The sequence below is a fragment of the Anastrepha ludens genome, chromosome 4 (genome assembly GCF_028408465.1).
Source record: "Anastrepha ludens isolate Willacy chromosome 4, idAnaLude1.1, whole genome shotgun sequence".
NCBI lineage: Eukaryota > Metazoa > Arthropoda > Insecta > Diptera > Tephritidae > Anastrepha > Anastrepha ludens.
The window spans coordinates 64,907,170-64,978,571 of NC_071500.1; the positions used below are offsets into that span (position 1 = coordinate 64,907,170).

Sequence of the window (71,402 nt, forward strand, 5' to 3'; positions counted from 1 at the left end):
AATTTTTGCGTCGAGCTGTCCCCGTTAATGAAACCTGGATTCATCAATACACATTACACAAAATCGATTTCTCTCGGTGAATCTGCTCCAATGAAGGCGAAGGCAGTCCCTTTGGCCGGAAAGGTCATGGTGACGATTTTTTGGGATGCGAATGGCGTCATCCTCATGGATTTTTTAGAAAAGGAAAGAACGATCGATACAGTCACAGCGACAATACTACAGTGAGTTATAGGACCGATTTCACACAAAATTGAAGGAGATACGGCCGCATTTGACGAAAAAGAAGGTGATAACGCACCAGCAAATTAATCCGGAGTTGCCACTAAACTGCATGAATTGCTTTATGAATTGCTGCCGCACCCCTAGTATTCACCCAATCTGGCTCCCTGAGACGTTCCCTAACATGAAGAAATGGCTCGTGGGGTAAAAATTTAGTTCAAACGTGGAAGCCAGAGGCATATTTTGGAGAATTCGACAGATCCTATTCTTTGGAGGGGTTAAAAAATTGGCCGGAGCGTTGAGAGAAGTGTATGTTTTGAAAAGGGGACTATGTTGAAAAATAAAACAAAATGGTGTTTTCATTTCTAACACGAATACTTATTGAGTCCCCCTTGTATATACTTATATATACCTATAATTGGCGCTTACACCCTGTTTGGGGGAGCTCATGCTGCTATTTGTGGGGTGCGTCTTAATGTTTTTGTACAAATGGAGGGACCTACAATTTCAAGCAGACTCCGAACGGCAGATATTTTTTTATGAGAAACTTTTTCATGGCAGAAATACGCTCGCGGTTTTGCCATTGCCTACCGATAGGCGACCGGTACTAAAAAAACAATATTTCATCATTTTGGTTTTTCATGCACGGAGATTCGAACCTATGCACTTCCGTATGGTAGTCACTTACCAACTCTTTCAGCTACGCCAGCGATAATTAAATACTTAATAGCCTTAATTATATCAGCGGAAGTAAGACTTGAGTATCCAAAATGAAAAGCTTTGGGTTGATTATATAAAAGAGTAATGGTTATTGACTTCATCCATTGAGTAAGTAATAAGATAAGTAAGAGTCACAATCACTAAATTGTTGGCAAACAGGGATATTGATGCATTCGGTCGGGAGGAAAGAAGAGGGAGGGCATCGCGACGAACTGTAGAGGCGAACAACGATTTTAGCCTACTTTACTTGTTTAGAGTAAATTTATTTAATTTTTTTTTACTTTTTTAACGCATCACTATTTCGTAAGGATTTTTTATATTTATAAGTGCAATTTGTTACATTAAAATCATAAAATAATTTTGTTTTAATATATACATTGAAATGTTGATTTATTTATGTAATTCTCGCTATTTCATAACGCTTTAACATATTTTCGAAGAGAGACACAATTTATGCACCGCCTTTCATTACATAAAAATCATCGCACAGTGTTTATTTTTGTAGCTATTTTTGAAGTTTTTACAACCCTCTCCGATTCAAATTACATTTACATGGTCGCAAAATTTTTGTGAAGAAGACAGCTGCGGTACGACATCTCTCTGTCTTTGCAAGGACTTTTCAGGCTCGTAGTTGGCCCAAGACTTGTTTTTTAAATTTTTGATTTAAACTTTCCTGTTTATTTTGTAAGATGTACCAACATTTTGAATATTTTTTAACAATTGATACCTCGTTAAAAAAGAGTTTTTTAGACTGGTAATTATATTATTAGTAATTTTCATAAATAGCAAACAGGCATCCTCAGAAACAATTATCCCATTTTGTAGATGTATTACAACTAATTGAGAATGTTCTTCTGTTAGTATTGGGCTCGTATGTAATGTATTAATTACGTAAATAAGAATATAAAGTGTAATTCAGAATATGTAATCGAACTATTGCTTGCATAAATAGCAGAAATTATATTAACAGCTGCTTTAGAATTAAATATTCTGAGGCTTCTGCAACTTTGAACTTCATTAAAAAACAGCGAATAAAAATGTGTACCAAATTACAAGTAGACACAAGCAATAGGCAGGCACGCACCACTCAGCTACTGTTTCGAATGGAATAGTGAAGCACTATAGTCTGCGACAAAAGCTCAACAAGCATTGTACGAATACAAGCGAAAACAAAATGTTGGATACCTTGGGATACATCTACGACTTTCTTACAAGTCCAAGCACCCTTAGAGAAGGTAAGAAATGCAGTTGCACATTTTATTTATACTTTCGAAATATTGAGATTGTATGAATACAAGAACATTTTTTTCAATTCATCACAAAGGCTATGATTATCTACCTTTCCATGGGGCACTTTTGCCATTTCTACTACTCGAAATTGCGTACGTGACTTTTGTCTTCAGAATAGGGCCATGGTTTATGAAGAATCGGGAGCCCTATAAGTTAACGGCAGTGCTTTGGTATTACAATGTAATACAGATTCTTTTCAACTCATTCATGGCGACTTTGGTAAGACTTCATTGATTGCAACATAAAACTAAAATACATCGAGTACGAAAATTTGATATTGAAATTTGCCACTCAAACACAATTTTAATTTGATCATTTAAGGCTGTGTATTTGTTCCTCTATAAAAAAGTCGTACCCATTGGTTGTATGACTGTGCTGCCTTGGGATCATCCGCTCAAGTCGTTGGAGGTGTTAGCCGGATATTCTTACGTATTCAATAAGTTTCTCGACCTTTTCGACACAATAATCTTTGTACTACGTAAAAGCTACAAACAAGTGACTTTCCTTCATGTTTACCATCACATAATGATGACCAGCATTTCGATAATTTATGCAAAAAATATTGGCTCAGGTGGGCATGCCGCCATCACTGGTACCATGAATGCCATAGTGCATATAATAATGTATGGATATTACTTTGTGAGTGCCACAAGACCGCATATGAAAAACTCACTATGGTGGAAGAAGTACATTACACAAATACAAATTATACAATTCGTTTTGGCCTTAATACATAATCTGTGGCCGCTGATAATCGATACCGATTGTAGTGTTCCGAAAATCTTTTGTGTATTCTCGGTGATACAAGCCATAATGATGATCTACCTATTTGGTAGTTTTTACAAGAAGAGTTATTTGGACCAAAGTGGAAAATCGAAAGGGGCAAATAAAAGTAGTGACAAAGGCTTATAAAGTGATTTCAAACGTAATAGCTCATACGCGCTAGTTGCAATTCTCTAATATTGTTGTATGTATATGTACGATAAGTTCTCAAATGGTGTTCGAAAAAATATACACTATACACAGGAAAATAAATAAATAACCAAGGAACTGGTTCAAAATTATTATTTTTTTTTTCATATATGCACTTTACCTTAGCATCTTAGCAGCTGACAGTACTAAGTATAACATACACTGAGTGAAACAACTATAGCGCCAGGACTTATCGACAAGTTTTGACAATTTATTTGTTTCTTAATTAATTTTAGTATTATTTTTTAAAAATACATTGTGCATGCCTTTATAAAAACCATACAAGCCAAGTTTAGACTTTGTACAACTTATAAAAAAGTTCAGCAAATTTTCATTACAATTTCACACATTTTAGCAGAATTTTTAGAAAAATTTCGTGTATGCAGTTTTATATCCCATTGTTTTTAGCATAAAAAATTACTATTTTGAAGTTACTCAAAAATTGCGTTGATTTGTAACAATGTTTTTTTTTTTTTTTTGCTTTTTTCAACGCTGACACGTTGCAACACAACAATCATTTTTTGCGCTACTTAAAACTTGTCGTCCGCAAGCCAAGCCATTTTAAGAGACTCCGGCCACTCCTATTGGGGAATACTGAAGAATTATTTTATACCAACACTGAGAAAGCATCCTTTTGTATACACACAGGGTTCCACATATGCAGATGGTGCCACGCCACACTCGGCCAGGGTGACTATGGCGATGCTGCGTAATATCGTCCCTAATAAACTGTCCCGCCTGATCTTACCCCTATAGACTTTTTTCTGTATGGTACCTTAGAAGTAAATGCTATGAAATAAGCTGAGCGACCATCTCTGTACTAAAAGAAAAGATCGCCAGGTTAATGACATCCCGATATCACTTCTCCAGCGAGTGGCATGGCGTACAGAACCAAAATTCCAGGAATTTTTTAATCTTTGCACATTAGCCATTGCGAATATCGCAGGCACTGAAACAATCAGCTGTATGAGCTTTACGACGACATTACATAGCGCAACGAATAAAGATCCAGCGACTTCATTGACTGGGTCATGTCGTCCGAATAGATACAACGCTCCGACTCTAAGAGTATTTGATACGGTACTAACTGGTAGCAGAGGAAGAGGAAGATCTCCTCTGCGTTGGAAAGATCAGGCGGAGAAGAACTTGGCTTCACTTGCTGTGTCCAACTGGCGCCGGTTAGCACGAGATAGAAACGATTAGAGCTTTGTTAAATTCGACCAAAATCGCGCAAGCGGTTATCGCGCCAATTAAGAAGAAGAAGAATTATTTTTTAATTTAGCCTTTAATTTCGAATTCTTCCACCGAACACCCTGTATATCAGTAAAACATAGGTTCTAGTTTAAAAATTCACTACGAAATCTAAAACTTATAATTTAAAGTTTTTGTAAAGGTTTCATAAGCTGATATCTCAGGTTGCGTAAAAAGAAAACAATTTATTTTTTAGAAAACTTAAAAGCACTGAAGTTTAGTAAAAACTATGCAAAACTAAATATGTATTTTTATTCCTTTAATAAACAGTAGAGTTCGTCGCCTTTCAGCAAAGTTAAAAAAGTCAACTTCCATAAACCCGTTTTTTTGAAATAATTTGTTTGCCGCTTGCACCCAAAAGCAATTTTCCTTTGAAAATCCTATATTCCGTGCCAACAAAAATTAATTAAAGTGTGAAATTCAAAATAGTCATAAGGAATACTGATATTCAAATATTTTTTAATGCAAACTATTATTTTAAAAAAAATTTGAATGTAAACATGCAATTACTTCAGGGTTCAAGATATTTATGATAGAGGATGGATGTATGCGGTAATTCTAGATGTTGCATTCAACCTTTGAGATGTTAACGTTAGTCTAAAGATGTTAACAAAATTAAAGAAGCAGAAAGAATTCCTTATCGAGCAATTTAAAGAAGAGTTTGATATGTATGGTTTTGGTGCGATACAAAAGATAGTTCAATATTAATAGTTCAATGCAAAAAAGTGCATGTAGCGTAGTACACATAACAGAAGTGAAACTTTCAAGGCAGACAAAGAAAGATGAGACCCGAGAGAGAATGAGAGAGAGAGAGAGAAAGAATATATATCTAAATAAATTCACAACATTTGCAGAGGATACAAATAGAGAAAATTTACAAAAAACAGAGAAGGGTCGACCGGTGTAGGTAAACGTCGAACACAAACCATGACAAACGCGCACTACTCCGAGCGTTTATCACCCGCACAAACGCAGCGATTCCAGGACCGGAGCAACGGCACAAATTACCTCTGGGCAATACCAATAAATCCGACGCCGGAATGGATAGCACTTTATAGTACGCACAAGCACTAGCCAGGAAACGGAAATAAGCGCCAAAAAGTAGGCACCAAAAAAAACGCCAAAAAATTGGGACCAAAAAACGCCCCAAACAGTAGGCACCAAGGAAATATAACGCCGAAAAGTAGGCACCAAAAATATAATTCCTACAGGTTTGCACCAACAAACAAGCGCCAAAAAGTAGGCAGTGTTATTTCTCACTAGAAATTAGCAACCACAAGGAAAAACTCAGGAAAAATAGCCTAAAATTTATCTAAGATAAGTTATAGCTCTCTCTCTCCTTTTCCTCTATGTTATATCTTTTTTCTCTCTCGCGGAATGAAAATGCCCAAAACGTTGCATGGCCTTGAAATTTTACTCTCCATTCTCGCTCGTCCATCGACGCCTAAGAAGTTTCACTTCAATAAAAATAAGTACAGAAAATCCTCTTTTGAAAATCAATTTTGAAAATCAAAATTCTTTTTCGATGATGTACATATGTACATATGTATTGAATTGAAATATTTTTTCTGAATTTATTTATAGATTTTTTCTATTTGCCAATCGGCAAGTTATGGTTTGCCTAGTTTCAATAGTTCAAAGAAATTCCTATTAAAATAAAATTTTGTTTAGTTAATTTCTCAAAATAAGTTTTAGAAGCATATTCTAAAAATATGCCAAGAGTTCGCTTATGGCATACCAAAAAAATATCGCATATTTTATTTAATATTATTATGGGTCCCAGGACACAAGAGTATAACGGGGAACGAAGTATCGCATGCATTGGCTAGAGGGGCTGCGGCCTCGCTATTAATAGGACCCGAGCCTTTCCTTGCTATGGCACAACACAGCATGTAAGAGAAGCTTAAAAGTGAGTGAGTAAGGCTAATAGACGTGAGTTGGCAACAAACTATGAGGCTACGGCAGGCAAAGGAAGTTCAAGCACACGGGAATTCTCACAGGTCACTGCAAATTGCGTAGTCATTTGCACAGACTTGGGATATGTTCCACTAACAATCCGGCCAATCCCCGGAGACTCCAGCATACTTCCTTCTTTAATGTATTCCAAGCCTTTAGCATAATTTTGGATAGCATAAGTTTTGAATGTACATATATGCAAATGGCACTATAGTAATGGCTAGAAATAGTCACGCTTCCACTGATTCTAATCAACTTCAGCACAACCTTGGCAGCCTTAGCCCATGGCTGAACAAATTCGGAAGCAGTTTGGAAGAAAACGCGTTCCTTTTATTGGCTACTTGATCAAAAATCAGAGCTTTCGCTGGACAATAAACTGGTTATATATAAGACAATTTTATATGCAATGTGGAGTGCAAATCTGGAGTTCAGCTTCAAAATCAAATCTTGACATCATACAGAGATTCCAGTCAAAACTGTTGCGCATGTGTGCCAATATATTGTAATTCATTGCGATCTTGGAGTGCTATCAGTAGATACATTAAGAAATTGGCAGTATCAGCATAATATATAAAACACCGCGTTGCTAACCATCCAAATCTTCGGGCATCAAACCTATCACACCAAACCAACAACACAGACTTGAAACTTTTATGCCTACTGATCTACCACAAAGATTTAATATGTAGACTCTAAGTAATGAACTCTTTGAAAGGAGTTCTTGCACATGTCATCTTTTAAAAAAATGTAATTAAAATTAAATGAAGAACGTATTGGCTTCACTTGATGTGTCCAAATTGTACCGGTTAGTACGCCAAAAAAACGGCTGGTGCGCTTTGTTAAAATCGCTTAAGCGGTTATCGCACCATTCAAGAGGATAAAAATCATAAGAAATTTTTTGTTTCATTGCGTTAAAATTCCTCAAAATGCACCTCCTTACCTTCTAAATCCACTCTCATATGTAAAAAATCTTTATAAAAAAAAAGTGTCTCTGTTATTTCTTTTATTGGAAACGTGGTGGCTATTCAGAAGTCAGATTCGATTTAGTACATTAAAAACCTTTGGAAAAATGTGATAAATTCTTGACTCTAAAAGTCAAAGTTAAAACGCCACAGTCATTGGCAATCAGGAGACTTTTGAAAAAAATTCGGAAATCATTCCGGCATCAAACTAATTTAAATTGTACTGCTACAACAACTTCCTATATATACCAATCTATATATATACATAGTATGTATATTATATATACGTATATACAGAGAGAGCTATTAATAAAAATGTGTTAGCTCATTGACGTCCAATCACAAAATGGGACGGCTTGAATTCAATTTTATTTCCAATTTTTTATCTTTCTACGTTTGTTCTGAGTACGAATAAGAAAGTAAAATATCAAGTACGAAAATCGCGCATAGTTGCATTTAATCTAACATTAAATTTAAGAGTGAGTGGTGTTGCCACATACGTATGTATGCAAAGGGTTTTCCAATAACAGGTGTTATTTTGAATAGCCCACTATTTCGGTATGTCACTTTTTGAAATTGAAAAATGTCGGAACTTGGGCTCAGAAAATCCAAAATTTATTGTTGAAAAGCCTCTCTATCCTCAACGTGTGACTGTTTGGTGCGGTTTATGGTCCAGCGGAGTCATTGGACCTTACTTTTTCGAAAATTAAACTGAAGCAACACTTACGGTGAATGGATTGCGCTATCGAGAGATGATTAACGATTTTTATGGCCGGAATTGGATGGTATTGATATGGACAACCTTTATTTTCAACAAGACGGTACTACGTGCCACACAAGCAACGAAACCATTGATCTTTTACGGGAATAACACCTCTTATTGGAAAACCCTTTAAATACAATTTGCGCTTACAGGATGTTATTCGGTGTTTGGCCGAGATCCTACTCCCATTTGTGGTGTGCATCTTGATGTTGTTATTGATAACACCATCTTTTTAATGAGTTAGTGCGAAGCTTGAAGGCTTGGTGACATTCAGTTCAGCGGAAGCGAAGTTATTGCGTCTAAAGTATGTTTGTGTCATAGGTACAAAAATGTGTCATAACAAAGAGCTGATATCAACTTTTGTTTTGAAATCGGTAAAACGTTTACTAAAACATTTGAATTGATGAACAAAGTTTATGGCGATGGTAGTCTATATCGTGCCAGAGTTCATGAGTGGCTTACACGTTTCAGAGATGGTTGTGAGGGCATAAGTGACAATGAGCGTACGGGCCGCCCAAAATCAGTAATCACCGAAAACTCCATCGAAATTATTCGTAAATTTATCAAAAATTAACCGAAATATTCGTTGAAATTCATGGAATCGGAGTTGAGTATATCCGAAACATCAATTTATCGCATTTTACATTTCACGCTTCATTCCGCACAAGCTAACTAAAGACCTAAAATTTCTCAGAATTCAATATTCGAAAGACCTCATTAAAGAGGCGAGAAAAGACGAGAACTTCCTTTGTGACATTGTAACTGGTGATGAAACTTGGGGTTTCCAATATAAACCGTAAGCGTGAAAGTGCCGAATAAAGGCCCCAGACAAGACACCATCAAAAAAATCGCGTTTGAATAAGTCAAAAATCAAGTCAATGCTATTTTTGTACGATTCCAAGGGCATTGTCTACAAGGAGCTCGTGCCAACGGGCCAAACCGTCAATGCAATCTTGGCGTTTTGAAGCGTTTATTGCATCGCATTCGTCAAATTGATTTTTCGACTAGAAAACGCATTTTAATCATCACTCGCCGTATTCGTTGGATATGGATCACTGTGACTACTTCATATTCGGAAAATTAGATTTGATGCTGAAAAGAAAACGTTTTACGTCCAAATGTCTTGTACGGACATCCTGAAGGACATTCCGGTCAATGACCTGAAACGCTATTTCGAAAAGCGTGTATCGAAGCCAGGGTGGACTATTTTGAGTAAATAAACTCGAAGCTCCTGTCGTTTATATTTTATCTCAGTCTTGTTTATTTTGGACTTCATCTTTATGATAATAATCGTTCAAAAGTGAATAATTTCCAACCGCTACTTTTCTTTTATGTCAGATTTGACATTATCCAAGTTTATACAAGTAGACATATCGCAAAATTCGTGAATTTTTTAGTAGAAATAATCGTGCGAATGAATCGACGATTCAAAGGTTAGTGAAAAAATTTTAAGAAACTGGTTCTGTCAAGGATAGAAAAACGATAAGCAGACCAAAAACTGAGCGCTCTGTTGAGAGCATTGCTGCTGCAGCGCAAAGTATTGCTGAGCAACCTTCTCAACAATTAGGCACTCATGAATCCACTGTTTGGCGGATTTTACCTGTCGATGGTGGACACTTAAATGATGTAATTTTTCACACATATGTAATTGGTAAGAGCCGTATTTTGAATAAAAATAGTGAAACTTGAAAGAAACTAAATTTGTACATATTGTATTCTAAAACAACTTCCACGCGCGTCTCTTGAGCGACCCTTTATATTACAAGATATATGCATATATGTATGTACTCGGAGCTTATAGCTTAGCCCGATGGCGGCGTTAATCGGAATTACCAGTGCAGTTAATTCTGATTAAAATTGTAGTGTGAAAGACGGTATTGCGCGGTTTAGTGAACAACTGATTAAAAACTAATCATTTATTTAACCCATTTTCGGCAGCTGGTCGATTTTTCGACCACCAACTTCGGACTCCAATATCTCAGAAACTAAATGTAAATTTATTGATTAGTTTTCACAAGTTTTAAATTTGGAATTTAGTTAATTTCCAGAGCATAACTTTTTAAGAAAAAAAGGTTCAGGGAAAAATTTTGTAAAAGAATGAAATTATCACTATTTTTACATGTTTTTTGTGCAGATGAAAAAATAATGAAAAACAGAAAAACAAATAATTGTTACTAATTTATTGTGAAGAGAAAGATGAAATTAAGAGAATCAAAAAAGTAACATATCGATATTGCAATAATTCTTACTGTTTCATGGACGTAAACTTTAGTAGTCAAGAAATCGACCGCTGCACAGTGCGGCCGATTCCCGAAAAGCTGGCCAAAACTCAAAAAATTAAGTAATTGATTCAAAATTTCTTACTCGGGGGTTGTCGGGGTCGCTGATTACGAATTTGATCTTAAAATTTTGAAAATCCACCCTCTTCCACCCCTATTGGCCACCCCCTCACGTGAAATAGCGTATATTCAAGAACATAATCAAGATGCATGTAAATTTATATGTTTTCGGGGTCACTGATTACGAATTTGATCTTAAAATTTTTAAAATCCACCCCCTTCCACCCCTATTGGCAACCCACTCACGTGAAATAGCGTATATTCAAGAACATAATCACGATGCATGTAAATTTATATGTTTTCGGGGTCGCTGATTAGCAAGTGGTAGCAGCTGAATCTTGTTTTATTCAGTAACCATTACTTTTTTGAGTAACCTTTAATAGGTTTCAAAGCAGCATATGACGGCGTTGTATTACTATACAGTTTGGAAACTCAAATTTTATAAAAAAAATTGCAAAAAATGTATCTACGTATTGCTGCAGCTAAAAATTTTGTGTCGAGGTATTGATATGTACTAAAGATTTCTCGTATTTTACTAACCTTCCGAAGATGATTCCATTTGGTTTTGTTCAATTTACTCCATTACAAAATTTTTCAAATGTGTACAACTTTCACTATTCATCGACAGTAATACGATGCTCAAACGAAGGCCACGCTGCGACTGAAAATACAGAGGACAGTTAGGGTACAGGACGTTGCTATGAACGGTTTTCACTACTCAAGGCATTACTGTAGCCAACCCAGAGACAAAAAAACTCTATCTAGAAATTTTTTTTTTCGACTTTTGGCCAGCTTTTTGGGAATCGGCCGCACTGTGCGCTGGCCAGGAGCTGTCATGTAGGATAGAACAAAATCTAGCAATATTTTTTTCTTATTGAAAGACATGGAAGTGATTGTCTTTGTGGTACAGGAAAGGTACTACCCCTGCAGGGAAAATCACTACTAGTGAACCAAAATTCTAGTTCAGCACTAGTGCCTTACTTCCAAAATCGAACCTGTCCTATATTGGATGGTACGGGACTATTAGAAAATTCCTACAAATCGAACTAGTTCTCATTCGTCTAATATCGAACTAGGGCGGAACTATCCTAAAAGGGATGCAGCGGTGGAATGTTGGCATTCCGCTAAGATTTTTAGATCTAGAGTTTTTCGCTTGAGTAAATCGGATTTTGTCCGTGCCATATGGCGAAAACCCAGAGATTTTCAATACACAAGGACCTTTTTGTATACGTATATATAATTGCATTATTTTGTAGGCTCAAAATCCCCCTATGATCTCTTTACATTGTTTTTTGATAATAATATTATCACAAATATTACCACTTTCACAAATGAATATGCAAACCAACACAATGCTCCAATTAACATCACGCCAATCGAAATACGTAGGTTTATTGGAATGTTGTACCTATCGGGGTACCATACTTTGCCACACATTGACCACTACTGGTCTGTTCGACCGGACATAGGAGTTCCAATTGTGAAGCAGGCTATGAGTCGTATTTGGTTTAAAAAAATTAAGCAGTTTTTCTATCTCACTGACAACACGAATTTAAACGCAGCAGACCGTTTTGCGAAGGTTCGTCCTATTACTGACGCTCTCAACAAAAAGTTTATGCAGTTTGGAGTCTTTAGCCATAATCTCTCTATAGACGAACAGATGATTCCATACTTTGGATGCCACTCCTGCAAAATGTTTATCAAGGGAAAGCCAATCCGGTTTGGGTTTAAAACATGGTGCTTGTGCTCTGAAAGTGGGTACTTATTTTCTAGTTCATTGTACGGGGGAGCAGCAACCCCTCACGACAAAACTATTGGTCTAGGCGCACAAACAGTCTGAGTGCCACATCATTTTCTTTGATATTTTTTTTTCTCTTCATACCATCTAATGTGCCTTCTGAACGAACGTCGATTTTTTGCAACTGGTACTATACGCGAAAATAGAATGGGCGATTCTCCTTTGAGAAATTTAAAAAAAGAAATACGCGGAACATTTGACCAACTATTTCAAGAAATATTTACTGTTCGGTGAAATGATAATGCTGTAGTCAATGTTATAACTAATAACTCCACAGTCAATCCAATTATTAGCACTAAAAGATATTGTCGGAAGAAAAAAACAAACTATCACTATCCCGCAGCCAAAAGTTATTCAAGAGTATAATGGGTGGTGTGGATCTCCATGATAATGCGGTGGCAAATTATAGAATATGTATGAGAGGAAAAAAATGGTGGCGGCCAATATGGACAAATGCTCTTGGTAACGCAATGGTCAATGCATGGAAACTTCGTTGCATGATGGCAAAAATTGAAAATATAAAACCACTGTCACAAATTGCTTTTCGTTCCAAAGTCACAACAGAATTATTGAATTACGACAAGGACGAGGACGAGTATGAAAACGAACATGGAGATGAAGGCCCATCGAACCTTCTTCGGATCAATGAAAGGGTACACACCGTCATGAGAAGCATTGAAAACAAATTTTGGCGGTATAATTTTGCAAGAAACATACTATTTTTACTTGCAAAAAATGCAATATTCCTGACTTTTCTATCAATAAAACAACAAAAAAATGTTTGTATTTGAAATAAAATGAAATAAATTGACTTCGTGTGTTAAATTTTTTTCATAAATGTTGTATTTTTTTTTTTAATATTGTATATTTGACGGTTTTTGGCCAGCGGTCGATTTTTCGACCAGTCCATATCTAAAACACCGATGGTCAGAATTTTTTTTTTTTTTAATTTTTCTTGATTATGGTTTTATAAGCACTGACTAAAAAGGAAATGGAAATATTATGTCAAATTCTTGTAGCGGCCGAAGATGGGTTAAAAAAATCTTAAATGAAAATATCAAAACAATTAATGTAAGTAATTTTGAACGTTTTACTGCAAACTAGCATTGCATCCAGTCTCGTTCTTTAAAAGTTTCATTATTTTTAATTCACAATGGATACAGGGTGGGCCAAATAAGACCTACTAATGTTAAGCACAAATAACTTTTTTATTTTTTGACATTTTTTTCCCTCTTTTTGTAGGTTATAATTGAATTGTTGGAAATTTATTATGGAACCCTACAGTACAACACAACGCGTTAAAATTATCGAGTTTTTCTATTCTTTTCAACGATCAATTGTTTTAACGCAGCGTAAATATCAGTATATGTCAGATGAAGCGCATTTTTATTTAAATGGTTATGTCAACAAACAAAACTGTAGATTGTGGGGCTCTGAAAATCTAAGGACAACACACCAACCACTAGAGTTATCGGTCCATATTTCTTCGAAAATGAGGATGAAACGCCGGAATCGATTTCAGGAGCTTCTTACAGAACATTGATTGAAAATTTTTTGGGGTCAATGGCGGAGCAGTATCCTAATTTGTGATTTGAACAAGATGGAGCAACTGCGCATACTGTTAGTCAAACTATGGACCTTCTGCGTAATAGTAGTAGGTCTTATTTGGCCCACCCTGTATTAACTCTCGGCAATGTTGCCATCGAAAATTCCCCTAATCTGCTTGAATTATGAGAATTAAGTCTAGTTGTCAATCCGCATTAGCTGCACTTAATTCCTTCCTTATATTCAATTATGCAAATTTGTAAGCACTTTTACCTCTTGTAAGTGTGCATGTAATTAGATAAGTAGACATGTATGTATGTATGTAGTTATTTCATTACTGGTAGTGGATATGTTTGTATATGGTTATATACAACTCGCATTCCTGTGAAGTGTCCAACTCTGGCCTAGATGGTATAAAAAGTCGTAGCCCAGGCACAGGATTCACTTTTTCTTTAAAATTTAAGGTATCAAACCTAACGAATATCGATCTTAACCATCTTGTTCAAAAGTAATTTTGCATACATATGTATGTCTATGTATTTATAATCAAGTAAAGGGTAACCAGATTGGAGGTACTTTTTCCAATAGGGCTTTCTTGACAGATCACGCGTGACTACTGTCCCACAGAATACATAGTTTAATTTAGTATTCATTGGCATTTAATCCTGGAAAGGCTTCCGTCTTAACAACACTTAAAAATCGTACAACTGTATTATGAAAATCGACGATCTGTGAAAAGTGTTCACCGCGCCTCAGGCCAACTTATGGTGTTCAGCGATGATGCCCATTTTTGGCTTAATGGCTACGTTAATAAGCGAAATTGCCGTATTTGGACTGAAGAGCAACCCGAACATAAATTGAAAACCCCATTAAAAACAACCTGTGGGGACCGCCTATTGGCTGGAGGAGGTTAATGTTTCTTCCAAGACAAAGCTGGCGCCAATGTAATAGTGAATGGCGAACGCTATTGCGCCATGATAAACGACTTTTTTATGCCGCAAATTGAAGCCCATGATCTTCACAGCATTTGGTTCCAATAAAACTGCGCTACTTGCCATTCAGCCCGTAAAGCAATGGATTTACTGCATCGTCGCTTCAGTGAGCAATTTATCTATCATCTTCAGTTGATTCGCCTTCGAGATCCACAGCTTTGGACTTTTATTTGTGGGGATATGTAAATTCTAAATGCTTTGCGGATAAATTCGCTTCGATTGAGGCACTGAAAGCCAACATTTCTGAAGTTATTCACGGGATACCGACCGAAGTCGACTCGCTGGAGGATGGCCTAAAAACGGCGCAGTTGCGGACAACATTTGAAAGGAATTATCTTTAAAAAATAAATGTCATGGACTAAAATAATGAAGATTGCGCAATGAACTTTTAATTTTCTGTATTTTATGTCAATTTAAAATCACATACCTTTAAATTGATCACCATTTACAATAATTTTTTTCTTTATGCCGCTCACTATTATCAATCGCTTATTAATATCAAAGTATGTATATGCATACATATGGAAATATGTCTATTTATGTCCAAACCTACATTATGTGACTACATCAAGCAATTGCAACTTGCAAATGCTTTAAGCCCTTTACCTACTTATTATGTACATATGTATGTACGCATACATACGCTTGGTGGTCGGCCAAGCTGACCCCAAAATGGAACAAATGGACATTTATGCACATTTTTCCACATTAATAGCCAGTTTACTTTTTTTTCTTTCTAATGCGACTCTTAAGAAAATGTGTATGCTATATGTGTATCAATGCATTTATTCAGGAAAATTTCCGTAACCACAGAAATGTGAGACAACCGTTTTTTATACTCGTAATAAATAGATATTGTATGTTAACATTTTCATACTGCTGCTTTCAATTACCTACAATGAATACATTAGCGCATTTCGCGGCTAATAATGGATCTTAAATACTTCAACTAGCTTATACAAGGGGACGCAAAATGAATCACCCTGTCGGAAGATTTATAATTTTTGCAAATAGCGCCATACGTCAATCATATTTGCCATTCCTCATAATCAGGCACTCACCGTGGCAGTATTTTTGTCCGGTTAAGATAAGAAATGGTAAATTTATTTAATATGTTCTACAAATTTATGAAAATTACACAAGGATTTAAATTACCAGGTTTGGTCATCAGCTATGGGGTATAACAAAATTGTAAGTGTATCCTTGGGTGGGGATTCGTCAGGCAAATTCGACCCGCTTATTTCGCATGTATTCACACACTCATCTAATCGGTCGCTGTTCAGACGACAACGTAGTAATATGAGTGGGATTGTGTTGATTTTTTTCGTGTATCACCAACAAAATCTCAGCTCTTCCATAAGCAAACCGTTGTCATGGGCCCGCTTACGTCAGCCGGTTGACGAACTGATCTTGGACACGCCTTCTAATTTTTCGCCATGAATATTATAAATGCAATCGCACATATTATTATTAAATTATACATATTTGTAGATAAATTGCTTCGTACAAACAACTTGGATTGATTGCCTAAAAAGTGATTATTTTAATTTTAAATATTCATTTTCAAAATGGTCCCCGGTATTTTTGATATATTGAAAAGCTTGGTTTCAAAATCGCGTCAATTTTGAACGCCTCAACTTTGATGGTATGAGCTAACTTATTTCTTCATTCGATTCTTCTTCTGCATCACTTATCTATAGTTTGTCCATAATATCGCTTTGAATGTCTATATTCTTGTATTCTATGCAGAAATTTTGATCAATTTGGAGAAAGCCTTGGAAATAATTTGCCAAATTGAATTATGAAATTTAGCATAGATTGGCGGTGGAATGTCCTCTTCAAGATAAAAATCTTACCAAATTCCGAATATTCTGCTTTCCGGTAACTGTTTTGGATTATTGTTGTTTCTATTTTAACCCACTAAAACGTTGAAATGCACAGTTTCAAGTACATTAATAGATTTTGAAAGTGTCTTCAAAGTAAGCCAAACAAAATTTTAAAACATTTTGGATAACGAAGCGTCTCATTAACTAATATATTTTTCCCCTGAATACAACGGTGGTTAGTCAACCATTAACTAAGATATAATACAAAATTTTAGAACGCAGTTAATGAGATGCACCATTTTCCAAAAACAAGAGAAATTTTAGTTTCTGGGCTAATTTTCTATTTCAAATCATTTTCATATAATTTTTTATTTCATTTATTGCCCAAAATCATTTTAATTTAATTTTTTATGATATGGCGATTGAACATCACTTACTTTCTTTTTAATATTTCAATTTATTCAAAAATTAAGCAACATATTGTGATACAAATTATATTTTAGAACTTACTAGTACTTTTATTATTGGTAGTTTTACAGGGTGACCAGATAAAAGCGTTAGGAACGATAGGAAAGATAAAAACGATAGGAAAAGAAATTTAAATAAAATTCATGCTGAGGCTAAGCTTTATTTTCAAGTTATAATCATGTATTTATATATGGATTAGCACATCATTCAATTAGCTGGCTCGGCTTTGCTGGCAGTGTTTCAAACTTATTGATGACTTGGAAACATACGTGTAGCGGATTTTATTCGGGAGGTGTCAAGTCACACGGTGGCCATCATCAGTTGTCGAATTTTCCCTTCACAACTCCGAGCGTTGGGGCTCCTCTATGCCAAGTAGTGCAAATTATGTGGATATGGTATGATAAAATGGATAAGATAAAATGCGTTGGAATATAATTAACTCGATGATCGTATTTATAGTCCAATTTGTTTCTAATTCAAAGTTCATGTTTAATAGTTATATGACAAAAAAAACTACACACAAAACAACAATTACTTCGCTAAGTGGCGCTGAAATCGGGATACCTTATAATCAGAGCGTACCGGGAATGCTTAAATAAAACTAAAAGTAGTTAAATTTCAGGCAAATTTATTTTATCTCCTTCAAAATATGACCCGTCTGAAGCAACGCACATGTGCCAACGTGTAACCCAGTCCTCCATGCACCTCTGGTAGGCCGTCGAAAGAATGGCCTTCAGCTCCTTCGTCGCATTCTCTTTGATCTCCTCTATCGACTGAAATATCCTTCCACGAAGTAGTAACTTCAACTTGAGAAACAGAAAAAGTCGGACGGGGCCATATCAGGTGAATACTTTTCTCGCACGATTGTATTTACTTGATGTGTGGTCAAATAATCCAGCACAATTTGGGCTCGGTGCGTTGACGCGTTACCATCATGCAAAATCCGAGAATTTTTTGCCCCTTTTCCGGCCGTTAGCGACGTACAGCATCTTTCAAACGCTTCAAAACGGATAAATAATTTTCTTTATTTACTGTCTTGTCCGATGTAAGGTACTCATGGTGCACTACGTCTTGGAAATCGAAGAAAACAGTCAACATCACTTTCCCGGTACTTTTTGACAATTTTTAGCCTTAATATAGTGAGGGAGAGCGTATTTAAGAAGTGTAATGTCACAGGGGCGGGAGAAGGGGTAGCAGATCTTTATATCTAAAGAAACTCAAATACCCATGGTGTAAAGAATTTTAGAAAATTTTTGTAAAAACAAGCTACGAGTTGAAGTCAAATTATAGATTTTTTTTATTTTTGTAATTTTTTTTTTGTCTTTTTTGTTTACCTTATTATAATTTTTTTCTTAGAGGACTTTATACAAAAGGCACATCAGAAGTACTTCGATTTTTAGAATAAGCGCTGCCGCAAGTGAACTATTACTTAATGGCTGAATGGGTTGAAGAAGATAAAATAACTAAGCCATGTCTCTCCGTCCGTCCGTGGGTCCGTGCGCACGATAACTCGAGCAAAAATAAATATATCTCATTGAAGTTAGGTACGCATATTACTCTTTGTCCGATTTTGGATAGTATTAAAAATAAGAAAAATCAATCAATAACCACGCCCCTTCCTTTATAACGTTAATTTTCAAAAAGGATGAACCAAGAAACACCAGACGATAAAAGAAAAATTTTAGAAAATGGGCTGTGCCACGCCTATTCTTTGAGTAAATTTTATTAAAATGTGGTCAAGACGAATTTAATACTTCCTTATTCATTTGATCTATTCTTGACTGTGTGTATTTTTATACACTTGTTTAGGTGTTAATTGTTAAAATTAGAAATTGAATTGTTAGAGCTTATTTTGCTGAATAAGTGAAATTGAATTTAATTTCACATAACATGAATGAAAACAAAAAAAAAAAAAAAACATGATTTACATTATTTTATAATTTGTTCAACGCCTACTCGTATATGTGCATAATGTACGAGTACAATGCATATTTATAGCGTCTAAAGCTATTAACATTTTTATGGACTTAATGAAATATTGTGCATCAAAGTTTTATAAATTACACATTCCGAACCACTAATTGATCGGTTTAAATATAAGAGCATTTCTTTCCACAGTAATTAGTTGAATGAGACGAATTTACGCGCCTTTTACACTCTTATCGGGAGAACTACTTACTTTGTGTCTATCTGCGGACCTTTTCACCCTGCACATTTTGGTGTAACGCTTGCAAGCTACTCCGCGGTTCTTTCGGCCCCCCTAAGAAGAAGCAAGACTGAAGTATAGCTCACAAAAATCAAGCGGGTGTGTCCATCGTTTAAAGACCTCTATTATGACTTCTTGGAGAGTGGACCTCCGGTCCAAAAGCCTCCGCTGAAGAGTTTTTGGATAGCACCGCCAAACCACAGCCCAGGTGAGAATACTCTGTCACTTCTTACGAGCCTGTGGAGTAATCTTACGCTCTTGTGGTGCTTGCAGTCAGTTGTTCAGCAAATAGGCAAGCTACTGAGGGGACTTTGATCTTGCAGGTATCACTTTTCTGCTGCGCCTGGGTGTCCTAACCTTTTCCCTTTAGCAGGAAGAAGTTCCTCGGACTTGGAGCTCTCAGTGGTATGTGGCCCCTGCCAACCTCGCAACGGCGAACATGATCTGGATGTGCAACGCAACGTAGATTAATTCCCCCCGAGGTTATCCTCGCTCGACAAGAAAACTAACATACTTAATGCCACTGGAAAGGACTCAGCGACTCGCTGCTCTATGTATAGCAGGAGCGATGCAAACCACTCCAACGGCGGCGCTGAAAATAATACTCAACATGCCACCTATTGACCTCATGACAGAAAAACTGTCAGCGAAATCCGCGGGGACGTTAGTGGCTGCTGGAGTATTCCCTGTAGAACCTTCGAAGAGTCAAGCAGCAATAAAAGCAATAAGCTCATATTGTATTAAGTCCAAACGTTTTCAACGGAGCAGGGAGGCCATAGAAAGGCTAGCCGTAAGCAGTAGGCTGCATATCTATTGTGTACCTGGTCACAAAGGCATTATGAGTAACGAAAGAGTAGATGAGATAGCAAAAAGAGCTGTTAGACTGCCATTTGAACAAGAGAACGACATACTACATAAACCGCTAAATACAATATACAACGAAATGGGCGACAACATGAAAAAGTGAGTGGAAGCTAGGTGGACTAATCTGATCACATGCAAAACAGCAAAAGTTACGACAAAAAACCGACTCAATTCGTACTTACGCTCTGGCGAAAAGACTGCAGAACTATCATAGGTATGCTGACAGGTCATAATCTATTGGCTGCGCATGCGTAAAAGATAGTAATTGCTAAAACGGGCAAATGCAGGAAATGCAGAGAGAATGTTGAGGAAACTTTAGAACACCTTCAGTGCGTTTGTCCGGCGTTATTAAAAACGCATTTCAAATGTCTGGGAGCCCCATTGTTTGAGGATCTGGAGGATGTCTCAAAAGCGGATCTCCAAGCTCTGCTTAGATTCGCCAAAAGCGTTGACATTCTACATGATGTCTACTTTCAGTATTTATAGAAGTCGGTCTCCATCTCATATCGCTAGGGACCAAAAGGTGTATGCGTGGCTTAATGTCAACCAGGCTAACCTAACCTAACCTATTCTCGCTCTTCTTCATAAGATGCTGCAGGAGTGATTACTAGTCTATTTAGGGCCCATGGAAGGCTAATCATCATCCTTTGTTGTTGTTGCTATGTTTTTGTTTTATTTATTATTGTATTCATCTTTTTCAGGTGAATAAGCCTCCTGACAGCAAAACGTCAAATGGGTACAGGGAAGGTTGATAATCTGGATTAGGAGGGAGCAGGTCTTGGTACCAGACATCGGTATGTGCAGTATCGCCCCATGACCCGCACTTCCATTCACAACCAAAAAGATTAATATTTCCCCCTTAAAAAAATATATATGTATTGTACATGTAACGGCCTAATAGCCTTTGTATCAGATAAAACTTACTGCTTTTTCGTACTCAAAATCTTGACGGTCAGTTAGACCAGAAGTAAACTGTTGACTAACGCCTATGAAATGCCGAGAAAGATAGCAAAGTAAAGACTTGTTGCGACGTCTCCTGAAATTTCGACATTTTTTTAGCTTTTGCCACAGAAAAACAACTTCGATTATTTACTGATCTGCCATTCCCCTACACTACCCTGGCCTAGCCTGAGCACCTAGTCCGCTTGATATAAGCTGAGTAAACTTTCTGGTCCACATGTCATTGTTTGTTAGCTTTCACCAAGTCAACCATTCGTTTTATAAACATTATGATTACTGTTAAAATTAGAGCTTCCTGATAAAACGAAAGCTTCAGTGCAGTTAACAGCCATTTATTTAATCAACATTTTAGTGCGCAGAGGATCAGCAACTTGAAATTTGTATAAGCCGATTGAAAATTTGTAGGTTAGCTCTATCAAGGGAGTCGATCCGCTTGCTCAAATTATTATATATTATTTTTGCGTTATAATAAATAAATAAGATTTTTTTCATCAAGAATGTATTAATTGATTTCGACAAATTTTCGTATGGCGGATTTGAATATGGTCTCACACACTTATACTAAATGTTTTTTTTTTTTTAATGTATGTATAGCTATTAATGTTAGCGGCTGTCGTAGCCGAATGAGTTGGTGCATGACTACCATTCGAAGAACTTAGGTTCGAAACACCAAAAAAGCTCGTCATAAAAAAAGCAACAAGCAGCCAAAATCGGTATCTCTCACAACACACACTGTCATAGTTAGACTATAAACAAGCAGAGCAAAATGAAACGATTTTCTATTGCCTGCCTTATGGAAGGAGAGAATGTCAACCATTGCTCGAGAATATCGAACAACTGCCAGTCTGTTAGGCATCAACAACCTAATAAGGTTCTTAACCAACCACGGTTAGACACCAATAGCAGTTAATGCACGTGATTCAAGCTCTTCGCCCAAAACATAAGTAAACCGAAGCAAAACACGATTAGGCGGCATTCCAGCAAAGCAAGGCTCTGCAATTACTTTCGCCGCATACATATTTGAAAACACTGGAATGAGCGGTCCGAAGAAGGTGGTAGCAACATTTTTCTGAGACAGAGGAAGTGTGAGTTACGCGCTCTAATTACGAGCATCAATTACAGGGCTCAATCAATTGGGACGATATATAGCCACCGTATGCATCATCGACGATCCTCAATACACATCCTGTTTGAAATGTGAAGATAGATCAGAGCATTTTTTTTGCCACTGTCCGAATTTTTCCAGACTTGGATAGTACATTGTTGTATCAGATGTATTGATAATGGACGAGCTGCATTCTCTATCCTTCGACAAATGGCAAAGATGCTTCAAATCATCTGGGAACTTTGCTGAGGAGTAATGAATCTCCACTCCATCTGTCCTTCCTTGTCCTTTAAATCCCATCGCTACGCCTTAAAGGCAGTGGACAATATTGCTTAAATGCTTGGGGGCGCTTTTGCGCCACACCATACAGAAGGATTTGGCTGGTCACGGCTTGCTTTCTATCGGAAAAATTTAAAACTGGTCCTCTTCATAGATCATATCAACCAAGCTCGTTTTCGAGGAAATCCAAAATTGCCTCAAAGATGGAAAAAAGTGGTAGGAAGCGATTGGCATTCATATGAGAAAATGGATTCTTCTTCTTCTTGATTGGCGGGATATCCGTTTAAGCGATTTTGGCCGATTTTAACAAAGCGTGCCAGTCGTTTCTTTCGCGTGATATTGAGCGCTAATTGAAAACACTAAATGAAGCCAAGTCTTTCTCCACCTAATCTTTCCAACGCAGAAAAGGTCTTCTTCTTCCTCTAGTACCGCATCGAATACTTTCAGAGATGGAGCGTTTCTTGCGTTAGTTACTCAAAGGAAGGTTATAAATTATGCCCCTAACAAAAAGTAAGGTTTTTTCGGAGTTCTGTCCACTATTGCGACGCGTGGATTATCGAGAACTAGAATTGGCGCGTACACCCTTTTTGAGTGTTTGACCAAGCTCCTCCTCCTATTTGTAGTGTTCGTCTTTGATGTTGTTCCACAAATGAAGGGACCTACAGTTTCAAACCGACTCCGAACGGCAAATATTTTTTTTATGAGGAGCTTTTTCATAGCAGAAATAAACTCGGAGGCTTGCCATTGCCTGCCGAGGGGCGACCGCTATTAGAAACAACTTTTTCTTAGTTTTGGTGTTTCACCGAGATTCGAACCAACGTTCTCTCTATGATTTCTGAACGGTAGTCACGCCCCAATCCATTCATCTACGGCGGCCGACTAACGTATACTCCGTCGAAATTAGAGCTCCGAATACAATAAACTCATCCTAGGGCATCGTTGGGTAAAACTAACTAGCTGCGAAGAGAAAGCAATGATAAAGAGCTCATTGTGTTCGTAGTTCTCAGAAGAGGTGGAGAACTATCGATAGTGTGCGCCATCGATATTCGACGATAGTTAATTTTGAACAATCGATAGTGCCATCGATAGTGTCGATAGCGCCATCGATAGTATAGCCCGACAAACAAATTTTGTTTAAATGAATACAAGAAAATTATAGTTTATTTTAACCAAAAGTTACGGTTCAAAAATAAAAGAATGTTAACATTTTTTTCTTTGAGTCGGGTTCGCCTCTCTGAAATAATTTGGCCCGCGGGAATGCAAAGCTATTTGCAAAACAGCCTTTCAATAGAGGGAAATTCAGTTTGATTCAACTGGAAAAAAAGTAATATATTTAATTATATAGAACTTATAATTCGTTTTTTAGGCATACCTTCATCCATAACAGAGGGTCCATATCTTGAGCGGCAATTGCCCTCTCCAGGTATTGCCTTTTAGTCAGGATTGCATCCACTCGTGAGTTTCCAACTTTGTTCATCGATCGCTCACCCAAAAAATCAAACAAAGAGTCCTGGGAACTTGTATCCGGTGCGACGGGCAGATTAATTAGGGACTCTTTGACGGGGTATTTTGCTAGTTCATTTTCAAAAACTGTTGCTGCTAGTTCAGCGTGTGAGCTGTGTTGAAATCCATTTTTTTTAAAGCGTGGATCCAATAGCGTAGCCATCATGCAGAATGTCCTTTGCTCATATATGGAAAGGCGTTTCTTTATTGCCTCCATTAATATTTTTGTTATAGTTTTTCCTTGCAAAGTTTGTAGCAGAGGTGAAACACTATCGATTTTGCGGAAAGGTCCATATGCCATGGGTATAATTAGCGATATGGTTACATATTTTCCACCAGAAATTTTCTCACTTGCTTGCTGAAAGAAAGCCAATACCTTTTCAATATCTTTTAGCGCAAGTATTTCCTCAGCAGTAAATGGCTGCGGTGCATTTGTCGTTGATAATAAGACTTTGGCAATGGCATCGTTCGTTTCTAAAATACGCTCAATCATGAAATAGAAACTATTCCATCTAGTGGGTGTTTCTTGCAACAAAGTATACACCGAGACTTCTTGAGCTAATTTAAATTTTTCATTCGCTATAGTGCTTTTTTTAAAGAATCGAACAATTGATTTACACTTAGTAAATAAATCTTGAAGTACTACGTCATCAACTTTTAAAGCATCTTGCACCACCAGATTAATAGTGTGCGCAAAGCATGGCAAATTTCTAATTTGTAATACATATTTCACATGCTTTAAGCATGGAGCTGGCATTATCTGTTACAATGCATACCGTTTTATTGAGGATGTTCCAATCAATAAATATTTCTCGCAATGTATCTGCAATGTTTTGCGAACAGTGATTAGTTGTGCTTAACAGTTTTTTCGTAGCCAATGATGCTGTTTTTAATTCGTGATTATAAACAAAATGACCCGTCACAGTCAAAAAACTAGCATTGGCACTGAATGTCCACAAGTCACATGTAATAGCTATATCCGAAACATTTTGAAGTATTACTGATAACTTGGCAGAGGTTTCCTTGAAATAATTTAGCATAAGCACATCTCGTAAGTGTGTCTTGCTCGGTAGTTTGTATCTACACCCAGAAAAATAACATTGGTTAAATGTAACAGTTTCCGTGGTTAATTTTACTACCATGTAAATTGTTGTTGCAAAAATTCTCAGCTAACTGCAAACGTTGGTCAAATTAACAATTTTTTTTCGGTTAGTGCGCGCTCTGTATAATTTGTTGCTGTAATTTTAACAATTTTAGCTTGTTATATTAACTGTTTGAAAAAGTTAAAATTTTCCTTACATTTTGTTGTTGTTTCCTTACCAACAAATATGGTAGAATTAACCAATTCAAAAATTGTTACTTTCTTCACTTACTATTTGTTCAGTAAAATTAACCTACGTAAATCGTATTTTTTTTCTAATGTTATTTTGTTAGTGTGATTTAACTGATCTTATTTGGTTAATTTTACAATAAAATTGTACATTTGAAAAAAAACTAAATCAACCATAAACCTTGGTTAATTATACCAGTACCAATCAGTTAAAATATTTCTCCCTGAAAATGCCTTTTAACAATTTCAATAGGTTATTTTGGCAGTGGCAAATTGTGCCACTACTATTCCTTGTGTTAAAGTAACCATTGATACAGCAGTTAAAAAATAAACGATTGCAATAATAGAAGCGGACCATGTTGTTGCTGTTGTTATTGTTTGTAACATTCAATGATGACAAGGTTTGTCTTTTATTTAAAGCGATATTTTGATATTTTTATTTGGATATTGTCTACATAGGCAATTTATTTTAATTTAATTGGATCGCGGCCTTCAGGAAGATTGTATGACAAATATTATAATACTGCAAAACGTTTAAAGAGAACGGGTGAATTTGTTTATGAAAAAAGCAATATAGGTGGTGAGTCCCCAAAAGCTGATATTTCAAACTACTATTTTACTAGGAGATTTCGAAGTAGGCTTTGTTTGCATCAAGCACAAAATTGAAAGTTTTTCTGACCATTTCCAGTCATATTTGGTTTCACTGAAAGAAAGTAGTTTTACAATTCTACACCCGTCCGAATTTTACAAGTTACCTTTACATATAAATCGCTCTCCAAATGAAAATTTATATATAAGACCGAAATTCTATTAATACAGTGTACATATACAATATATTTTCTAGTAAAAACACATGTTTAGGCTAAGAAAAATAAACTAAATTAGAGTCATAGGGGTTTTAAAAACATTCGATCCTCCAAATTGAAGTCATTTTTTAAAAGATGTTTTGTGCAAAGCGAATAATGCAAACGCCATATAAATTTTGTAAAGACTGTTATAGATAATTAAAAATATGGTTTAAAAGCTTTTACTATGCTACATATTGTTTTTACAAATTAAGTATGTTTAGTTTTCCTGAAAACAAGATTTAATGTACTTTTTTTATATAAAGGTATCTGAGAGAGATTACTGAATAATTATAATTTAGTTATAAAACTGAAAACTTGTGATTAAAACTACATTAAAAAAGCTCGAAGAGATTTGTAAAAGGTTCTGATTTAACCTTTTTTTTAATTGTACGTACACTTATATATTTATGTTTAAAACGTTATCTTAAAGACTGTTAGGGATAACTTAAAAAAAATCTCCAACATTGTTACTTTTGTGAATTATTTTTATTACAATCCATTTAAAAAAAACAAAATAAATTTTCCTGAATAAAATACAAATACTGTTTTTATCTTTACAACGTTGATGTTTAAATCAAAACGATATAGAGAGAAATGTAACTATAAAGATTCTAATTGTATAATAACTATTGTACAAAAATTTTATTGTATCTAAAATTGTGGTAATACTAAACAATTAATATTGTTATCACACAATTTATATTGTAGGATTACAGTATAAATAGTACTTTGACAATTTTAATTGTTTATGTACCACAACTTCAGTAACAATACAATTTTTATAGTAATGTAACAGTAAAAATAGTTAATTCTACAATTTTTGTGGTTATATTACAATTTTTGCATTAGTTTTTACCAACTTTTGTGGTTAGGTGGGCATTACTATTAATATAAGTTAATTTTACCAATTTTTATAGGTTGGAGCCATACGAACCTACTTTTGTGGTTAAGTGAACCAATTTCCCATTGTTAAATTTCAACCATTTTTTTTGGTAAAATTAACAATTTTTAACCACAACTTCAGTAAGGGTTGCTAACTATTTTCTATTGGTTGGTTTCACCCATATTTATAGGTTGGAGCCGTTTTAACATAGTTTTTCGGTTAGTTTTACCAATAAAATTTTTTGAGTGTAGGATCCAATACCTGAGTGTATTGTACAAACCCTTCATTTTCTACAATATTGTAGGGCTGCACATCTTTGACAACCATCTAGTTAAGGCTTTGTCAATGTCCGTCTTTCGCTTAGAATTCGAATCGTACAAGACGGCTCTTTTGAAGTAGGACTCTACAGAGTTCATACTCGATCTGCAACTGCTGCTTGTAGACGCAGTGTCGTTCCTTTCAGCACCTACAGCTCGTGTGCTAGAGTCTGGTTTTTTAATTTCCAAGCCAGAATGAAACCTTTTCAAGTGGTCGTGCAGGTTTGACGTATTGCCGCTTGTCTTGTATTCTTTGCCGCAGTCAAGACATTTTGCGAATTTTTTGTCGTCGGACCTCTTGAAATACTTCCAGACATAGGACATTTTACTGTTTTTTATAATACTCTGTCTATCTGGTTCAGAGTCAGTGCTATTGCACTCGCAGTCCTGCTTGTCGATAGTTGAGGGGGACACTCGACGTTTACCTTAAATTCCACACATTGTCGATCAAAATACTTATGTATAATATATTATATTTTTATATATATATATATTTTTTTTGGCGATGTGAGACGCCTGCTATCGATGGCACCATCGATAGTGGATGGCCCACTATCGCAAGTGTCTGCTGCTATCGATTGTGGCTCGATAGCGCCCAACCATCGATAGTGTCGATAGTGCCATCGATAGTTTTCCACCTCTAGTTCTCAGTTCCCTGCAGGGTATACTTATAAGTAGATCGGAAGTGTATATAAAGTGAGCCTACACTATAAAGAAACAAAAAGAAATAGACATATGTAGCTATGTAAGAATTCAAATGACAATACGACATTTTCGTATAAGGACAAGCTTAAGAAATATGCAGTTGACGCATGGAAATACATATATTTGATAAACATGATATGCTAATTCAACCCATTTCCATGTTTACGTGCTTATTTCTATTTCGATCTAAAACAAGTTAGAGTAATGTGTTCAGGTTTTTATTGTGAACTATCGCTCGTACAACAAAGTCGTTTTTATCGAAGTACTACTATAAAAATCATGGTTGACATCATAAGGAATATCTATGACTTTTTAACAAGTCCTGCTAAAACATATGAGGGTAATAACACTTTATAAATACATATCTACATACTATTGTATTACATATAATTTCTTATAGGATACAAATATTTGCCATTCCATGGAGCATTATGGCCGATGATAGCTATCAATGTTTCATTTGCACTTTTCGCCTTTCGGATAGGACCATGGCTTATGCGAACTCGTAAGCCATTCAATTTAAAGCGCGTGATTATGATTTACAATATTTTTCAAATAATTTTCAACGCAGCAATGGTCTTTATGGTAACAACGAAGTTTGCTACAGTCCAAATAACTTATTAATTTAATTATTTAAAAAAATTAATTACATGTACATAGAGCAGTTATTTAATCACCTGGTACTTGGAGCTACCAAAGGGACTTGGCTGCATAGAGCAAATTAGCTATGATCATCCGGTGAAAAGCTTCGAAATATTTTGTGGATTTCTGTATCTCAGCAACAAGGTTCTTGACTACCTGGAAACGATATTTTTCGTATTACGCAAGAGTTACAAACAAATTTCGATTCTACATGTCTATCATCACATTATGATGACCTCTTGCATAGTCCTACATATCCGGCAGCAAGGTTCAGGCGGTCATTGGGTAACAATTGCTCTACTGAACACCTTGGTTCACACAGTAATGTATGTTTATTATTTATTGAGTTCCATTAATCCAAATATGAAGAAGTCATTGTGGTGGAAAAAGTATATCACACAAATGCAGCTAATACAATTCATTCTTGTTTTTTTCCATCAATTGTGGCCATTGTTGTTTGTGCCTGATTGTAAATTTCCGAGAATTTGGCTTTATATTGCTGTGTTACAAGCCATAACTATGATTTTTATGTTTAGTAATTTCTATATTAAGACTTACTTGAGAAAACCAAAAGCCGAAAAAGTCGCAGAGAAAAAATTATAATCCATGCGTGAAAAATGTAATTCAAAATCAATATTAGATTTAGAGTTTTCCTTTGCTTAGGAAACTATATTTTCGCACATAATAAAACTCAATTTATGAAAATTTTTATTAAAAAATCAGTTTAAAGTATATGAATTCAAGCGACTGGTTGCTACATTGGATCGAATCGAATAATATAAGAGGCGTATTTGTGAAACTTTCAGATTGATTTCTCAACGAAAAAAGCAAATATAATATGATATTTTCGAACATACAGTCGTCTAATAGAAACGTGTCCTGCAAAACTCAAACTTAGAGTTCCGTTTTAAAACAAAAGCAAATGCTTCTAAAAAGGCGTACGCTTTTCGCAATACGCGTTGTGCAATTTATTAGTTTTGTGAGAAATTCAGAAGGCGTACTTTGTTGTTACAAAATGAGTTCCGCGTTCCGTATCTGCAAAATTGGTGTAATGTATCCACAGACACGATTCAAGGACGTTTAGCTGCAGAAGACCTCAAATTTCGGAGCACATTAAAAACCGCTACCGTCATTGTCACTCGTTTAAAATAGACTTGCATGGGTTCAGGCAAATTCAGAACGGAATTGGGTAAAGGTAATATTCACGCATAAATCTCCCTTTCGAGCGAATATTTGCATATATCGGTTCTAGTGTACTGCTGATAAACAACAAGAATACGAATTTCTCCGAAAAAGATTCGGCCGCATTTTTGTGTTTACCGCCAATTCCAATGCAGTTTTGATAAATAAAATTTACCGAAAATCATTATTACCGTCCGCCGCGAAGATGTTTGGAAGAACTAATCAACCTTAGATTTTACAAAAAGACTAGCAACAAAACCGAAGGTGTGAAACCTATTGAAAATGTTGGGGCCATAGTTAAATAAAAACTAAAAAGAAAAGAAATATGGACGGTGAAACAATTATCAAGGCAAGGTGCAGAAATTAACCCAAAGTATGTCTTTAAGAAGTGAAGGAATATATTTTATTGAATACATATATTGCATATAATAAATATTATATGCTCATATAATACAATTTGTTAGAATCTAATTCTAAGCTATGACACTCACTCTTCAATTGGGCAGACTGTGCATACGAAGCAACGGAATTGCGGTGATCAGGGCTTCAAGCAAAACAAGGAATGATTAAAACGTGTGCCACTTAAGTTTCTAACAAACAAAATTCTAAAATTAAAGAAGTTAGAGATCTCGCTATGTTTTTTGATTTTAAGTTTACTTTTGCCGCGCAAATCAGCGGCACAGTCGACTGTCCTAGGATTCATTGCAGAATTTTTTGTAACGTATCTGCAAGATTTTGAGGTGTTCACTTTAGCAAAGCGTTTTATAACTGAAATGCTTCAATAAAACGGACGCAGTTTTCGACTTAACAAGTCCTCAAAGCTTTGGTTCTTGATCTCCCATTCACAAAAAAATGGTCTCTGTTTGTTTATTCATTTATTTATTTGTCTTTGAATGGATACAGTCTTACAGACTATGTTAAGCTAATGAACAATAGTTTAGTAGTTACTAAGAAAAAAACGATTTACCTTTAAGATGGTTGACTAAGATGTCATACGGCCATGTAAAATCAGCACCAGAAGAATTGAAAAACATATATAAATCTGCACATGCCCTAGGAATCGGAGCATTCACCCCGTAGTTGGTTCTCGAGAAGCCAATTTTAAAGGTTTCGTACTGTCGGAGCGTCATATTGGGAATATTAAATTGAGTTTTACTTAAAAGGGAAGGACAATCAATAGATCCAGAAATAATACGAATAATAAATGAGCACGATAGAATAGATCGTCTGCTATCAATAGGTTTTAAGTCAATCAATAAACATCGACAACGGTACGATGGTACAGGTTCAGAAAAGTTTAAGTTGTATTAAACTAAAAATAATAAATTAAAAATAATAAAAAAATTAAAATAAAAATAAAAATACCCACACACACTTATGCGCAAATGCATAATAATTTTGTTCACTTAATTATTCTATGTATGTATATTGAGTAATATATCATAGTAAGATAGAGTCACAATCTCGAAGTACCCTCAATTGTAATAGCAAAGTCTTCACGATTGTTATTAATTGCAAATGGAGAACAGGTGAAATGAAATTTTCGCGGACATATAACAATTCAGTACATATTTTCTTGTATGTATCTTGTAGATACTAATTATACAGACCAATCATCATCAGTACTTTCGAGTTGTTTTCTTCATTTGTGGGTCTGACTTTTAACCAACCAAATTGCTTTGATTTTCAAGATGCCAGCATTGATAACAAACTTCTCTGGTCAATGATGTTTGTGCTTATATTTTTGTTTGCGTTGTGGCGAGTTAAGCAAGGGAACACTCACCCCACTTTCATTCAAATAATATTTTCTCCTATGTGCAGCGCCAGCTGCGACGATTTCAAAAGAGGACTGGACCAACAGATTCACTCCAAATTGGAAGGTCAATTAAGACCAAATTATTGCAATAAGAACTGCTATTGACATAGCTGCCTAAGAGCTAGTGAACAAAGGATGATATAAAAGTTTCCGACTTTGCTTGCGCAGCGGCAAACTAACTTAAGAGAAAGATATATTTTTATTTGTATTTTCTATGTACGAGTATTCTTTGATTTTGGTATCATTTTTTACATACAAAACTACTACTTATGCTACCTTGACATTATTCTTTCACAAGCTGTATACCAAAGTTCAAAGCTAGGGAGACAGCCGATTTCAAAGAACGCATGCACGGTAAAGCCAATAATACTCAACGTCGAAACTTGTATTTATTACATATGTACATATACCCAAGGAATACCCAGGAGGCAAAATTCAACATTTTCGTCTCCTGCTCTTCTTGGCTTTTCGTCGAGGTTAAAAAATTGCCGAAGCAGCACAGGACACCTAGGCGAGTCTACAGCAAGCGGAAGGCCTTCTGAATTCGATGAAGAACGTCTCAAATCCCTTTGGAAGCAGAACGGACGCCAACCAGTCGTAAATTGGTGGAAAAAATGCGATAACAAAACGATTTTCAATCAACTTCATTCAATGAGATTTACCTCACGCCACTTTCAGGATTTTCTTTAGCTAAATTTTTAATTAAACTACATTTAAAATGTAATAATGAGTACGTAAAATTATAATTATTAAGTCGATAGTAAAGAGGTATACAATTTTGATATATGTATATTAATTGTAAACTATAAAGGATTTAGATGTGGTTTCTATAGAGCATTAACATTTGTATGTATTCTTGGTAAGTTCTAGAATATTTATATTGTCGTCGGTGTGTAGGTGGGTCTTCTTTTCCGCATAAGTTTCGTAGATATATCGAAAGTTGTATTTCCTCCGTTTTTCTTTTAAACAACTAGTTCGGTTTCTTGGTAAAACCTCTCGCTATGTTCATATGATACGGCGCTGAGATTAACACGAAAGAATGACGAAAGCCAGGGTGTGAATGCACAAACTACACTTTGATGCTCAAATGAAGTAAAGAGATGGTCAGTATATTCCTTGTATTCTTGACCTTGCTGTTCCCTAAGAAACGCATTTTTTTTTCAATTCGCTTAGCATATCGTAAAAAGTATCTTTAAAAAGTCAAATGCTCAAGGCGAAACATACTGCTGTTGAAGCACTTTTCACATTATGAACAATTGTTATATAGTATATGTACTTATACTTGTACATTAAAATATTTTTTTTTTAATTTTAATTAGGTTTCTTACTGACAGAGAGTGCTACGCGGAATCACTCGTTTCGTAAAAAACACATATATGTATGTATGAGTTCATATCCCTGCATACATATGTACCTGTATGTGTATGTTTATATTTATTGCGTGTATTAATGCAGAGAACCGCCGACGTGGAAAACTAAATTTAGCATTCAATCTCATTTAAACAAAAAAACAACAAAACAATGTAAAGAAATAGATTTCTATAAGAAATGGTCAAAACAATAGATTGAAAATTGAAAATCGAAAATCGAAAATATAAGTGCTAAAATTTTATGACTTTGCTGAAAATGCAAAACCACGGTTCGCACATAAACAACACACACCCAAATGCTATCGACGTCAGACAATCGCGAAAAATTATTTTAATAGCGTTAATGACGTCAGTCAAAAATTTTTTCTCAATGAAAATGCAAACAAAATTGAGGTGAGCACGCAATCAATAAATATAATCACAGACTATAAGAACATAGATGATAACGTCATCGATGCTGCGCAACAACTTGCACCTACGTGTACTACCTATGTAAATATAAATATGTACATACATACATACATACATATATGCATGCAGATATTCAGATGTATGCGTGTATAAATAATTCAGCATACGCGTTCCTTTCCATAACCATCTCAGCCCTTTCTTCATGCAGCTGCTACGAATATAAGAAATGAACTCTGATCTTACGGGGAATCCTGTATATGCGCATTATTTTGAATTAATTTAGAGCATCACCCACGCTTTCGCAAAATTCAAAGCACCTGCATACACGTGCTTATACATACATTAGAATTGTTTAAAATTAGTGCCAGAGGTGAAAATAATACCAAAGAACAAGCAAGGAAGTGTTAAATTCGGTGCGAACCGAACCTTATATACGCGCGCAAAATTTCATTTGGGCTGACTGTTACTTTTTGGAATCAAACAAATTTTTTTATTTAGTAGGCGAAGTAGTAGTAAAATGCTACTTATTTGATATATTATATTTACAATAAATTACAAAGAAGGTATTCAAAAAACGCATTTCATGCTTTTATAAATAAATATAAGAAAGAGTAACGTGCAACTTTCACATGTATGGATAGTAAATAAAAAATGTTCAGCTCAATACATTGAGTAACAAAAAATTCATAAATTACTAGCTATCTCTATTAAAACAGCTACTAAAAATTAGCACAGCGCTAAATAATTACTTCCCCTTAATACCTTAATGACTTTATATACATATGTGTATGTGCCAAGTGTGATTAAACTCATGTTCTTATACGCTGGGCAGATGCAAATAATACCATATAGCAAGTGGGCTGAAAAGTTCCGGACCTACCACATAGTTAGTATCATTGCACTAGTGCTAGTTTATTGCATTCACCTCTTCTTCAGTTAGTACTGACCTTAGAAAGGCATCTGTTAACATTTCATGATATTCTATTCATTAACAATTCAAGACATGTATGATGTAAATTAGAGTGACACAAGGTGGCAAGAAAAATTTCTAAATCATTGCATTTGAGCATATAAAGGGTGGTCAATTTAGAAGTATCGGATTTTAAATTGAAATAAAACAAAGAAATTTCAAATGAATTGGGAAATCTTTATTATTTTTCTGTAGAACCATTCGTGCGGTAATCCCTTTCAAATGTTGGCCGCAACTGCGCCGTAATTCGGCCATACGTAAACACCAATTTTGAATGGCTCGCTGGAGGACTTCGGTCAGTATCTCGTGAATAACTTTAGTAATGTTGCCTTTCAGTGCCTCAATTGAAGCTAATTTATCCACAAAGCATTTAGAATTCACATATCCCCACAAATAAACGTCCAAAGGTCTGAAATCACACGCTCTCGAAGGCTAATCCACTGGCCCGAGATGAGAGATAAATTGCTCACCGAAACGACGGCGCAATAAATCCATTGTTTCACGAGCTGAATGGCTAGTAGCGTCATCATGAGGGAACTAAATATTGGGGAGATCATGAGTTTCAATTCCCAACGACAAAAAGTCGTTTATCATGCCGCAATAGCGTTCACCATTATATATTATATTGGCGTCAGCTGCCGATGATTCCTTCAGGCCAAAGGCCGCACAAAGCGATTATTTTCAATGGATGTAATGGCTGCTCTTGAATAGTTTTGAATTGCTCCTCGGCCAAAATACGGCAATCTTGCTTATTAATGTAGCCATTAAGCCAAAAATGAGCCTCATCGCTGAACACCATAACTTGGCCTGAGCGCGCGATAAACATTTTCCACAGATAGTCGATTTTCCTAATACAATTTTACGGTTTTTAAACGTTGCTGAGACGTACATAAGTTGTTCCATGATGAAATGCCAATAAATACTAAAAAAATTATGTATTTACTTCCACAGTAGTCACGCGAGATCTGTAAAAACAAACCCTATTGGAAAAAGTACCTTCAATCTGACCACCCTTTATTTGATTGACTGGCAGCGTTTAAAATTTATATATAAATACATACGTATTTACATATATGCATATTTATTCCTTTTACTCCATAGTGAAATATAGGGCCACATCAAAACTCGTAAATCTATCCAGATATTTTTCAATTACCCTCTTCGACACGCCCACCAGAGGTCAAAATAATACATCCTAAGTAGCAGAAACTTTGTACTTCCTCAATAGATGTTGAGCTTAGTAGGAATGTGCGGGTATTGTTTGTATGGCGTTAGTTTTGGAGACGTTGATATTGAGTTCCACTTTGGATGGCAGCCTCGATATTGATTTGAGTTTTTGTACCATGTCTTCGTAGCTGTGCACAAGGATGCAAATGTCGTCGGCGTAATCGAGATCGTTTAAGGATCCACAAAGACGCCATGTGATACCTCTTTGATTAACTAGAACCTGAGCTAAGACAATGTCAAGGACAGTGTTAAAGAGAGTCGGAGAGAGTGGGCAGCCTTGTTTTACTCCATATTTTACGCATATTGGATCGCTTAATTCCCTTTGCACATATATTTCGACAGCGCGCGTCTTTATGTATATTAGTTTCTTTTGAGGTCAATAATATTTCCGGGTATGCCTTTACACCGGATGCGGTCCAAATAACGTCAGGTTAAAGTTGGTTGGTTAAAGTTGTGATTCATCCTTAATCCAAATCCAGAACTGTCAAACTAGACGGTTGCTCGAGACTCTCGAAAGTGGTTTGCCCAGGGATGACATTCTCTCCTTCCATAAGGCAGGGCATTCACAGAGGCAATAGAAAATCGTTTCCTTTTTCTCTGCGTGTTTACAACTATGACAGTGTGTGTTGTGAGAAATGCCGATTTTGGCTTCTTGTTCCCCGACCAAAATAAGTAAATCAGTAATCAGTAAATATTAAATATAGAGTTGACCGAAATCCCACGCTATGCTACACTATTATCCGATGGCTGTTTACGTTGTCAACACTTCGGTGCGGTCTGAAGCCCGGTCCCGAAATATTGATGTAGGGTAAGCTTCGTGGATTCGTTTATTTATAATGTGAGGAATGATTTTATTAGCGCTGCGTATAAGTGTAATTCCTCTCCAATTAGTGCGGTGTGAAAAATGTTTGGAATTTTAATTATTAACATCTTCTTTAAGTTCGTCTGGAAGGTGCCGTCTAATCAGCACCGATCAATGATGGCTTTTACGAGTTCAGCACTAATAGCAGAGTCCGTCTTTACTAGTTCTAATGCGATGTTATCAATGCCGGGCGCCTTTTTGGCTTTAAGTGCTGTTATGATGTACGGAATGCTTCGCGCGGTCTGGACTTCGCAACCTTTACTCCTCTACGCATTCGAGTCTTAATTGGTAAAACATTATGTTATGCCATCGCTAGTAGCTGATTGTGAAGTCTTTCTAAATTGTGGTTATTCGTGTAAACGTTTAGTTTAATAATATTACTCGTTATGTGTTCGGCATCAAAAAACCACGTTTCTCATCTTTGTGACACAGCCTGTCCTTCGAGAAGCTTTTTTAGTTTAGATGTCTCTTACTTTTGCAGGAAATCTACTACTTGAAAGTACTTGAGTACTTCGCCCTCAGAATAACTGCCCCAAAGTCAGTGAGACACTCAAAACTTCTCGCTACTAGATTCAAAACACAAACGCCGGACAGTTCTTGGTACATGTGAATCATGTTGTAAAAATCTTCTTTAATTAATGTCTCAGCTAATTCTGTTGGTGGATAATATTGAATACAAGTTATATTTCTAGCTCCGGAGCGAAATTTAGCTTTTGTACCATCGGAGATGCACTGCTTGGCAGGAAAAACTCGATCCCATTTGTCCGCGGCTCATTACTATTTTGGCCTGAGTAGAGGAGTGTGAAGCTGTCGGTTATTCTGAGTTCAACAAAGTTAGCCTATCTAGCCTCCGATAAGCCAAGGACATGTAATTTATAGTTCGATAATTTCTTGCGTAATTCAGCTAGTTTCTAGGTTCCAAAAAACGTACTGATGTTCCAAGTTCCAACTCATGTCCTTAATTTCATTCCAAAGTTCATTTTCATTTCATTTCAACCAAAGGGTTGTGTTGTGTTTCAGTAAATAGGCAACTCATTGCCGACTGGCCATTCTGTCGTAAAGGCCGCTCCTAATCTGCAAACAAACTTCTACCTGGGGGCTTTTCGATTGCTAAAAAGGCTCGGGGATTTAAAGTAGTCGCAGTTTCCTCTCGGATAGCTTGAAGGTTTCACCGTTGGTCTGTTGGTGCATCCGCTGCAATCGCTATTGTACAAGCCTGCAAAACGTGCAATTTCCCTGTCAGATCCAAGAACACAAATAAGTCGTGGTTGCTCAGAATAGATACCCTCCACCAGGTTTAACCTCAAAGTCGCCAATTCTCTCAAACCCAAGACCTGCGAACCCAGGGTTTTTCTTTGGTGGAAACGTATTCTAAACCATTCTAGAGGCCCTACCTCCTTGCTCATTTGGAAAGTTAAATGAAGCTTTTCATTACTCAATTTAATAGAGTATCAAATTCAACTATAAAAGGGAATATCCAAAATAAAATGTTTATAAACAGAGAGTATATGTATGTAAGTAGAAAGCAATGATGTGTAATCGTTTACTCGCAAATGGTGCTCACACTCACCAACGTATCCTAGTCTCTTTCCGTTGCCCGTAGGATACACAAAATTGAGCAACACTTGCGCTCGTAGAAAGCAGCAAACACATCGGTTTGTGTGTTTTTGTGTTTCGTGATATTACGTAATGTCGCCATTGATATTTTTGCATACACACTTTTACACACATCCGCGTTTACAGTTACAATTTTTCAATGTTTAATAAACCAAAGGCAAATCCAACAAATGCAAATAGTTCATTTATCTATAATTAACATTATTCAACATTATTCTTTACTTATTTTAATAAAAATTAAAATTTTTCTAAGTTTATTTTGCAATGTACTGTTTGTGGTGAGAGAGCTATCAGCTGACATGTTTCTTCGGAAACAATCCAAAATCCCACGTCAACGATCTACAATACTACGGAATGGAACGGAGGTGAGAATTCATTTGCATGGGGCTCTCACTAGTTTGTATGTGAGAGTGTGAGCACCAAAACAGTGCTCCAGGCTACTCCAACGATGATCCGGAGTTCTACAGAGGAACTCAATAACCTTGATCGCGAAATACGCTGGCAGGATGACCCAATTCAGCAATAAGTATGTGTGTCATATCTACCCTGTGGCAGATACAAATTCTAAATTTGCGTAGCTGTGTTATTATTTTGGCGTATATAGCATTAAGTACAACTGTTAGGCTTTTAACACTTAATTAAATATACATTTGTGTAGGTTGTACGGATGTGTGTGTGGGCATATATTTTAAAGCGATCAACAGTGATTTCGTTTAATTACATGTGGTTGTTCGTAAAATCATGTAGATACACATATACGTGCATGTATGTATGTATTTGCATCTTGTTTACGTTTATCAATACATATTTAAGTATAGGTATTTACATGTAGATTCGCCTTGTTTTTATGTTTAACCCTTTCCGGAAATTTTTACAATATATTGTACATTTAAAATTGCATAACTTTAGCTTCATAATTTCTATTATTCATCCAATTTTGTTTTTGATTCTTTTTTTTACTAAATAAAAAACATTATTTCTAGTGAATCTTTATTTTGATCTTTACGCACTCCAAATAAAAAAAATTATTTCTAGTAAGTTTGGGCTTTACGCACTCCAAATAAAACAATTATTTCTTGTGAATCTTGTTTGCATACTACAGCTGTCTAGTTCATAAGTGTCGAATATGACTGACGTACAACTCCATTTGCGAATATTATATTATATGTAAATCTTCCGCTGGGGTGATTAAGTTTGCGCCACCTTATATGTGCATATACATATATAGTTCGCGCTTACATCTTTTTAAATGCCATTTGTGTTGTGCGTCTTGATGTTTTTCCTACAGTTTTTATACCACCTCCGAACGGCAGATGGTTTTTTATGATGAGCTTTTTCATGGCAGAAATACACACGAATTGGCCGATGACTGCCGAGAAGCGACCGCTGTAAGAAAAAATGTTCAAATCTGGACACCATTAGGCCACCTACAGGGGCCAATTCTACTTAATAATAAGAACCGCACAATGTCATAATAAACAAAGATATTTTGCAGCCCCTGTATAAATTTGGTAATGAAAAAGTGCTGCATGCTTTTGCGAATCTCTATTTGCAAAAAGTAGCCGAATGGGTTGGTGCGTAATTACCATTCGGAGTTCACAGAGAGAACGTTGGTTCGAATCTCGGTGAAAGCAAAATTAATAGAAAATATTTTTCTAATAGCGGTCGCCCCTCGGCAGACAATGGCAAACCTCCGAGTGTATTTCTGCCATGAAAAAGCTCCTCATAAAAATATCTGCCGTTCGGAGTCGGCTTGAAACTGTAGGTCCCTCCATTTGTGGAACAACATCAAGACGCACACCACAAATAGGAGGAGGAGCTCGGCCAAACACCTAACAGAAGTGTACGCGCCAATTATTTATTTTTTTTATTTTTATTTTGTTTTTTAATTACGCTGTAGAGCAAGTGACAGTGATTGCATGTAAGAAACCCCTCGCATGTAAGAGCTTATTTTTGAAAAAGGTGGAAAATATAAAAATTCTATCTACACTTGCCTTTTCAAAGTAATTTAATTATAAAACAAGATGGTGTACAACAAATGTCTGTAAAGGGAAAAATTTGCATCTTTATGAAAGGCAATTTTGGCCGGAAAGGGTTAAAACTTTGGAGAAATAATGAATTAATTATCCATGGGTGTCATGCACTAAATTTAGGTTTACACTTTCATTCAATTTTATTTTTACTTGTTCATAAATTTTGTAGTGTGGAATCATTTTAGATAAAAACAAACAGGTTCTGTGTTCGGTTGGTTGGTTAAAGTGGTGATTCATCCAGAACCCAACTAGCGCTTCTGCACCATTTTGTTGCCACATCCTCGCTACCAAAATTGTTTAACGGTTATTTACACATTACTACATCCAGTCTGTGGGGTTTAATAACCTTATTAGGTTGTGGACGTCTAAGCTAGACAGCCAGAGTTGAAATCTCTCCTTCCATAAGTCAGGACATTCACAGTGTGTTGTGAGAGATACCCATTTTGGCTGCTTGTTCACCAACAGACCAAAAGCCAGTTGTGTCTGCCATGAGTCTCCAGGCGTCCCGTCGTTTCATGTCTATCAATATTGAGGTGTATTTGCGGTTGTAAGTGGGCCATAACGTTTTGCTAATTTTGCAAGTCTTCTGGTCTCTCCATCTATCATCATATTTTGAGGAAATTGTATTCTTGATTGCATCCAGTGATATGAATATTGATTCTGCAAGAACGTTATTCATACCAGATCCCTCTCTCGCCAATTCATCTGCTTTTTTGTTACCTTCAATGTTTCAATACACCGGGTCCCAGCTTATGGTAACCTTATGATTTTCACTAAAGTATATAAGAACTGTATATTTAATTTGGCCTTTCTAAAATTCCTCATCGCAACATAGTTATTGGATTGATTGGGATTTGGATGAATACTTTGTCATCGTTTCCAGTCGATAAAAAAGTTCTTTTGAACCCTCTACTCTGGCTGCAATTGGCCGAGATGTCTCAGCCTTCTCCGCGCTAATAGCGCCACATTCAAGAGAAAGTGTATTGGAGTCTCCGCGGACTGGTCGCAGTAACGACAAGAATCAGTGAACCATGCCCCAATAATGTGCAGATGACTGCGCAATCTGCAATGACCTGTGAGAATGCCCGTTAGCATTATCAGTTTATCCTTAGAGCAGGGTTATGAGTTTCCTAAACCTGTTTTGATTTTACCCCTTTCAGTAAGAACTTTGCCTGGTGTAACCTCATAGTTTAGTATCAGCTAACCGCTCTTAGCCTTAGCTCTTCACTCCTAAGCTTCTCGTTAACAATGTGTTGTCCCATAGCAACGAAGCACTCGGGTCCTATTGATAACGAGGCCACAGCCTCTCTAGCCAATACGTCCGCTACTTCGTTCCTGTGTCCTGGGACTCATACGAGCCGGATACGATTGTACGATTCCAAACTTCTTTTCAAATTTGATGACTTTAGTTATATCATCTCTGAGTAGCTGGGTAAGTAGGAAATGAAACCTCAGCAATACCATGTTTTAGATGGCATCACTTTTCCTCTCCCGGAGCCTTTGCTGGTCATATTCGGCAGGGTACACTTGGCTGATTACTGAATAACTATATGAAACGGCCTCAGCTTAAGTATCACCTCTATCGCAGCTGTAGGGCAGATCCGCATCGCCCCGGTAATGCACACGCATTCTAAACGCTGAAGCTTAGTTAGCGCTGCCCGCACTGTCGAAAGAGTGGCTCTCGATGCCAAAGCGACCGCTCCATACATACATCTATTTTCATTGGTCTTATTATCATGTTGTAACACACATCCATCTCAGGACTCTTGGGCTACAGCCTCAAGATTTTGCTGCCAGACGTTTACAGATCATGAGAGCCTTTATTGATTTGGACAAGGTTGCGCCAGCATGCCTCTACCAAAATATGGCGTTTACCCAGGAGAGTTTTGCAAAGAATAGAATAGAAAAACAATCCGACGGCCGTCGTAGCCGAATGGGTTGGTGCGTAGGTTCGAATCTTGAACAGTGTTTTTCTAATAACAGTCGCCTCTCGGCAGGCAATGGCAAAACTCCGAGTGTATTTGTCATGAAAAAGCTCCTCATAAAAAATTTCTGGCGTTCGGAGTCGGCTTAAAACTGCAGGTGCCTCCATTAGTGGAACGACATCAAGACCATAAATAGGTGGAGGAGCTCAGACAAACACCCAAAAAGGGGATAAGCGCCAATTACATACATATGCGTACATATATATATAATAGAAATGCATTCACAACTCTCTCATTGTATTTAACACTGTGTAAGATTTTTTAAAGTGAGTAAATTTGGGAAATGATTTGACGTAAATGGAAAAACTGGCGACGTTTCGTTGTAATTTACGAATTCCCAAATATATATACCTTTACCCCACAAAAATTGCGCTAATACCCATAGCTACTTTAAGTTGTTGGTTAATGGTTAATGGTTGTAGAGGGTTAAGGAGTAGCCCTTTAGCACTGCGACCACATTGATCTATTGTGCACCCTATGCTGTCTATTGACTGTTAAGTATGCTTATGAATTGTACCAGCTCCTTCTGAGGGAGTGATTGTAGGTCTTCATCTGTAAGCATGAACTTGTTTAAAAACCTTTTTCTTCTATGCGTCAACCCCGGACATTCGATAATGAGATGTTCCATAGACTCCTCATCTTCGCAGCAGAATCTGCAGGTGCTGGTGTTAGTTATGCCTAATTTATGTAAGTGTTTGTTGCAGGTGAAGTGACCCGTGAGGGCGCCTGTGAGAGTGCGAATGCTTTTTTTGTTTAACGTGAGGGCCATGTTGGCTCTTTTAGCGTTGAAACTTAGGAACTTTTTGGAGTGTCTAAGACCCTCTACATTGTTCCAATGCTGATTTAATAGAGTTTTGGCCCAGTATTTTATTTTTTGTTTTAGGTTGTTTTTGTTGAATCCGAACATAGGACTAGGTCCGATGAAGTTTTCATCTGCCCCTTTTTTGGCTTGAACGTCTGCCTTTTCGTTGCCGTCATATCCCTCATGTCCCGGTACCCAAATTAATGAAACATTGTTTTTGGATGCCAGATTATTGAGAGCCTTGTGGCATTCTAAGAGGGTTTTTGAGTTGTATGTATAGCTATCTAGAGCTTTTAGGACTGATTGGCTGTCCGAGAGTATTTTAATTCTTACTCTCTTGTGGTTTCTGCGTTGCATGATGTTTACTGCTTCCATTATTGCGTATAGTTCCGCTTGGAAGATAGTGGTGTCCCTGGTGAGAGTGTATGATTTGTGGATTCTGGGCCCCACTACACCTGCTCCTACACCGTAAGGTGTTTTTGATCCATCAGTGTACCATTTTTGTGAATCATCATTCATCCATTTCGGGTTTGTTTTCCACTCTATCCTCTCTGGAAAGGTAACTGAGTATCCTTTTGTGAAACAGAGGGTTGGGTCAATGTGGTCTGAAACTTGAGCCATGCTTATGGTGTTTTTGATTTTGTTTAGGATATTTAGGTGACCGGTGAGGTTGCCCAATTTGAAATTTACTTTCATGTGTAGCATGAGTGCTTGCGTAGCTGCTTCCTCTTGGACTTTAAGTTGTTATGAGACGAGGCGTTTCACCGATTTAAATAAATTGACTACACTATTGCGCTGGGTTTGTGCGTAGACACCGCAGATGGCGCTGTTATTTAATTAATGACACGAAAATTGCGCTATAACCCACGGCTACATTAACACAGGTTGCGTAAAAGTGAATTTCTTTCTAATTGTCTGAACCCTCTACGTTTCACAAAAGATTGTTTTCTATTTTTACAGCAATACGTACTCTCATTACCTTCACATTGGTTGTGTAAACCCCAAGTAATTCTAATTTACTTTGAGCCATTCACAATCGATCCAGCACTGACAATTTAACATATGCGCACTAAACACGCCTAAAAACATTTCATATTCTAGCTAAATTGTCTGCATTGTTTATTACCACAGGTGCTACAATAATTAAACTAAAGTCTTACGTTAAACGATAATCTGACTAAAAAATGGCAGCAAAAGTTTCAGCAGGCAATAACAAAGTGTTCCAAGCGGTAAGTTTTAATAAAGGCACTGATTTTTAATGCAGATCTGTACAAAGAAAAACTAACCTCACCGGTGCTCCAACAACAACAACGCATATCCATCTGCGGATACTCGCATTCAGCCCAAAAATGTTTAAGGAAATTTGTAAAATCTTATTTTGCAGGATGATGTACACATCTCGTTTGAAGATCAACAAAAAATAAATCGGTTCGCAAAGCATAATGCTCGTATGGATGACCTAAAAATGGAGTTAGACATGAAGAAAAATGATTTGAAGAGTGTCGAAGAAGCACTCGACGAGATAGAGCTTTTCGACGAAGACGAGGAAATACCATTCTTGTTTGGTGAAGTTTTCCTGACACACAAATTAACGAAAACACAGGTACGAGTGTAAATCCTTCCGTATATTGAGATAACATTAAACACCTTCCCCGAACAGGAACTTTTGGCTACAGTTAAAGAAGATACATTGAAAGAAATTGCAGCAATTGAAGTGAAAGCAAATGAAATTAAAGCTGAAATGAATGAGCTAAAATCGCATTTATATCAACGATTCGGTAGCAATATATCGTTAGAGAGCGAAGATTAAATCCCGCTTTTCTGTTAAACTAATGTTAACTTCATGTTCATCATAAATTAGTAACATTATTAAAATTTCGTATTAAATATTAACTTATTTAATTAAAGTCAGTCTGATTGGCGAAAATATACATGAGATTATCGGTAGCTTTGCCCAGGCATGCCGTCTAAAAAGAAAAAAATATGAATTTTGTAAGAATCAGAATTGCACAACGTCAGAGCCAACATTTTTTTCGAAAACGTTTTTAGAATTTCTTGTAGCCTTTACTAAAACACATCCCAAAAATATTAAGAGAAAGCTAACAATATAGTTGAATTGAAATTTATAATAAAAATGGCGGCTCAAAACTGTTGTTCTGTTCAAAGATAGTTTCAAAAAAGTTAGGATCTAGTAAACATTTTTGAAACTTTGGTAACAATATATACAGAACATTTTTTAGAATGTTTACCTCCAAGAATTCAACGTTGAATGGTGGCTTATAATGCTTCCAGGACATCAATTCATTTATTTTACGAACTGTTTGAGCCGTGTCAAAAAACACCGAATTCTACGTAAAAGTAAATAATTAACGAAATTGTGAATTTAACAATTACAATCTTAAAGTACCTGCCCATCGCCTTCGCATCCGCAATTTAAATTTTCATGCGTTTGGCATACGGAATAATCCTCTTGCAAATTGAACAAGTCCAACAGCTCTTCCGCTGAAAATTTCATGGTAATATCGCTACTACCTTTCAGTGATACACAATCGGCCAGCGATATTTTCGCAACTTGTCTTTGAAAAATTTTTTCTTCGATGCAACCAGCAGTAACCAGCCGATAAATGTGCACATCCCTTTGTTGGCCATCACGCCATATACGTGACATCGCTTGAGCGTCAGTAGCGGGATTCCAGTCGTGGTCAAAAAGTATTAATCTCGATGCCCCAATCAAATTCAGACCCACACCACCAGCTTTTGCACTGAGTAAGAAAACTAACGAATCGTCAGCATCCCCATTAAATTTGTCAACGTTTGAATTTCTTTCACCAATACTTGTGGAACCGTCTAGACGTAAGCATTTGATGTTCAAAAAATCGCATAAACCTTGCAACATATTAAGAGTTTTTGTGTGATTTGAAACCAAAACGCATTTTTCTCGGTTTTGCACAGTTGAAACGAGAAGAAAATTCTGTACCAGCTCTAATTTCGCTGAGTCGAACGGGCCCATCTCTGAACAATCTGGCAAACAACGTTCCAAATTACGCGATAATAAATTTGGTGTTTTAGTACGTGCAACCAGGGAGGGATGGTTACAAATTTTCTTTAGTATAGTAATTGTTTGCAGTGGTGTTAAATCTTTTAGTATAGTTTCCTTCCGTTGGGTATATAGTTGAAGAGCTTTTTTCAACATAAACTGCTGAAGTTCCGAGGGTTGAACAAAGCATATATATTCATTCTTTTTTGGCAAATACTGTCCATTCACATTTTGTAAGCGGCGAAGCACAAATCGTTCTGAAATTCTCATAAGCTCCTGTGTTCGTTGTGCTGCTAAATTCTTAATTTCTGTGGTAGCATCAGGGGACTGACTTTCTTGCAAAGGGACTTCGTAGTATGAATGGTATTCCTGATTGGTGCCAAATATACCGGGGTTTACAAAATCCGCTAGTGCATAGAATTCTCCCAAATCATTTTGCACTGGTGTACCTGTAATGATTATTCGGCGTGGAATATTAAGTTTTCGGAGAGCAGCAACTATTTTTGTCGATTGGTTTTTGAGGCGATGACCTTCGTCGCATATTAGCATGTCGAACTTCAAACGCAAAAAATCTGCAACGTGGCCAAGAAGATTTTCATACGAAACAATTACGAAGGGAATATGTAGTTGCTGTGAATATGATTCCAATTTTTGTTTTCCGCCTACAACATATGCATACGTTCGTTCATTTTTCAGCCATTTCCTCAATTCGTTTTCCCAATTCCGCGTGAGTGTACTTGGTGTAACAACAAGTACGCGTTGGAGTACTCGCTCGCCACCGTAAGGGCCAACTTTCAGAAGGGTATGCGCTAACGTAATACACTGCAACGTTTTGCCCAAACCCATTTCATCAGCGAGTATGCAACCCCGATACATTGGGTCTTGGAAGCCCATTACGCATTTGTAAATGAATGAGACACCTTCTCGTTGATGAGGACGCAGGTTTTGAGCGAGTCTGTGTGAAACTTCGACAGGTTGTATCCGTCGATTCGTAGGATTCAATTTCATAATATAATCTGCTGGCGGACAAGGTAAGTAAAAAGCATTCGTTTCCACTTTTGATGAACAACCTTTTCCACGACTTATGTAAGAGTTCTTCTTTTTTAGATTTGATTTGTCAAGTTCCATTTCAGCCACACTTTCTAATAATTCAATTTCCTTATCGGCTATCAGCAATATCAAACCAATTTTCAATTCTTCTACATTTATGTTTTCTAGTGCGCCCATTTCATGCCCGTTTTGGTCTCTTAGAATACCTTTGCTAACACCTAAATGAACTTCAAATATACCGTCGCCATCCCATGTTTTGTTCTTCCTTGTTGACACAGCTCGCCAAACGACATTATACAGTATTTTATCTTCTACTGTTCCTCTAGATAATTCATCATAGTCGAATTTTTCATTTTCGCCTTTTTTTGATACTATATTATCAGCTCTCATATCATTACTTGAATTGAATGCATATGGCCCCTGATATAATGTAGATATTTTTTCTTTCTTTTTCAATCCGCCACTTTGCTGATCTTCATCAGAGCTCCAGCGAATCTCTGCTTGTTTTTTACGCAAAGCAAAATATTCGTTTCTATCAGTGATTTGCTCCAATAGTTCTATCTCCTTTCCACCTACAACCATCTGGCAACCTTCTTCCAATTCGTCAAGTTTTAACTTTGTATTGGTACCTATATATTTCCCGGTGCTGTCCTTAAGAACCGCCCGTGGAACATCCAACTGTACTTCTAGTAGTCCATCACCATCCCATGTTTTATGCTTTTTTTTAGTTATTTCGCGCCAGACCACATTAAAAATTAGTTTCGAGCTAAAAGCATCAATGTTTTCTTTGGAGCTGTGCCTTTCAAATTTACCCGCTCCTATCTTCGATGTGCCCCAGCTTTCCTCGTTCAAAGTGGTTGAACTCACTTCATCTTCAGTATGTTCCACATTTTCAAACAGATTATCAATCTTTCTACGTTTTTCCACTTCTCGTGCCTTTAGCGCGGAAGGAGCGAATGACCGTCTCATAATAAATCAACACAATTTGGTTTCGAAATTATTAAATTTATTTATTCTTTGAACCAACTTTGAACTATTTACATCTAAAATTAAAATCAAACGATCTGAAGCAAGGCGAATTCATACAAGGCGACTTCGGTAGAACAACAATATGTACATGTACTTTGATTTTGTAATTTATCGGTTTCAATACCAAATTTCAATGATAATGTCAACAAAGAATCACGACAGCAACAAGGAAGAAGGCGTCTACCCAAAACAGTTACTTTATTTTTCGCAATTTTGACATTTTGACGTCAGTTTCCTATACAAAACAAAAAAAGTTTATTTGTGGGCTCTAACGACACAGCGAATTCGAAAGGCGCAACCGTGTATTCTAGCTTTTGTAATTTCAGACCTGGCAACTCGTATCTTCTCGGGAGTTCTGCCCAAGGCGAATTTATTACAGGTGACAGCAAACACATATAAGTAAAACCCTACATGTATTTGTTGTTGCGTTTGGTGCAAGCATCATGTCAAAATCAGCAAGCAAATGTAAACATAATAATGTAAACATACCAATACATACAAACAAAGCATATCATTTTGACGTAAGCCATGCCTACGGCGAAAAATTCAGCTGGGTGAATGCTGTCACCTTATTAAATCCACCTTGGTTCTGCCTCACCATCAAACTAAGCGAATTGTGTGCCATAGGTGATGCCTTGCCAAAAGAGTTACTTTATTTTTCGCGGTTCTGACAAGTCCGACGTCAGGTCCTTTACCAATACAAAACAGAATAATATTACATGTTTGCAACACCATTTTGGAAGATGCAATCTCTTATTATATTACTTTTAGTACCAGATTTTGAAGGTGGCATTGAGTTTATATTTTTCCTTTATCTTCCATTAGTTAAAATTTTACAATAGCCCACCAAATTGTTGTATTTGTTGAATCGATATAACCTAGTACATATTTGCCTCGTCAGCTGCAATACCGAAGTCACCGACGGTCACTATGCACAACCGGTGACGTCAGTGCTGCAAACTAAACAAAAAAAAGGCGATGAGTAAACGAAAATAATTAAAAACCGTCAAAGGCAAGAAACTATACACGCGAACACACACTTTCCAGCCATGACGTCACCTTCCTGCGTGTAGCGTAATACACATAACAGAAGTGAAACTTTCAAGGCAGACAAAGAAAGAGGGAGAGACCCGAGAGAGAATGACGCCGGAATGAAAGTAGTCACCAAAAAAAACTCCAAAAAAATTGGGATCAAATAACGCCCTAAACAGTAGGCACCAAGAAAATTTAACGCCAAAAAGTAGGCACCAAAAATATATTTCCTACAAGTTTGCACCAACAAACAAGCGCAAATTAGCAACCACAAGGAAAAACGCAGGAAAAATAGCCTAAAGTGTATCTAAGATACATATTAGGCATAGCTCCCTCTCTCCTTTTCCTCTACGTTATATCATGGCCTTAAAATTTTACTCTCCATTCTCGCTCGTCCATCGATGCCTAAGAAGTTTCACTTTAAAAGCAAAAAAAATTTCAGTTGGAAGTATTCTTATAGTTCCTCCTTTGACAATTTAACACGTGTCACTTTATATTTATTATTTCTTCTAATATAAAAATCATAAGCCATTCTCTGATTATTCGCAAGTAACTTGTAACTACTTACGTCATAGGGTGTCAAAATCGCTAAAAAGAAAAAAGCTAATGCCTTCGAAAGGCAGCACCTTCTGTATTTGGTACATTGTGTTTTTTGATCTGCCGTGGTCCCAAAATTCTTCCTCTTGGGAGTTAAGAATTCGAGGACTTTTTTCTCAAGAATATTTGAAACTGGTCTAATTGTTGAGATGCATTTACTATGAAAGTGCAAATATTTAAAATGTCAAATAATATTATATTATTTTGTTTATTCAAATTTATACAAAATTATAAATCTATTTTGTTGTTCTAACATTCATGGTAACCCTACACGTGTTTTACGTTCAGCGATTTCTCACTTGTTATTTACGCACATTTATTTTGCTTATTTACAACTCTTCTGCCCTCAGTGAAGCACTTAGCCGAGAGGTTGCATTGCATTTTTGGCCAATTAATATATAAATAACTAATAAAAACATTAGCAAAATGGTGAGTTATAAATATATTGTTGACTAGTATTGTTTACGAGGAAATAATGTTTTTCAGACCGAAGAAGTAAGCCCAAAAGCATTCCCGCTCGCTGATGCCCAGCTCACATCAAAAATCATGAATTTATTGCAACAGGCATTAAATTACAATCAACTTCGCAAAGGAGCTAACGAAGCCACTAAGACACTAAATCGTGGTCTTTCCGATATAATTGTAATGGCTGCTGATACAGAACCCATCGAAATTCTACTACATTTACCACTGCTATGCGAAGATAAAAATGTTCCCTATGTGTTTGTACGTTCCAAGCAGGCACTAGGTCGTGCATGTGGTGTATCAAGACCGATTGTTGCTTGCTCTGTTACAACAAATGATGGTTCGCAACTCAAATCACAAATCCAATCAATTCAACATGAAATAGAAAGACTTCTAGTATAAAGTGATATTTTCGTTATCACAACAATTAAGATGTACAAATACATACATACATGGTATTTTGAATGATAGAAATTAAACGATTTTTCTCATTTACTTACAGAAAAAGTTAGTTTTATTGCTAGTATTTACACTTTTTATTAGAGACTTGATCAGGATACGAAATTTCGGTTAATTTTCGTGTTGCGAATACTTTCAGTTTGTTAGTGGATCACATCCAAAAATCAACAATTCGATCTTGGTAAATTCTTGGATATTTTTAGAAGAAGTCAGAACAACAGAGAGCCTGGTTTAAACATATAAGTCCAAAAGTATATACATTATGCATATCACAGAAAAATACAATAAAGAGCATTGAGAGTAAAACTTAAAGCACTTATTTGGTTTTGGAAGAAATTCCGTTGACTCGTGCTTGTAAGCAATCTTGCATATTATGATTGCAGTTTCTACATCTATCGTTGGTATGGTCTCGCAAAGGGCAATGGCTGCTCGTGGCTTTCTTAACAACTCGTCAGTTCTGGATTTGTTGAAATTGGAAAACGTTTGTTTAGTTATTCTGCAAATATCCATGTGGGCACGCATTGGGGCATCCTATTTCTACCACTTCTGATTCGTTATAGGATGCCACTTGTCTTGCCAGCTCATCAGCTTTCTCATTTCCTTCTATGTTCCCATGGCCAGGCACCCAGATGAAAGCGATGTGTGTTGTCCGCGCTAAAGCATTAAGTTCTTCTTGGAATTGCCTGACAATTTTTGAATTGGTTGTAGGTGACTTTAGAGCTAAGATGGCTGATTGACTATTTGAAAAAATACATACTTTAGATAGTTTTGTGGATGGTTTTTAATTATCCCACAAGCTATTCTAAAGTATAGGGTAGCGGCAGTAAAATTTTATGAGTTACTAGTAAGCCTTTGGCTGTCTAAGATAACACTATGTCTAAACATCCTAGCATTCTAAAAACCAACTTATTTGATTCTGAACACGGTATTTATTGCTGTTAACCGTAGTTGTAAGTTTATTGGTAACAGGTAGAGCGTGATATTAAGTGCCTCTGCTGAACACGATCACATAGCTCCAGTTATTCCTGCGCAGGCTGCTTGTTGTACGCTTGTTAGTTGCCTAACGTTGTACTGCTTCTTTAATGCAGGCCACCTTTTCGCAAGTGCAGAAGCTTTATCTACCCGCTTTTCTACATTGTGCCTCCAGTTAAGCCTCCAACCGCATTGATCGATGGTAGTTTAGTTGGTCTACCGTAAAGTCCCTGTCGAACCCGACGAAGTACAATGACAAGGTGGATATCACCTTCAACGGTCGTGCTTCGCCGAAGAGATGCGCGTGCTATTTTAGCCGGCAATTTATTCTGCATCCTCCGGCCGACAGATCCAAGGGCTGAAGAGGTGGACCGCGAACTACCTGAGTGGTCGTCATTCGTCGGTGATATTTCGAGACCAAACATCTAAACAGAGGAAAATAAAGCAAGGTGTACCGCAGGTTGGTGCCCTTTCACCCTTGTTTTTCAACTTCTATATCTCAAAACTCCCCCAGCCACCAGAGGGAGTCTCCCTGGTCTCATGCACCGACGACTGCACGATAACGGCGTCGGGCAATTACATTGATGGCCTATGCTCCAAGGTAAACGACTACCCCGCCAACCTTTGTCGCTTCTTCACTGCGAAGAATTTACAACTCTCCCCCATTAAATCCACGGCGACCCTTTTCACCACCTGGACAAAGGAGGTCAAGCTACAACTCAAGGTGAAAGTCGATGATACACAAATTCCGACGGTTAACAACCCCAAAATAGTGGGAGTTACCTTTGACAGCTTGCTCTCCTTCTCAGCGCATACAACCGCTATTGCAACTAAAATACAGAATCGCAAAAAAGATTCTCAAGTTGCTCGCCGGCAGCATTTGGAGCAAAGACAAGGAAATGTTGCTGTCGACTTTCAAAGCAATAGGCTGACCGGTTCTAAACTATGCTGCGCCTAACTGGTCGCCTGGAACCAGTGATTCGCAGTGGACGAAGCTTCATACCTGCCAAAACGCTGCATTAAGGACCGGAAATTGTCCAGTAAGCAGTTTCTGGTAGGGTGTTACCGCAGGCCTCTCCCATGCAGACACCTGCTCGAGCCTGAGCCACCTCCCAGGCAAATCAGGAGGCATTTCCTCAACTACGCGGACGAGATCTTAGACAAAACAAACAGACAGCTACTGAATCGGACAGTGTGCAGACAGGCCATAAACGACATTCATCGGGAGACTCTCCCCACCCTCTTAAGCTCCCGACCCCCGAATGCCGTTATCGGAGTCGAACCACCACCAATCGCAGACGAAGAGCTCCAACTTCCCCGAGAGTCCCGCGTAACCTTGGCACAATTACGTTCGGGCTATTTTAGCAGGTTAAACTCCTACTTATCCAGAATCGACCCCGACGTACTAAACATTTATCCAGTATGTGAAGGCACCACGCACGACACTAGCCACCTTTTCACATGCCGTATTAAACCCACTCATCTAACACCCCTCCCCCTCTGGACCCAATCCGTCGAAACAGCTAGTTTCCTGGGCCTACCGTTAGATGAGCTAGACGAAGACGACCGGTGATTACGCTACACTAACTGGGCAAGATGCTGCTACAACAACAACAACATGGTAGTTTAAATGCTGTTCACTAGACAGGGCTAGTTTACTGGGGCGGCAGCCCTTGTTCGGAAAAAAACCGAGTTATTCTGGTAACGTGGAACCGACTGCCATGGTACAGTGTTTAGAGAGTCAATAAACGACATTCACCGGGAGACCGTCATCACCTTCTTAAGCTTCCGTCCTGTGAATGCCGTAATCGGAGTCCAATCACCACCTATAGCAGATGAGGAGCTCCAGCTTCCCCATGAGACACGTGTAACACTGGCACAAATACGTTCTGGATACTGTAGCAGGTTAAAATCCTACCTATCCAGAATCGACCTCCACATACCAAGCATTGTCCGGCATGTGAAGGCACCCCGCACGACACTAACCACCTTTTCATATGCCCTCTAAAACCGACTCATATAACACCCCTCTCAGTCTGGACCCAACCCGTCGAAACAGCATGTTTGGGTATATTCAGAAACGCATTATAATGCGCAACGTACTTTTGCAGTGTTGGCAATGCGTTCAGAAATGCAAATATGGCAGTACTGCAAATGCATCGCGTTCCAAAACGCCATTTTTGTATCAAACGTCACGCATTATTTGCAGGAAAAATTTTAATACTGCCGCTGATTACGCTAAGGGGGCGTCCATAAATTACGTGAGGTGTTTTTTTCAATTTTCTGAAAGGGTGAGATGTCGTGAGATTTTATTCAACCCCCTCCCCCATCCCCAATCTCACGTGAGATTTTTCAAAATGTGGGTTTCTTATGTAAACGCGTTGGATTGTTATTGTAAAAACAAAAAAAAATTGCTTCGTGCTTTTATTTACGGCTATTTAAGACTAGTAATCAATATTGCTGAGAGTTATAAGTGTAATAAAAATTTAACAATAGAAGACTTAAATCGTAACTACTGCGATTAAAAAAAGAATATCTACTCTAATTCAGTTCATGGAGAATCATGCGCGGTTTCAAGAGAGACTATTGGGACCAACATGTCCATATGATTTTCAGTAAAATCATGTGCTCCTTCAACTTCGTTCTAATCTAGCCACTCTAAGCCGTTGACGCTTGCGCACAGTAACTCATTAGCTCGTCTTGTGACAATCCGTGAGGGTCGCACTTTGCGGAACATACGCGCTTGCTTAGCTGGTGCAATGTGAGCTGCTCTCCTGTGCTCTGCAGCTCTTGTGATAGATGCGAAGTAAATACCGCATGTACTGCAGCATATTTTCTCTAAATCATCACGTATACTTGGGCAATAGAGATCAATAGGCGTGCTGATGAAGGCATTCAGCGGTTGAATCGGTACGCGTATTAGAAATGGAGCAAATGATTTTCCGTCATGTTCTTTAAAGTCCGGAATTGTCAAACGTCAACCTGAGTGATAGGGCGTTCGGCTCATAGTGGCGCGAAAACAACCGACGGGCTACACTGTACCGCAAATTCAGATTAAATTGAGCTATTTGGTATAAAACAAATATGGTGGTTTGACAGTAGTAATGTATAACGTCGAAGTATGAATGAAATTATTTTCTTTCGAACGAAATAGTGAATGATCTTAATCATACTACGATTACGCTTGAGATTAAATCTTAAGCATGTACAATTTTTTTGTTTCAATCAGAAAAAAAATTGCGTGATATTTGCCGAGACCCCCCCCCCTCTCCCCAACGTAAGATTAGATGAGATTTGACTCGACCCCCTCCCCCCCTAAAACATGGGGGACGCCCCTTAATATGATGTCTGATGAAAAGAGAGTATAAACTAATTTTTTTAGCTTTTAATGCAAAGATATATTAAATATACGTTATTAAAACAATATTTTATTACATTTTTCTTGATTTTAGCGATTATCTAAGTACATCGGAAGTAAAGTTGCTTCTCAGAGTCCGACTGAGCATGGAAAGTGAATTTGCTTCAGGGAGGAAGAAAAAGAGTGTTTTGTGGAATAAGGTGGCGGAAGAAATAAAAAAAGTGAATAAAGATTTGAGAATAGACGGGCAAATCGCGCAGCGAAAATTTTCTAATTGTTTCAAAAGAAGATTTTTTTTTTTTTTTTTTTTTTTTGAAAATTGGAAAAGTAATGAATTACAATCACAATAAATTAAAAAGCATTAGCGACTAGGAAAAAAAGATTTATTTTAATGAACATCTTACTATATGTGATCTTCTTTTTAGCTTTACACGTCTTTTTTTTTTCTTAAATTTAGCAAAAAGCTATCACTTTTTACTTCAAATATTTCGTCAACAACTAAACTCAATAATACTTCCATTTTAGTGTAAAACGCGTTCATAAATGCAACAAATCTTTTTGCAAATCGTCAACAAATCTATTAATTGCATCACTTGTTACATTGGCAGTGTTGCCAGCACTGCAATTACTGCGCATTTATAATGCGTTTCTGAATATACCCTTTCCTGGGCCTACCTTTAGATGAGCCAGACGAAGACGACCGGTGATATGCCCTACACTGGCGGGCGGGGCTTCTATTACTGTTAAACAAACAAACATTGGTAGTTTAAACTGAGGAATATTGCTTTTTAGATTTTTACTAATATAACTAGTGTTTATTTTATAGGGTAGCCTTTTCGTTTTAAAATTCATTTTAGCCGAAAGTGTTTTTTGATATATTCGAGTATATTTTCTGAAACTTCTCTTGTAATGCCTTTTTTAAGTTCTGACGGTTGCTTATTTAATGCTTCCATATATCTCGCTCAAGAAAACTCCATAAATTCGCAATTGCATTGAGATCAAGCGATTGCGCTGGCAGGCAGTTCCAGATAAGTCATGATTGAAGAATACTTGATGTGTGTTTGAGACCTTCGCTTTGATGGAATGGAAATATATCCAGATTACCAAATTTTTCAGCTCTTTCCAATTAATTATTTTTCAATCAATTTCAGCTGAAAGGCTCGAAAAACGTACCAACCCAGAGGCTCGGCAACTTTCCAATCCATATGAGCAATGCCGGAGATGTAAATTCCTGTCAGCTGTCTTCCAGTTATATGGCCCTTATTATGAGCAACATTCGATCTTCGACTGTAGTCGAAAGTGCTGATCGAACGAATTTTCATTTGGTATTATGGTGCTCATTCGTTGAAGAATAAGACTATTGTGAATTTCGATCGCTCGACGCATTTACAACAGATAATTTTTTCTCAACTGATACAGCAAATCAAAATAAAAGAAAAACCGATTGTGTTGAAATTCTTTGCTAACAACATTTTTAAACGTTAAAAAAAAATATTTTTTGTGAAAATGAGTACAACGGAGTTGTGGTTCGACGATTTATCGGGCGATGAAAGATTAGTGGAACTAGCTAGAAGTAGAAAACAGTTGAGGGGCGCAGCCAACCCCCTAGCAATGGCTTCCACTGAGTACGTTTAGAATTTTCAAAATGTGTTGATGTACTTAATATTACAGAAATTTCCTTACAGATTTTTAAAGAGATTATCTAAAGAGGCGTTTATGAACCTACTGTCCAGTACAGAAAACCAGTTGCAGCAGTGCACCCGAGCCAAATCCATTCCAAATATTTTAAAGCTAGCCACAGTTATGCGATTTTATGCTTAGGGATCGTACCAATTGAGTATTGGTAATAAAGGTATGCTAGGACTTGCTCAACCCACTGTGTCTGTTGTGCTATCGGAAATAATAGATGTCCTGGAAAATTATATTTGCCAAAGATGGATACAATTTAATAGTACAGAGGCTGATCTGCAACAAAGAAAAGCACATTTTTATAGCAAATACAGCATAAGAAATGAAATTCTTAGAATATTATAGAAAAATCTAAAAAGTATTAAATAGAAACCTTTACGCCACACCTCTGTTTTATTTTTGTTATAAATTTTCTTTATTCAATTATTCGTCATTCGAAAAAAATATGTATTTCAGTTCCTCTACGTATTTCAGCCCATACCTGCCAAGGGAAAATAAAAATGTATTTCTATAAACATCACAAAAAAAAAACCATTATTAACCTTAATCCATTTTGCTGCCGTTCAAACGGTTGTCCCAAGCAATTCAGCTCCGTTGTAAATTCTTCCCATTTTTTGCTGCTTGAACTTTGGTGCAAATCCCTTTTGCGAATTGTGGATTCTCTTCCATTAATGAAACTAGCCTTTCTAATTGCTGTTTGGTACTTACGGCTTTCGACCTGCATAAAATTAACAAAATTAGTATGTATTTATTATTTGGTTACTATAAAACCATAAATAATCGCAAACAACTTACATTTTAACAAGTTTTCCCACAATACGCTACACAATCGAAAGCAAAATTGCATTCGACTCTAAAGTCGGTATACAGCGAAAATTTCGACGGGGGTGCACCGCTCATAATACCAAATTGACATTCGATTTTCGACCTTCGGCAACCAACGAATATCGAAGATCGAATCTAACTCATAATAGGGGCCATATATGTATCTCATCTAAATACTGTCACATTCAATAGAAAAATATTACTTGATAGTGTAAACTAAGTATTATAGAATGCATTTTATTTAAATATTTATAACATTTCAATAACTAAAAAAATTAATTAATTCAATAATTAAATTAGTGGTTTTATCCATATATTTCTCTATGAAATCTGCTTATAAGATTCTATCAAACAGTAACAGTTTTGTTGAAATTATCAAGAATACAGCAATTAGCGCTCAAGTTGTGTAATACAGCACGCTAAAAACGCACGAATGAATAATTAGTGATACAAAATACAACTTTAATGGAGTAGTTTGAACGATTTAAAATAATTACGCTTCGGTGTTGGTAAATTCATATTGGGACCAACACGTGCCGACTTTTACTACCAATTTTGGTACACGGACTGTAAACTAGATATTTACCGAAGAGGCCTACAATGGTTCAAAACATGTATATGAGAAATGGTTCCGAAATAATAGTGGTTATGGCAAGTGCATAGTATACTCAATCTCTCTGAATAGTTCCCTTAACTGAGCGGTTGAAAAGAAGGCTAGCAACTATGTTTTCTATTGTTTACTATTTCCAGCAGATGTCGCATCGTACTGTCATTCCATATTTCTTTTTGACTCCTCTTTTGAAAAAAAGCGACGACAAAGTCGAGTCAGCACGTTATTTTTACGCGATTTAATTGTGGAGCAGTGAGAAATATCCTTAAATTGTGCAAAATAATAATACAAGATGGAACAATTTGATTTAACAAAGATTAATTGCCAATTTTTGGACAGGCATCTTACTTTTCCACTGTTGGAGTTTTTGTGTGGAAAGGAGGTTAGAAAAGCTTTGCTTGCTGTCGCTTTTCGTGTCTGTTTCTAACAATTTTTTTAAATTATAGATTTACAATCAACAAAAACTTTTAGAATACATCCTAGAGACAGTAAACAAAACAAACATGATTGATTACACTATGGACACTCGCAAACGATTGAATCTTAGTCAGGAGATGCCGGAGGAATTGGTGCAACGCAAAGCTGAGGTGCTGGCTACACTAAAGCAATTGCAAAATGAAGTGGCTCCTATTATGAAAGCCACCGACATTCTTAAGAATGGTGAAAGCATGAAAGACTCCAAGACTTTCGTTAATGCTTTGCAAAAGGATTATAACTTTAAGGTGGAACATTTGGAGAGCGCATACAAACTGGCTAAGTATTTGTATGAGTGCGGTAACTATCAGGAATCGACGTCTTATTTGTATTTCTGCTTGATTGTCATGTCACCAAATGATAAGGTTTGTTAGAAAAAGGAATATTTAAGAAAATTTATATTCATTATTCTTCTTTTTAGAACTACTTAAATGTCTTATGGGGAAAATTGGCTGCCGAAATATTGACTCTAAATTGGAACACAGCGCTAGAAGATTTAACACGTCTGCGAGACTACATCGATAATGCTAATTTTTCAACAATTCAAGCTCTTCAACAACGTACATGGCTGATTCACTGGTCCGTGTTAGTGTTCTTTAATCATCCCAAAGGCCGAGATCTGATCATTGACATGTTTCTTTACAAACCTCTTTACCTAAACGCCATTCAGACAATGTGCCCACACATAATGCGTTACTTAGCTACTGCTGTCATCATTAACCGTACACGCCGTAATGCATTAAAAGACCTTATCAAGGTGATCCAACAAGAGTCTTACACTTACCGTGATCCCATCACGGAATTTCTTGAATGCCTCTATGTGAACTTTGATTTCGAAGGTGCTCGTTTAAAACTTCATGAATGCCAAACCGTAATATTGAATGACTTTTTCATTGTCGCGTGTTTAAATGAGTTCGTTGAAGATGCACGTCTTATGATCTTCGAAACATTCTGTCGTATTCATCAGTGTATCACCATTAGTATGCTTGCCGACAAGCTGAATATGAAACCCAATGAAGCCGAATGCTGGATTGTAAATTTAATCCGTAATGCACGTCTAAATGCAAAAATCGACTCTAAATTGGGTCATGTGGTGATGGGAACCCAACCACTGAGTCCTTATCAACAACTGGTCGAAAAGATTGACTCATTGTCGATGCGCTCAGAACATTTGGCCGGTTTAATAGAACGCAAAAATAAGCAAAAGAATCCTGAATCGATTGATTCGTGGAAGTATTATTAAGCGACGTTTTTAAATTTCCAGAAATAAACTATAATTTGTAACACGTTTAAATTATTATCAAACGCCAAGGGCCTTAATGACCAGTGCCCTTGGTGAATAATGTCAAAAATTCATTTTTATATAAACAATGTAAAGATTAAAAAGGCTAGAATAAAACAACAACTACAATTCGGGCTACAATGCGGAAGTTTGGTTTATTTTCCGAGTTATTTACAAAACTTCATCAAATGCGCTAAGTGAGCTTAAATAGAAGGAAATGTTTAAGTTTTCTAACAATGTTTGTCATTAGCAACTTTGTACATTTATCAAAACTAAAAATAGTTTTATCACAAATATTTCAAAATGCTGTCATGCTTTAATTTATAATTGTTGCTTTAAGTTCAAACAAGTATTTAAAAGCCAAGCGAAATGTGTTTGCACTACTGGGTGAAAAGCAAATACTCTACTACTCAATTTATATGAATTAGTAATTCAATTACATTACATTCACACGTAAGACCTTATAATTTGAAAATTAAATATGTAAAATTGTTTATTATGCTAATTCAATACTAAGCCAAAGGAACCTGCAAATTGGCGAAATATTGACATCATGTTCGAATTTAGTTTTTCAATTCAACTCCTCTGCTTCAACCTCATCAGCTTCTAGCAAACGCCGTTGAGCGTCATTCTCCTCATGTCATACAATGAATTGCTATCTCGACTTTTTCGCATTGCTTTCGCTCTTATTTTTATTAACAACCATCCAGCTTCGCATTGGTAAATTCTGCAAGTAGTTTATCCAACGCCGCATAAAGAGTAGCCATACAATTCCATATACTATACATATTATCGATTCTATATAGTAGCCATCAAAGACAATTTGGCATTCGCCACCTGCTACCTCACATTCCTAATATGGGAAATTTAATATTATTCAAAATCTGCGTCCTTCAAACTTCATTTACTTACCGTCTTTTGTGCCTTCGATGAGCAACTATTCTGCGCCGCCACTATTGGGTCCACATGAATACACTCTTGCCAAGTTAATACGTCTACCAGCCATAAAACCACAGTATTTGGCCAATTCCCACCTAAATTTGAAAGCGTGTTTAGGAATGTCATGTATGTACCACCAACCGCTGGATCAGAAATTTTTGCAAAGAATGCCATTACGGCTACAAACATGCAGTACAGGCACACCTGATACAACGCATAATTAACGATAAGGATCACATAATAAAACACGGGAACATGACTGTCCGTAATCATGTATGGCGTGCAATATGTGATTATTGCTGCTATTGTGCTAAATATAATTCGATAGGGAATAGCTTTTAAGAAGACCTCCATAGGTCGCGGTCCATGCGTGTAGCGACTGACGATTAGCGGCAACACTATTTGTAAGGGTATCATTGGTATTACTAGTAAGGCCAATTTCTCCTTTGGTACGCCAGCATCGATTAATTTTAATGATGTAACTGCATCAGTAGCGGCAAAAGTAACCTTAACGGTTAATAATATACCAGCTAATATTTGTATTGGGCGCATGCGAACCATGTCGAAAAGTATCTTGTAACTATCACGTAAATTAAGCTCATGTTCATCAGTGTACCGTGCAGTTGTGTGTGCATCTTGCACATCATTTTCTTTTTTTAAGATTGCTACCAAAGTGGTAACTGCCATGAAGCAGAGTCCCCAAAACCATAAAAATTCTGGCAAAGTCACAAGTCCTTTGTCAAGCGATTCCGTGCGCAGATAATTGTTACAAAAATCTTTTGATTCTAGCGCAATAAATACCACATAGCCAAGAAAGTAACCAGCTGTTTGCCCTACACTGTTGCAAGTCGACGCATAGCCTACATTACATCGTTTCAGCATAGTCAGCGCCCAGCCATCTACTGCAATATCCTGTGTTGCCGCGAGGAAGTTAAGTAAGAAAAATAGCGTTGTTAGCAATGGCACATTGGGATCTGCACCGTTGCCACCTAACCATCGATCCACTTGCCACGATAAGAAGAGCATAAAAATACCAATAAGATATTGAGATGGAATGAGCCATGATTTTCGCCTTCCAAATTTACGCACATAGATGGAATCAACAATAGGCGCCCATAAAAGTTTCATACTAAAAGGCCAATAGGCAAAGGAAAACTCTGCTTGCTGCCTATAACTAGCTCCTCGGTTCTGTAGCAACATGGGAACCGCCGCAATCAGTCCCAATGGTATGCCTTGCAAGACATATAGGAAGAAAAGTATTGCGATGTTCCCACGATCGCCCCGAATATCCGTCTTCTCGTGAATTTCTTCATTTGCATTTACGTTTAATCGACAGTCTGACGGAGGTGTTTCGACAAGCAAACAATGCCTGTCAGTGGCATCTGTTGGCGACACGTTCGTGTCCTGTCTACGACGCACAGTCATATTCCTAAAATTATTATACATTTTAAATAGTCATCACTAAATAACTCACAATATTACTATATTTACTTAGTTAAATTTTGTCAGATAAATCACGGCGACACGTCAGTAACTTTAAGTCTATTTACATTTCTGCTCACTCTACAAAGTATAGATGCGTGTTGTTGGTTTTTATTGCGTGTCAAAATTGATTGAATTTGCAGGTTTTCTTTAATTTACGGGATTTGCTTAAATCACTTTCTATGAAGCCTAAGCTGAGGAACTTTTCTTTCAAAAAGTTTCTTAAAACTCTTACTGGAAAGTATGCACTTAAATTTATAAGTTTTAATACATCAAACTAATTCGAAACGCGAAACGATAACAATAATATAATTTTTGCTTTTAGACAAATGCACAGGGTCGCAGCGAACAGGTGTTACTGGTTCGTTGGAAAAAAAATTGTAACCGGTTATTCATTTTGCACTAGTTGTATAAGAATTCGTGCCACATCATTCTTTAGGGAGTACATTATAGTTTTGTTGCTGAATCAATTTAATTATAAAAAGGGCCAGTTTTTCAGTGCTAATTTAAGTATGTCTATTCAGTTAAACTAAGTTTAAACGAACGTACTAAACTCAGTTTGAATATTCGTCGCAGTTAAACTTGCACAGTTAATTGGTAATTATATAGTTTAAGGCCCGAGTTTAAAAATTGGCCAAAAATAGTCGGTATGGGTACCAATTGATAAATAACTATTAATATTCTAAGATTTATGTTTTTATAAATATTATTTTGTTGCACTATTGGAATTATTTTCTTGCTTATAAATATTAATTTATTTCAGAGTCCAACAACTTAAAACTATTTTCTTTATGAACCTACATTTCATTCGCCTTTAGTTATAATATCTCAACAAAAAATTCAAAGAATCAGAAGTTATAAATGGTATAACCCGATAGGCCGTTTCAAAAATTTAAAGACCAAAATATGATTTCGCTACGGCCTAGATCCCGAATGCTAATTTGGCATAGCAACCACATACACATAGTAACCACAATACGCTCAAGCAAAAAACCTAAGCACTCACATCATCACACACCGGGGCCTGTCCAAAAATGGGAAAAAGAAGAGTTTTGTTTACTTGTAGTTTTGTACCATGACAGTACCGCCCTTTATAATAACACACATATAAGTAGATGATCTACTTTTTCGCGCTTAAGGCCGGCGGGCCAATTAAAAGGTCAAAAAAATCGATTTTTTTTTCCTGAAATCAATAGCTTAGATATTCAAGAACATGAGACACAAATTTTCAGAGTCAAATTCCAAGTATTTGCAGAGCTACAAAGCCGAGCGTAGTGCGGCGTCGAGCAACCGTGCGCTTATTGTTGTAGTGTATTGTTTCTGTGTACGTCTCTGTAAGTGTTTGTTTCTCGGCTTTTCATTTTCACGATTTTACCTAATTTATGTACACGATTGCAAAAAAAATAAACGAGCTATCCATTTCATTCAAAATGCGTTATCTTCTGTATTGTTTTCTCTTCTATGTGAACTAAAAAAAACATCCAAAAACTTTTTTAAGCGACTTTTTTACCCAGTTGAAGAGTTTTTTTTCCTTGAAAAACGACTTTTTTTTCTACCTTCCCCAAAAATTCGAATTTTACGTGTTTCTCCCAATTTTCTTAGTTCACATCGAAGATAATTACATCAAAATTAATAATCTTTTTTTTTTGTTTTCAGATGAAAATTGCAAGTTGTATCTTGTACAGAAGTTGGATACTTCAGTGGCAAGGCGCTCTGGGAATCTATTGATAACTCGGCTTACAATATATTGTTGGAGATTGGACAAATTTTTTTTTTTTTAGTTCAAATATATATTAAACTATCCCCAAAACTTCATTTGGCTAATTGTTTTTTTTCTCATCCTACAACGCTTCGCGAAAACTACTGAATTTAGGATATCTAATTGGCCCGCCGGCCTTAACTTCCAATCCATAATTAAAAGGTCCATACAAAATGTCTCTCCCAAAATTTGAAATTATAAAATAGTCCTAGATAATAATTATACTTTTGGACACACAACCCTGTGTTTTCTGTGTTATCGATAACACAGGCCGACAAAATTTAACCAACATTCAGACCCAGAAACCAGACTATATATTTCCGAAGGTTTATGATGCGCTGAATCCAAATCTGGCCTCAGAATTGCTCTATTAGTTTGAGTTTTCGAGATATCCTAACCTAAAAGTGCAAAAAACCCCATTTTTGCCCATATTTGAGGTTATGTAGCCTTGCAGATGTTTTCTTTCACCAAAATTAAAGGATGGCATCTTTAAATACAATCCTTCTTTTTTCAAATGGCGTTTTGTTTGCTCAAATATCATTTTTTTTCGCAGAGATATCGCATTTTGAAATTTTCATGTTTCGAAATTTTCCTACACCTGAAAATCGATTAAGATAACATAGACATGATATATTCGATTACTAATTTTCTTGAATTGAGTCTTATTTTTCTTAAAATTTTGTCTCACACCCCTATCATACCGCGAGCAGGCTAACCCACATAACCGCAAGCAGGCTTTCCCACAAACTCCAAATTTACATACTATTAATCCATATATTTCAGGCCCTCAAACTCCAAATTTACATACTATTAATCCATATATTTCAGGCCCTCAAACCCAAGAAAATTAGTAAGCGACTATATCATGTCTATGTTATCTTAATCGATTTTCAGGTGTAGGAAAATTTCGAAACATGAAAATTTCAAAATGCGATATCTCTGGGAAAAAAAATGATATTTGAGCAAACAAAACGCCATTTGAAAAAAGAAGGATTGTATTTAAAGATGCCATCCTTTAATTTTGGTGAAAGAAAACATCTGCAAGGCTACATAACCTCAAATATGGGCAAAAATGGGGTTTTTTGCACTTTTAGGTTAGGATATCTCGAAAACTCAAACTAATAAATTAATTTTAGTTATCAATCCGAATTTTGCATGGACAGAGAAGCAGATATTCGTTTAAATTATTTCGGATACTTTTCCTTGTAGACTAGTGTAATTATTATTACGAATTTGAAGTGAAACATCAAAATAAAAACTAAATGAAATGGACGCCGGCAAAGAAAACAGATTTGTAGACATAATTTTAGTTAAATGTTTGTTAAATATTATTAATTACCCATTCGTATTACAGAAAAAAGCGTGTGTCCACAAACGCTTTGTCCTCTTATTACTTATTAGAAAATGTAATATCGAATTTCGCATGCGTATTGCTGCCATAATTTTTGGCAATCTCAGTAAACGTCGCATACGGATTTCCGCCAACTGTTTATTATTAGCAGCCAATTGCGCCATTAAATTAGCTATTCTTTCTCCTTGTATTTTCTTCATATCGTTAGTAATTATTAAAAACACCGAAATATTCCACCAAAATATGAAGAAAAACCTCTCAAAGCAGTATTGATAGCTGATTGTCAATTTTGCAGATAATCTGCCATATGTGAACGGGTAGATTAATTTGGTCTATTAGAGGTTTATCGTTTATCGTTTATTCGATAATCCACACTATTTTCTAACATCGAGTGTTGTTTTTAAGAGCTTGTGAACTTGAAATGATAATACAAATTTAAATAAATAAATAAACTTCTGTTAGGTATTTGGCAGAGCTTCTCCTCCTATTTATGGCGTGTGCCTCGATGATGTTCCATAAATGGAGGGACCTACAGTTTTAAGTCGACTCTCAAGGGCGAATGGTTTTCTATGAGGAGGTTTTTCATGGCAGAAATACACTCGGAGGGGCGACCGCTATTAAAAAAAAAACGTTTGCTATTATTTTGCTATTTCATGCACGGAGATTCGAACCTACCAAACAAAAGGAGGGGGAATTCCCACGACAGCCGGTTCTACGTTACCGAAATAGAATAGGCGAAAGCAATGCAAATAACAAAACACAAGAAATTATATGCACACACACATACATTCTAGCCACGGCATCTTCCACATAAAAACGCCAAAAAACTGCATTCGGAGGCTTTATATTCATTTATGCTTTAACAATTGAATACACGAGATTTCGTTTACATTCATTTGTTTAGTTTTAATCTCACAAATCACAATTTTACCAAGCCATTCACTGAATTTTCACAATCATGTGATTTCTCCTACTTTTGTTTGTTTTGTATTGCTGACGTCAAATTTGTCAAAATCGCGAAAAATAAAGTAACTGTTTTTTAATGGCGCCAAGTAACTGTTTTTTATGCAAGTACCTTTCGTTTGTAATATCATATATACGAGTATACATTCTTTTAATTTTGTTAGTTGTCAAACTCCAGCTCGTAGTAGTTTTTGAGGCATTAACATTTTTAAAACACGCAAAATTTGCCTTTGACCTTTACATCTAACGACATGTACATACATATATACTATAATTGGCTGGTATATGCTGTGTTCAGTGTTTGACCAAGCTACTCCTCCAATTTATGGTGTGCGACAAATACGCAATTTTATGTATCATAAATAAAAAATTTATTTTAACATTTCACTTTCAGCGAAGTTCGACGCAGTAAACCAGCCATTAAAGTACGTTCACATATGTATGCATTAATTAACAATAAATCCATAAAATTACTTGCAAAATTGACAATCAACTGTGAAGACTGACAGAAATTGCTGCTCTGGAATATTCTGGAGTTTTTTTGTTTAATTATTATTCACGATAGAAAAGACAGGAAGAAGGAATTGCACAATTGGCAACTAGTTTTACACAGTTTGAGGAAATTCGTAAACGACGTTTACTGAGATTTCAAAAAATTATGGCAGCAATACGCATCCGAAATTCCATATTACATTTTATAATACGTATAAGAGGACAAAGCATTTATGGACACACGCTGTTTTTTTTTTTATGTGAACGCATAATTAATAATATTTAAGAAAAATTGTATTAAGATTATGTTTACAAACCCGTTTTCTTTGCCGGCATACATTTTATTTAGTTTTTACTTTGACATTTCTCTTTACATTCCTAAAAATAATTATCGATAATACAGGGTTGTATTTGCAATAATCTAGTGCAAGAGTGTGGCAATAATCTAGAATTATTTTATAATCTCAGATTTCGGGAGAGAAATTTTGTATGCTCTTTTAAATTACGGATTGGAAGTTAAGCAACAAAAAGTAGATAATCTACTTATGTATATGGGAATGTATCATTACATATAAGTAAGATAGAGTGAAATAAGTCCAGTGGAGTTTGCCAAGCTATTTGGGCACCGCACCACATTTTCTAGATTCATGATAACCTGTCATAACTGTGAATTATTATAACATAAATTAATTTTGAGTTGATTCTTGAATAAAATGTATTGCTTGTAGTTGGTGTTCTTATATGTTCGGACATAATTAAGTGGCAGCACTGAATACTACTTATTCGTATGATTTACAAGGTGGATTTAATAAGGTGACAGCATTCACCCAGCTGAATTTTTCGCCGTAGGTATGGCTTACGTCAAAATGATATGCTTTGTTTGTATGTATTGGTATGTTTACATTCGTATGTTTACATTTGCTTGCTGATTTTGACATGATGCTTGCACCAAACGCAACAACAAATACATGTAGGGTTTTACTTATATGTGTTTGCTGTCACCTGTAATAAATTCGCCTTGTATGATTTATCACTTAGTCACTTTGGGCGATATTAAAAATAATTTCGATAATTAAACCACCTAGCCATTTGCGAATTTGATGTTGATACCTTGATACGTTGGTCAGTGTATTCTTTGTAATTATATAGCAATAATAGAAAGGCGCCGAAGACCTAGTAATCGGCCAATGGCGAACTAAATCGGTGGTAGGAAAACCCAGGAGTTGCGTGTGTCATGTGTTGCATTATGTAGGCTCGAAGCAGAAATACGTTTACCAAGGTCACTACAAGCATTTTAGATGTGGCATGTTGATTGCTATCGTCTGTCACACGCAAAATGGTTCCATCGCAACATGAAAGGCGTTTATTACTACCGCAAAGAAATCGTCAAAATCTTTCAGTTACCTTATTTGCTTCAGAATCTGACTTGGATGATGTTGAGCTTAGTGGAAATGACTGCAGTGATGAAATACACTTTGCAGAACACGGACGTGCCAAATATACATTTTCAGTCTCTGATATGATGAAACCATCCAGACGGCGGTTTCGTTTGCGTCCTGTGGCGCGCATGTTCTGCTGTATAATGCTGGCACCAGTATTGCTATTAATGCTATACATGCCGCTATATCCGAATATGCTAACGCGGCAAGGTGAGTATAGCTCAAAACAAATTTTCCAATCTTTCATTTAAAAAATGCAGTATTTTATTTAACTTCACACTTCTCCGATGGCGAATAAGAGATAAAGTATTATATAAATTGCTTCGGTCATTTCGCAGGGAGTATGAGTGTCAAACGAAACGAGAATCTTCAAATGAATATTTTGTGCATTAATAAGAGCCCTGTTAGAACTCATTGATGTTTTTGTTGTAGCAATTAATGAGGCCATGCCGGTCGTCATCGTCAATAACATCTAAGGGTTAGCCCAAGGAACATGCTGTTTCGACTAGAAAAGGGTCTTAGGTGAGTGGGTTTAAGGGAGTACGTGAATTTGTGGTTAGTGTCGTGCGGAGTCCCTTCACATGCCGAACAAGATCATTGAAGTCTACAAACCTGCTGATTCGAAGTGGTTAGACCTGAGAATGGAGCAAGTTAAATGAATTAGTTTAAGGGGGCATATAAAGGGTTGGTTAATGGTCTTTACATCAGAGGCAAATGTTCAGTATGAGGGGAATATTCGTGCTATAATGTCAGTAATACCTGCGATGCCACCTTCCACAGCGGACGGTCCTACGGTACGGGACGACCCGGATTTAGATGCCGAAAAGAACTGCCATTGCCCAAAAATATGTGGATAATGTTTACTGCTGTTACGACAACATACGGCACAGTTCCAATAACAACAGGACTTAGTGCCATGAACAACAAAAAACCAAAACTGCCCCTGCGAGAAAGCAGTCCAATAGCATTGGTTCTGTCTAAAACTTCCGATACAGTTCGCCATGCCATACTGCTAATTGACATTCGTTTTCATGAGGACAGTCGGTTCTACGTAACCGGAACGACCTGGATTTATATCCGGCCAAGGACTGTCACTACAGCAGCATTCCCCGTTTATGTATGGGAATGTTTATGCTGCTACAACAACAACAACAACAACAACTAATTGACATTGAATAATCTACTTTATTCGGCACCTTACTTGTGAAGGTAGCCCCCGCGACACTAACCACATATTCACATGCACCGATAACCCGACTCCTCTAACCCTCCGGATCCAACATGTCGAAACAGCCTACTGATAGATAAGATAGACGACGACGACCGATCACTTGGCTTCGCTTAACAGGGCTTATTGAACGACAACAACCGAAAATAGTCCACACCTGCATTCCACCGTTAATTGCTAATAGCTCAAAAATTGTATGTAAATCCAGTTAAATAAAAAATAATTAAATTTTGTATTCAGAACCATAAAAACCAAAATTGTAGGTATTAGTTTAACTGTAACGAGTTAACTGAAACTACAGGTCCCTCCATTTGTGGAACAACATCAAGACGCACACCACAAATAGGAGGAGGAGCTCGGCCAAACACCTAACAGAAGTGTACGCGCCAATTATTATTATTTTTTTTTTTTAGTTAATATTAAGAATTATAAGGTCGTTAAAAATAAAAATTTATAGTACTCCGACTATAATACAGTGGATGGGTTCCGCGTTTAGTAGCGATTACTGTATATATACCTATATATGTTACATGTTAGATTATAATATTTTTTTAGCTGCACTACTCGATTGGGGCTACAATACGTCCAGAAATATAGCTGATTACGTGCTGGCAGAGAACAATACCGTAATTTTAGAACCCCAACATGTGTGTCACAATAAGTTGTTCCTGCTTGTTGTTGTGTGCTCTAGCATACAGAACTTTGCGATGAGGTTGGAGATATGAAAACAAAATTATCAATTTAAAACTTGAAAATATTAATTTTTTGATTAGACAAATCATACGTGAAACCTGGGGAAATACGACACAATTTAATTATGGCATGTTCAAAAAGCTGCACCGACGTTTTCAAGGTCAATATTTGGATCCTACACCAGAACGTATACAATATTACAGCGAATATTTAAGTCTATCAGATAATGTAAGTATGAAAAAAAAACAGGGTCGTATACTGCCTTTATACACTATAATCTACCACTACCATCTCGTGTACACAATCTCATAAATTTCTTGCTATGAGGTCTGAGTTGTTTTAATTGCTCTATAATTTTCTGCAGGTTACAACGACTGTCCCCAACATCGTACCGGTAAAAGTTTACTTTTTGCTTGGCCGAGGCCGACCGGACGTCTATGCGGCTAATGAAACGATGGCGCTTATACGCACAGAATCCGAGCAGTATGGTGATATTATACAGGAGAATTTTATTGATACGTATAACAACTTGACATTAAAATCAGTGCTAGCACTAAAATGGATGATTCACCGGTGTTCACAACGTGCGACATTCTTTATGAAAGCTGATGACGATACTTTCTTAAATATGCCCAATCTTTTACATTATTTACTTGGTGGCACACTGCCGCTCTACAACGAAACTTTGGATTTGTATGATTCACACACATATCGAGTACTATCACCTCGCAACCGTTTCAATAGAACTTTGAATTATCTGGGTGGGCATTTGTTTTGTTCGTCGCGGCCCGTTTCAGTGCTTAGCAATAAATGGTATATGCCATACTATATGTACCCGGGTGATAAGTATCCGCGCTATTTAAGTGGGTCTGCGTATGTTATGTCGTCCGATGTTGTATCGCGCCTTTATGAGGCAGCTCTGAATACAACCTTCATACACATCGAAGACGTTTACTTGACGGGCATGTGCGCGGAAAAAATACATTTGCCGCGACGTCACAACGCGCTATTTAGTTATACGCGTGCAAAGGATTGGTGCAGCTTCCGTGGCACTATAACACAGCACGAAGTAAGGGATGACAACATGCTAGATGCCTATTTATTCGTAACTAATACGAGTTTGTATTGTGCGCCTCCTGCCATGTATATGACGAAAAGG

The 71,402-nt window shown here is 36.7% G+C and overlaps 8 protein-coding genes across 8 annotated transcripts in view; 6 read left to right on the forward strand and 2 right to left on the reverse strand.

Annotated features, from left to right (window-relative positions):
* Positions 1-2,003: 2,003 nt before the first annotated feature.
* On the forward strand, positions 2,004-3,293 carry LOC128861582 (elongation of very long chain fatty acids protein F-like). The gene is made up of 3 exons (XM_054099823.1): positions 2,004-2,174; positions 2,264-2,448; positions 2,551-3,293. The coding sequence occupies exons 1-3, from the start codon at positions 2,114-2,116 to the stop codon at positions 3,139-3,141; spliced, it is 837 nt and encodes a 278-aa protein (XP_053955798.1). The 5' UTR covers positions 2,004-2,113; the 3' UTR covers positions 3,142-3,293.
* Positions 3,294-28,299: 25,006 nt separating this feature from the next.
* Positions 28,300-29,465, forward strand: LOC128861584 (elongation of very long chain fatty acids protein F-like). The gene is made up of 3 exons (XM_054099824.1): positions 28,300-28,441; positions 28,502-28,686; positions 28,762-29,465. The coding sequence occupies exons 1-3, from the start codon at positions 28,306-28,308 to the stop codon at positions 29,344-29,346; spliced, it is 906 nt and encodes a 301-aa protein (XP_053955799.1). The 5' UTR covers positions 28,300-28,305; the 3' UTR covers positions 29,347-29,465.
* Positions 29,466-44,079: 14,614 nt separating this feature from the next.
* Positions 44,080-44,911, forward strand: LOC128859617 (probable prefoldin subunit 4). Its single transcript, XM_054096564.1, has 3 exons — positions 44,080-44,247; positions 44,403-44,621; positions 44,679-44,911. The coding sequence occupies exons 1-3, from the start codon at positions 44,203-44,205 to the stop codon at positions 44,826-44,828; spliced, it is 414 nt and encodes a 137-aa protein (XP_053952539.1). The 5' UTR covers positions 44,080-44,202; the 3' UTR covers positions 44,829-44,911.
* LOC128859616 (DNA repair and recombination protein RAD54B-like) lies at positions 44,622-48,178 on the reverse strand. The gene is made up of 3 exons (XM_054096563.1): positions 45,426-48,178; positions 45,268-45,366; positions 44,622-44,985 (listed from the first exon to the last, which is right to left on the reverse strand). The coding sequence occupies exons 1-3, from the start codon at positions 48,072-48,074 to the stop codon at positions 44,917-44,919; spliced, it is 2,817 nt and encodes a 938-aa protein (XP_053952538.1). The 5' UTR covers positions 48,075-48,178; the 3' UTR covers positions 44,622-44,916.
* Positions 48,179-50,064: 1,886 nt separating this feature from the next.
* On the forward strand, positions 50,065-50,707 carry LOC128861585 (NHP2-like protein 1 homolog). Its single transcript, XM_054099825.1, has 2 exons — positions 50,065-50,192; positions 50,250-50,707. The coding sequence occupies exons 1-2, from the start codon at positions 50,190-50,192 to the stop codon at positions 50,628-50,630; spliced, it is 384 nt and encodes a 127-aa protein (XP_053955800.1). The 5' UTR covers positions 50,065-50,189; the 3' UTR covers positions 50,631-50,707.
* Positions 50,708-58,306: 7,599 nt separating this feature from the next.
* LOC128859619 (eukaryotic translation initiation factor 3 subunit E) lies at positions 58,307-60,038 on the forward strand. Its single transcript, XM_054096567.1, has 3 exons — positions 58,307-58,523; positions 58,588-58,980; positions 59,037-60,038. The coding sequence occupies exons 1-3, from the start codon at positions 58,434-58,436 to the stop codon at positions 59,856-59,858; spliced, it is 1,305 nt and encodes a 434-aa protein (XP_053952542.1). The 5' UTR covers positions 58,307-58,433; the 3' UTR covers positions 59,859-60,038.
* LOC128859618 (acetyl-coenzyme A transporter 1) lies at positions 60,027-62,674 on the reverse strand. The gene is made up of 3 exons (XM_054096566.1): positions 62,328-62,674; positions 60,810-62,265; positions 60,027-60,750 (listed from the first exon to the last, which is right to left on the reverse strand). Exons 2-3 carry the CDS (start codon positions 62,259-62,261, stop codon positions 60,553-60,555), a joined length of 1,650 nt encoding a protein of 549 aa, XP_053952541.1. The 5' UTR covers positions 62,262-62,265; positions 62,328-62,674; the 3' UTR covers positions 60,027-60,552.
* A 5,216-nt stretch (positions 62,675-67,890) lies between these two features.
* Positions 67,891-71,402, forward strand: part of LOC128859620 (beta-1,3-galactosyltransferase 1-like) — a 4,649-nt gene continuing 1,137 nt past the window's right edge. Inside the window, exons 1-4 of the mRNA XM_054096568.1 lie at positions 67,891-68,532; positions 70,106-70,262; positions 70,324-70,471; positions 70,608-71,402. The exon at positions 70,608-71,402 is cut by the window's right edge and continues 1,137 nt beyond it. Coding sequence (XP_053952543.1) covers positions 68,220-68,532; positions 70,106-70,262; positions 70,324-70,471; positions 70,608-71,402 — 1,413 coding nt within the window. The 5' untranslated portion in view covers positions 67,891-68,219. The remainder of the gene's footprint in view (positions 68,533-70,105; positions 70,263-70,323; positions 70,472-70,607) is intronic.

Bases quoted from the DNA above. Each gene is read 5' to 3' on its own strand.
- LOC128861582 (XM_054099823.1), top strand. From the start codon at position 2,114: ATGTTGGATACCTTGGGATACATCTACGACTTTCTTACAAGTCCAAGC. The intron at 2,175-2,263 runs GTAAGAAATGCA...TTCATCACAAAG, and splicing joins TCCAAGCACCCTTAGAGAAG to GCTATGATTATCTACCTTTC. The intron at 2,449-2,550 runs GTAAGACTTCAT...TGATCATTTAAG, and splicing joins ACTCATTCATGGCGACTTTG to GCTGTGTATTTGTTCCTCTA.
- LOC128859618 (XM_054096566.1), bottom strand. From the start codon at position 62,261: ATGACTGTGCGTCGTAGACAGGACACGAACGTGTCGCCAACAGATGCC. The intron at 60,751-60,809 runs GTAAGTAAATGA...TTCCCATATTAG, and splicing joins CATCGAAGGCACAAAAGACG to GAATGTGAGGTAGCAGGTGG.
- LOC128859616 (XM_054096563.1), bottom strand. From the start codon at position 48,074: ATGAGACGGTCATTCGCTCCTTCCGCGCTAAAGGCACGAGAAGTGGAA. The intron at 45,367-45,425 runs GTACTTTAAGAT...ACTTTTACGTAG, and splicing joins GATGCGAAGGCGATGGGCAG to AATTCGGTGTTTTTTGACAC. The intron at 44,986-45,267 runs GTAAACATTCTA...TTTTCTTTTTAG, and splicing joins TCAACGTTGAATTCTTGGAG to ACGGCATGCCTGGGCAAAGC.
- LOC128859619 (XM_054096567.1), top strand. From the start codon at position 58,434: ATGGAACAATTTGATTTAACAAAGATTAATTGCCAATTTTTGGACAGG. The intron at 58,524-58,587 runs GTTAGAAAAGCT...TTTAAATTATAG, and splicing joins AGTTTTTGTGTGGAAAGGAG to ATTTACAATCAACAAAAACT. The intron at 58,981-59,036 runs GTTTGTTAGAAA...TCTTCTTTTTAG, and splicing joins TCATGTCACCAAATGATAAG to AACTACTTAAATGTCTTATG.
- LOC128861584 (XM_054099824.1), top strand. From the start codon at position 28,306: ATGTGTTCAGGTTTTTATTGTGAACTATCGCTCGTACAACAAAGTCGT. The intron at 28,442-28,501 runs GTAATAACACTT...AATTTCTTATAG, and splicing joins TCCTGCTAAAACATATGAGG to GATACAAATATTTGCCATTC. The intron at 28,687-28,761 runs GTAACAACGAAG...ACATGTACATAG, and splicing joins ACGCAGCAATGGTCTTTATG to AGCAGTTATTTAATCACCTG.
- LOC128859617 (XM_054096564.1), top strand. From the start codon at position 44,203: ATGGCAGCAAAAGTTTCAGCAGGCAATAACAAAGTGTTCCAAGCG. The intron at 44,248-44,402 runs GTAAGTTTTAAT...CTTATTTTGCAG, and splicing joins ATAACAAAGTGTTCCAAGCG to GATGATGTACACATCTCGTT. The intron at 44,622-44,678 runs GTACGAGTGTAA...TTCCCCGAACAG, and splicing joins ACAAATTAACGAAAACACAG to GAACTTTTGGCTACAGTTAA.